We start from the raw sequence: 70942 nt of genomic DNA, 5'->3' as shown, positions 1-70942 counted from the left end.
TTCAGGGATTCCTGCAGAAGAGGAGGAGAAAGGATTGTAGGAGCCAGAGGAGTCAAGGACACCACAAGAAAACTCACAGAATCAACTAACCTGGGCTCATAGCAGTTCACAAAGACTGAGCTGACAACCAGGGAGCCTGCATAGGACTGACCTATGCACTCTGCATATATGTGGCAAGGGTTTTTTTTTAATACTATCTCTTATACTTACATGGCATGTCTATTTGGGTATTTCTGATAAAACCCCCTTTGCCCTCAACTCTGCAGAGATCCCAGACTTTCAGATCCGCAGAACAGATTGCAGAAAAAAAAATGCAACGAAGCTTTGGGAAAAACATCTGAAGTGGGAAGGTAGTTGCTAGGTAGGCACTTATAGGAGCAAGCTGCTATACTTAGGTAAAATGCGCTGCTCTTTAAATGTCTTTAGAGATGTGTTCTGTTCTGATTTGTCTTAATATGGCCCGATTCAGAGAGATGTCCAAGGACCAGCCAGAAGCTCTGAGTTATTCTCACATACCCTTTTGAGGTGATCCAAAGCAAATTTGCTCATTATAATGTAAAATTCTCCCAAAGGTGTTTGCAGCCACACTGTTCACTTATTTTTCGAACATGTGACATATGAACTTGAACTGAGCAGGGAATGTGACCCTGTGGCAAAGGAGCCTTTTCTACCCAAACCAGTGTGAGTTCCCCAGTCAAAGCTGCTTACTTTCCTTCTTAGGAAAAACCGCTGCCTTGAGAATGACCTCCAGGGTTGCCCTTGCTTGCTGTATAAAATTAACCTCTCTCTGTTCTTATGTTCCTTATGTTTGCCAGCTCTGCCCTCACCCAGAGATGAAGCATTACATTCCTTCCGTTACCAGAGTAAGACACTAACAGCATCATCTCCACTTGGAACATGCTTCAAGATTCACCGTTCACTTTGTCTCTCTGTACTCTTCCTCGCTTCCTCACTGCTCGGTGCTTTCTTCCTATCACCTCTTTTTCCTTCCTTCTCCTCACTCAGGAAACGTTCTGTTATCTACTGATATCCCTGGAAACTTCTATTTAAAAATGTGTGCATGTATCAGTCAACGGGCATCGGGGAAGCTTCTTACTGCGGTAGATACCAGCAAACACAGAGACCACATTGGTGAAGGTGCCAGAGAATAAAAGACTTCAGAATGCTCTGCCTCAAATGGGACATCTGTATCACACCCTTCCTCCCAAGGCTCAGGGATCATTTCAGCAGAGTAGACAGAAAGATTCAAAGAGCCAGAGGCAGTGGAGAAGTAAGAAAGCAGTGTTTTCTAGATACAGCAAGACAGTTGCACAAATGAATTTACAACATTTGAAACAGAATACACAAGACACGCACAGGCTTGGGCCAGACACAGTTCTGGCATGGTGAGGGAGAAGTGGGTACCAAGTCCCATCCCTAGCCAAGGAGCTATCAACAATTGGTAGCTGCCGGAAGAGGAAGAGTCAGCTTCATTAAGGCTGTGGCCCCTGATGGGCTGACCGTGCTCTAGTGAAGGCCACACATCCAAGAGTATATGGGAAGCACAAGGTGGACTTGGTGGATTCAAGAAGAAGAAAAAGAGGAGGGGGAGGAGGAGGAGGAGGGGTGGAGGAGAAGAAGAAGAAGAAGAAGAAGAAGAAGAAGAAGAAGAAGAAGAAGAAGAAGAAGAAGGAGACAAGACAGCATCAAGTTGGTACTCAGAGAAATGGAGATGGGTCTGGGAGGAGTGGGGAGATGAGGTGAATATGATCAAAATGCATTGTTTTTTCATTTAAAGACATTAATTAAGACAACAAATTAAAATGTATTTACATATCAAATTTGACAATAATTAATATCTTACTCCTCTATCTAAAAAATCTACTACTGGAGAAGGCAAGGAATTCTTGTTTTGACTTTCAGTTCTATCTTGATTTACTTTAATCCTATTAATTGGATGTTTTATTGCATTTGACATTTGTATGGATTTTCATAGGCCTTTATTAAGAAAAAGATGTCCTTCTTCTTACAGTTCAGGTCAGTGTTCTCCTTCCTGCAAGTATAACCTTTATAGTTTCTTCTTTTTTAGAATTAATTTTTAAAAATTATCATAAAAATTATATAGTTCATTATGATAATTTTCATGCATATGTATAATAATATTTGCTTATCTTCACCCCATTCACCTTTTCTATCCCCTCTACAGCCTCTTGATGGCCCTTTTCATTCTTCATAATAGTCATATTTCTGCTACTATGTCAAATATATATACATGTATGATTACATATACATAGATATATATAAAATCTAGAGCCTGCATATGAGAGAAAGCATATGACATTTATCTTTTTCCTCCATTATTCACCCTTGTTTCTTCCTTGTCCTCCTCCAATTAGATGTCTTTAGCTGTGTGACTTACTTCTGGGTCCTCTAGTCTATTCTATTGGTCTATGTACCTGCTTTTCTGCACTACTAAGCTTTTTCTTGTCATAGATACTCTGTATTATAGCTTGAATTAGGGTATGATGATAACTACAGCACTATTTTTTATTTTTGTAGAGGATTGCTTTGGCTGTGTAGGGTCTTTTGTAGAGTCTGGAATGTAAACCAGTCCAGCCACTATGGAAATCAATATGAAGATTCTTGGAAAAAAATCTAAAACTGGAATTATTATATAACTCATCTCTTAGCTATACCATTCCTATGTATATGCCTAAAGGACCATGAGTCAATGCTCCAAACATATAATTCTGCATTCATGTTTATTGCAGCACTATCACAATTGCCAAGTTTTGGAATCAGCCTAGATGCTCATTCAGAGATGAACAGACAAAGAAAATTCAGTGTGCCAAAGTAGTTTTTATCATCCAGGGCCCAATGAAATTTTATCTGGCTATAAAGAAGAATTAAAGGCTGTTTGGGTTGTTCTTGCTTTTCTAAGACTTTGAGTTGCATCATTAAGTTATTTATTGGTGATGTCTCTGATTTTTTTTTAACTACAAATTTCTTCTTTAATTTTAATTTATTCTTTGGTAATTTCATGAGTGAACACAAGGTATTTAGGTCATATTAACCCCCTGCTCTCCCTCAAAGTCTGTGATTTTAAGAATATTAACACTCATATCTGTTTTCTTCCATTTTAGAGCTGTCTTTCCTACAGCCAGCAAGACGGCACAGCAGATACAGGTGTTGAACACATAAGACTGGTGACCTGAGTTTGGTCCCTGGAGCCCACGTAAAGGAAAGAGACAACTCTACAAAATTGTTCTGATTCCCACACGCATGCCATGACACCTCCCGACCCCTGCACAGGTGATGATGATGATGGTGATGATGATGATGATGGTGATGCCAAGTTTTCAAAAATAACTACTTCTCTTGCATCACAAAGATTCTGATAAATCACACTTTTATTTTCATTTGATTCTAGAAGTTATAAATTTTCCTTCCTGAGTTTTTGAATGACCTCCTGACCACCCAAGTGTGTACTGTTTAATCTCCATATGTTTGTACGGTTTCTATCATTTCTCTTGATTTTGATTTTGATTCCATATGATCTGATATTTTCATATTTGTGAGATTTGTTTTGTGGTTTAAAATGTTATCCATTTGAGGGATAATTATGTGGGCTGCTAACAATAATGTGTATTCCACAGCTACTGTGTAGAATATTCTGTAGATGTCTGTTAAGTTCATTTGATCTATGGGACGGTTTAATTCAGAAATTTCTCTGTTGATTTTCCCCCCAGGTAACCTATATACCGATGAGGAGTTTTAAAAGTCATCCATTGTTATTGGGCCATCTGCCCCTTTCCATGTAGTAGTATTTGCTTTGTGAAGTTGGCTGCACCAATGTTCAGTCACCTATGTTTATAGCAGTAATTACATCTTGATGGGTAGGTCCCTTAATTAATACGGAAGGTTTCTTTATCTTTTCTGATTGATTTCTGTTTGAAGCTCGCTTTGTCAAATGTGACTGTAATTATTCTGTGAGTCAGGAGCTTGTTTGGAATTTCCACTTCTATCCCTTCCTGTTCAGCGTGTCTATGTCTTTGCTTTGCCAGTAAGTTCTGCATTTTGCAGACAGTGAAAATCTGGGTCTTGTTTTTAAGTCCAGTCATCTAGCTCGCGTCTTTTATTTGATGAGTCACACCATTTACTTTTATGATTATTATTGAGAGGAGTTTTCTGATTCCTGTAGTTTGTTGGTAGTTTTTCTGCCTGGTTCAAATATTGCTTATTTTTTCTTGCTTCTTTATTTTATTTATTTGTTTGTTTGTTTACTTATTTATTTATTGCTGGGTTACTGAGTTGGACACAACTGCTGTTTTCCTAGTTTCTATTTGTTCCTCTGTTACCCTCATGACGTTTGTTCTTTTCTTCTTCCTCATTGTTGAGACTATCTTTCTTTCTTTTTCCTGTGTGTAAAGGATTCCTTAAAGTGGACTATCTACAGTGCTGGCTTGATGATCATGAGGTACCTTTCTTTGGCTTTTCTTGGAAGACTTTAATCTCTGTATTTTTTAAAAGATAAATTTGCAGGATATAGTAATAGCTGGCAGTTATTTACTTTAGGGGTTTGGAATGAATTATCCCCTGTTTTCCTGCCTTTGGGGGTTCCATTGAGAAGATTGATGCTATTCTGACAGTTTGCCTTTGTGATCTGGCGTTTTTATCTTGTAGCTTTTAATGCTGTTTCTTTGTTCTGTAGTCTTAAGATTTGAACTACAATTTGTCATACAGAGGTTGTTTTCTGAATGCCTTTTATGTTTGTGTGTCATATATTTCCCTAGATTTGTGGGAATTCCTGCTACAGTTTTTTTTGGGGTTTTTTTTTTTTTTTTTTTTTTTTTTTGGTTTTTTGAGACAGGGTTTCTCTGTGTAGCTTTGTGCCTTTCCTGGAACTCACTCTGTAGCCCAGGCTGGTCTCAAACTCACAGAGGTCCACCTGCCTCTGCCTCCTGAGTGTTGGGATTAAAGGCATGTGCCACCACCGCCCGCCCACCTGCTACAGTTTTCACTGACTAGGTTTCCTGTGGCTTTAGTTGTTTACCTCAGTCCCCTTTCCTCCACTGTGGAGTCTTAGAATTAGTCCCATGATCATCTCCTTGACTTCTTTAAAGTTGTGGTCTCAATTTTCTTCTCTTTCCTTTGAATACATCATTTCCTCAGTTTTACCTTCCTCTCCTAACATCCTTCTCTTGTCTTGATGATATCTGTTGGTGATGTTTCCCACTGTAATTTTTATTTAACTCACTGAACTTCTCTTCTCCAACATCTCTGTTTTTCCCAAGTCTGTTTCCTTGATGAATTCTCATCCATGTTGTTGATTAAAGGGACCTCAGAGTTGGCACAGGACACACCCGGACTCCAGATTCTTAGCACTAAGGAGATTTACCTCAGAGGGATAATGCCGGGGGGGGGGGGGCTGCCTCTGGATCAGGCAAAGACAGCGGCAGGTGACTCTGCTGGAGTGGTTTTTAAGGAGAAAAACGGGGAAGTCCGTGCCAGGATGAGTTGGTGAGTCCTGATTGGACGTGTTAGTCAGGGTAGCCAAGTAAGGAACTTTGAGGCTGGACCTTGATGGTCAGCTTTAGGAATGAGTCAGGAAGTGGCCAAATTAGGAGTCTAGTGGTTTAGCACAAGAAAGAAGAAGGGAAGGGTGGGACCTGCCACTGCCGTGTTTGAGCCTGTTAGAGCCCTTCATTGATATTTCTTCCGTGTTTCTGACATTTGTTTTAAAAATCAGGGTTCAGAACTGATTTCATCTCATTCTTCTGTTTCTAACTTTTGGAAGTTTCTGGTCATCCTTGTAAGTAGATTTTTAAGTTCTTTGCCCAACACTTCAAAAATTTCAGGATCTGCAGATTTGGTAGCTGAAGAGTTCTGATCTTTTGGAGGGTCCATGCTGCCTTTTCACATTCCAGGTGCTTCTGTGTTGTGATTTGCACAGGTTTGGGTATGGTTGCCCTTCTGGCTTTATTTGGGGGCTCTTCTTAGTTCCTAACCTTCTTTAGGGGTTCAATTTCCGGTGTCTCCCAGAAAGAAGAAATAAAACCACTGTAACATAAACCACACCAATAATAATGTATAGACATACATCTTAAATCAGTTAAAGCCAAGTACTAGACCACCTGTGATCACAGAAAGGGAAATGGAAAAACAATGGAGGCTGTCACGTGCGTCCAGCCTGAGGTCTGTCAGCCACGTGTGACTCAGGATAGCTTTGTAGCACAATACAAAGTCTATACTTACCTGAAACATTATGAGGATATTCTCTCTCTCTCTCTCTCTCTCTCTCTCTCTCTCTCTCTCTCTCTCTCTCCTGGTAACTTGATTTGTGATTCTCAAGCATGAACTTTGTCGATGCCAACATCATGCCACATTGTCAAAAGATTGGACATGCAATAAAGTACGAAGCTGTTTGGTGAAGATGGAAATAACAACGGAATGAAATCAGGGAAGGGAACACGGCAAAGGTGAAAAAGAACAAAGCTGGATTAAATTGAAGAATTAAAGAAAGACAACAGGAAAAAAGACTTAGGGAGAGGGGAAAAAGTGTTATAGAGAGGGAGAAAAAAGATCAAGAGATTTAAGAAACCTGATCACACAATAAAAAGTGGGCAAATAAAATCAGATAAAAAATAAAAGTAAAAACATAAATTTCATTAAAAAATAAAACCAATACAAAGTCTAGCAAAATGGAAAATGAAAACATACATGGAACAATTTTTTTAAACAATAATAAAATACTGGAGCATCTGCTCTCTGGGTCCATTAATTTTGGAGTCAATGGGAAAGGGGTTGGTCAATTTCTGTCTTTCATACTGCTCAAGCTGGTGCTGAGCCTGGACCGGCTGAGCTTCTGTCATTCACAAGCCCTTTCCTTGGTTTCATGTTGCAGCTTCTCCATGTTTTTGTGAATGCTGGATGTATGCCAGTGACCTTTCTCCATCACAGGAAATACATGATATCTCTGATTGCTTTAAAGGTCGTGTCTTTGCCTTGACACTTCAAAGATTTGCTTCAAAATGAAAAACTATAGGTAAATTAATTTCCCTCTGAAAATTCTTTCCAAGGAATAATTCTAAAAATCCTTCAGTCTCAAAATTCATAGTTTTGCAAAACGGAATTATCTCCTAAAATTGTTCATCCCTTACATTCACCCTAGAATCTAATCTTCCACCCTAAAATTCAAATTAGCCTCTCTGTTGTCTTCTGATCCCTGTTAGAAATCTCTTTATTTCTCTTTAGTTCCTTCTGGTTATATTCTCTTCATAATCATGTTCCATGCTTACTAACTTCTGATGCAGGCATGTTTAATATGTCTCTAAATGTTCTGTTATAATTAAATTGCACTTGCATTTTTTCTGGTATAATATTATCTTGTTGCTCATGTCACTGTCTGCCACTGAATCAGACCACTGACAGTCTAGTTTATTTATTTAAGCTTATTTCATTGTTTATTTTTATATTAAATGATATAAAAATTTGAAATCTGTGCAGTTTTTCTACAAATTTTTACTCACTGTTTTTTACCTCATTATTGTATTACTGTTATTTAGCAGTCTGCCTCTAAGTGTAGGAATGTTTCTGTGGTAGCATTACGTCCGCTCACACTGCTGTGCAACCATGACCACACTGCATCACAAGTCACCTCATGAATCCTAACGGGAGAGCTTAGTCCACAAAGCATTAGCTTGTTTCTCTCCTTCCAGCCCTGGAAGCCATTGTTCTACTTTCTGCCTCTATAACTTGTACTGCTGGAGTTAACTTGTACAAGCAGAAGCACATGCTGTTTGTCTCTTGTGATCGGCTTCTTTGACTTAGCGCATTGTTTTCAAGTTTTGTCTATTTAGTGGTACAGGTCAGATTCCACTCATTTTTAAGTTTTCATTCCATATTTCGTCCTTCTTTATTCTGTTGATATTCACTCCGGTCTTTTCCTTCCTTTTGTTTATCATAAACGGTGCTGTTATGAGTGTGGATGGATTAATAGCCACCCAAGTCCTTTCTTTGGTGGAATGAATCCAGCCGTCTAATACTGACTGGTGCAGTAACTCTACGTGTCAGTTTATGCGGCACCACTACACTGTTTTCCACAGCAGCTGCATCGTTCAGCGGCCTTTCTAGCAGTGTTCAGGGATTCCAACTTTACCGCATCCTTGCCTGTCACTTGTTATGTTCACAGTGTTTTGGAGTGTGTGTGTGTGTGTGTGTGTGTGTGTGTGCACGCCTATGTGTGAGTATGTCTGTGCATGTGTGCCTGTGTGTGCATGCTTGTGTATGCCTGTGTGTGAGTGTGCCTGTGTGTAGGTGTCTGTGTGTGTGTATGTGATACTGTGTGTCTCTATGTGTGTGTGTCCCTGTGTGTGTGAGAGAGCCTGTGTGTATACCTGTGTGTGTAAGCCTGTGTGTGTACATACATGTGTTACTATGGTAAGAAGATAATGATTTGCCAGTATTTTCTCTGAATCTGAAGATTGATCTTGTTCTCTGTTTATTGCTCTTGATGTGCAAACCTTTTAAATTCTGAATAAGTCAAACTGTCCTGTCTCATCCTTTGTTGCCCATGATTTTAACATCATTTCTGCTGTTTTGTCCCCACATATTTATGTGCTTGACACTTGGTCCCCTAGATGATTTTGAGAAGTAGTGGGGCTCTATGGGCCTGTGATTGGGCAAATATTTGTGACTCCTTACCCTGTGACTGTGCCAACAAGCTCCCTTGAAATCAGTAACATCTGATTTCACAGGCTCGCCTTAGACAGGGTCTGCCTACAGTCTCACATGAGACACCTGATGTGGACTTTTCAGACATATTGGAACAAGCTAAGATTTCAGGACTGCTGGGCATGGAATGACTATATCTTTCATTGTGAGAAGGATGTGAACTGTTGGGGCTAGTGCTGGAATACTGAGGTTTGGTTATGCTTTGAGTACGTCCTCCAAAATTTCACACACTGGATTCTTCGCCCCTGTTGTGATGCTGAGAGGAGATGAAGCCTTTACAATATGGGGTACAATGGAAGGTAATTAGGTCTCAAGGGTTCTTCCTTCAAGATATGAATGCTCCCCTCCAGAGTGTGTCTCTGTGTCTGGCACTTCCCTTGGAGTCTTTTCCTGTCATCAAGACTTTTGTACACATGGCTTATGCTGGATAGTTTCATGTCAACTTGACATAAATTAAAGTAATTTGAGGGGAGGGAACCTTAGTTGAGAAAATGCCTCTGTAAGATTGGGCTGTGGGCAAGCCTGTATTTTATTAATTGGTAATTGATGGGCGAGGGCCCAGGCAATGTGGGTTGTGCTATCCCTGGACTGGTGGTCCTGAGTTCTATAAGAAAGCAGGCTGAGCAAGCCATGGGGAGCAAGTCAGTAAGCAGCACTCCTCCATGGCCTCCGCATGAGCTCCTGCCTCCAGGTTCCTGCCTTATTTGGGTTCCTGCCCTGACTTCTTTCGATGAACAGTGCTATGGAAGTGTAAGCTGAATAAACCCTTCCCTCCCTAAGTTTCTTTGGCCATGGTGTTTCATCACAGTACGAGTAACCCTAACTGAGACATGGCTCCACCATGCAGCCCTCGTGAGAGCCCAGCAGACGCCGGCATCATACTCTGGAGTGTCTGGACAAGTGAGCTAAAACCTCCGCCTTTGTAAAATGCCCATCCTTGACTGCTGTTTTACACAACACAAGACTGTCTAGGAGACCCCACACTGGGCCCTGTGAGACCAGTGTGACGATGCTTTGGTTCTCAGTTTTCTTAGAGAACTTTTCAGTCTGGGCCTCGTACTTAGGACTTCGGTCCATTTTGAGTTAAATTATGTAAAAGATATTGGGTAAAATTTTAAATTCACCTCTTTGCATGTGGATACCCAGTTTCCCCAGCACATTTCGTTTGAAAGAATGTTTTCCCCATTGAGAAGGTTTGATTCATTTGCCAAAAATCATTTGATCATGTATTAAATGGTTCATGTCTGGGTTCTCTACACCTCACTCCGTGTCATTAGTACATTGTAGCTTTGTAGTAAGTTTCAAAGTCAGGAAGCATGCACCTTTCTTTTTTTTCCAATATGATTGGCTTTATTTAATGTTTCTTGCTATGTTCTGTGTTTTAAACACGTGTTCCCTCTCAGATGCTTCAACACTCGACTGTGCCACGAAAGCACTGAGCTCACTCATTACTGGATCAATGCTATCTCTTCACCCAGTGCTTCTGGAATTTAACCTTTGCTTAATTTATGACCCCACATATCAGCCATTCTTGAAGTCACTCTAGAAGTACACACGTCACTGTGTGACAGGGTCACAAGCCTGGGTAGCAGTATCTGTGGTTCTGCGTGGTCCATTTGATAATCTCTTCCACATCTCAGAGTTTCCCTTTGGTGATAAGAAGGCCTGAGGATCTAGGGGGCATGTGTCTATCCACCAAGCTGCAAAGAGAATGTGCATAGGACAGAAGTAATGAATGGGAGAATGGAGGGTGGTACATGGGCAGCTCTGTGAAGCAGAGAAAAACGTGAGTGAGACAGGGCAACTGGGATGCTCATGGAGCCCCATGGCCTGCTTTTGTAACTGTCTTGTGTCAAGAGCATGACCCCAGAGTCAAATGCAGGGACATGAGGCCAAATAAAATTTTCAGCAATTGAGGACTTTGCCTTCTTTGTGAAAGGCAGCACTGGTTGTCTCTTGTTACTGTTCCTTTGAGACTCTAGGGTAAGTGGGAGTGTATGGACCTGGGGAGGAGGGATGATGCATACAGAGCTATAAGCTACAGCTAGAGGGCACAGATGGTCCCCGGGATGATATAGGCAAACAGTGGTGGGACTTTGGACCTTACTAATGGCAAAGGGGAAGTGATGGGAGCAGGATTTGTGACACAGGCTTTACTTGGTGCATTTTTTAAAAGAGGAACGTGAAGTTGGGTGGGTAGGGAAGTGGGGAGAATTGGTAGGAGTTGGGGGAGGGAGAGAATATGACCAAAATATATTGTATGAAAAAATTTTAAAGAGAACACCAAGTTGGGTAGATACGGAAGGGGTGGATCTGGGAGGAGTTGGGGGAGTGGGCTGAATGTGATCAAAATACACTGTATGAAATTCTCAAAGAACTGGTAAAAAATGAAGACAAAGAAGCAGCTGGATCTTCAGGGTAAAGTATAAGGTCTCCCAGTCTCGTAGGTGTGGGCTGTATGAGAATGGCTGTCATAATTTCACCTCAAAACACTGCCATTGCCAAGACGTAGAGCACTAGGGGAGAAACATTTTTAAAGGTTTATTCTATTATTTTTAAGTCTCTCTCTCTCTCTCTCTCTCTCTCTCTCTCTCTCTCTCTCTCTCTCTCTCTCTCTCTCTCTCTCTCGTGTGTGTGTCTGTGTGTGTGTACCATGGGTGTCTGCAGAGTCCAGAGGCACTGAATCCCTGGAGGTGGATTTATAGGTGGTTGTATGCCGTTGCCCTGTGTGCAGTACGGTATGTGCTCTTAACTGCTGAACAATCTCTCCAACCACAGAAGGAAGATGGGTTGTGGTACTCACCAAGGGGGGGGGGGGAGACACACAGAGAAAACTAGTGTGGCTGCAGCTCAGCCTTCACCTTTCATGGCTGTGTCTTGGCAGTTCGCCACCTCTGCTAAAAGCCTGTCTGCTCTGATTGGCTGATTGGCTAAGACTTGGGTTCTTACCATAAGACTGCGCTTGCAAGTTAGGTCGGGGGTCATCTGTATAGTAAGCTACAGCGTGCGGTGGGTGGAGGCAGCTTTGGGCCAAATTGAATTTACTTTACAAGTTTGTAAATATAAATCTGGGGGTTGGCAATAAACTGCAATAGTAACAACTCTGTCTGCTTTGTGTACACAACAGCGATATTATCAGAGAGCCAGCAGGGAGGCCGTCTCTAAATATTTGTTGGGCGAATCAATAAATGGTATGAACTATTTTTTCTAGTTGTGTGCTTTGAGATAGCTGTACTTTACAGTTTGTATAATGACCAGCATGATGTATCTGGGTGGTGAGTGAATTGGACGGTACTCCAGCATGTATTGGGAACCATCCCCATCAAGAAGGAGAAGCAGTTTGGAATTTTCTGAAGCTCTTCCACCATTCTTGGCTGAAACTTATAATGGGGGAAACTTTATGAGGCACCGGGTTGGTGTTAATGTAGAATCTCAAAACAAATGGTATCAGCAACCCTCCCCCCTTTCTATTAGCAACCCCAGATTCCACTGGGGGGCCACTTTCCCCTTCCGTCAGGCTAAGTGTCCTGATGGGACAATGTCTTCAGATCTGGGAATAAAGCATGGGATTTAAACTGACCTGGAACTGCAGATCCTATGTCCAGGCACTCTATTTCAGGCATGGGTACACGGCCTGGCTTGGTCACATCAGCAAGTCTAGAGGTCCTGGGTCACACTGACAGAAAAGGCTTCTTTGTCTGCAGAACTTGAAACCCAAAGGCTGCACAGCAGGGGCTGTGGCTGCTGTTTGCCACCCCGCCTCCCTGCCCACCCTGCACTGCCTGGAGCTGCCAAAGATCACCTTGAGCTTGAAGACGAAGACCATGTGCTGGAGGCAGACCCCAGAGATGGGGAAAGTTTCTCCTGCTGCTGTTGCCTGAGTTCTGAGCTCAGCCATGCTTGAATGCTACTGCTGTTGAATGAATCCTGCTCCCCACACAAAATGCTAGGATGCACTAGGGTACAGTAACTGATGTCTGACTGGTTCCCTCAAGGCCTCCTGAACAAGGGTGCAATTTCTGGGAGACTTCAAGTGTACTCCAACTGGGCTGTGAAGAGATACCAGGCGCCCGGGACAGGCAGTCGAAAGGCATTCGGGTATGTGGGGACAACTTTTGTCGGTCAAGGTTGTATTCCTTAGGAAGCTGTGTGTGAACTCAGACTCTGCAAATGCACTTATAAAATGTATGTTCATACACATATAAATGCATATATATATTACACCACAACATTATTATGTGAATTCTTTTACAATACCATGATACATGGCGGTTACATGTAGAATGAACCATGTTTTCCTTTTCAAGAGGCCTTGATTTCCATTTCTAGTAAAACAGAGAGACTGAGTATGCACAGAGACACGTTGACTCTTAGCTTCACAGTTTATTTAGAAGGACACTTACCATAGAGCACAGAGAGGAAGTTAAAGGCTACTTCCCTTGCTGGGTCTACCAAATAGAAGACACTATATACCGTTTTAGCAGGAGCAGGATATGGAAAATACCTAAATTAAATGTTATTAAAAGAGCGAAGCAGTCACAAGATTCCAGCTAAAAGATCACTAAATAAGAATGTATGGAGTACATGTAAATATCTATATTTAAAGAATCCAAAACAAAGATTATTATTAAAAAAGTTCCATGTGCACCGTAAGCATGTAGGTTTTCCTTCCCATGTGTACTTTTAGACAACAGAATTGTCAAAGAGTTCACTGTGTTAGATTACATACATTGCTCTAAAGTGGCATGGAACGTAATTATCACAGAAAAGCACAGTTGGCATCATTTTGTGGCAATTTATGCTCAGGGTAACCTTCCAGAGTTCTTTTACTTTGGAATTTTCTGTAGACAATCAAACCACCAGAACAGACTTGTGCAACAGTAGGTTGTTTTCTTGCATTAAACTGAAGACATCTTTCTAATTAAATAAGGAACGGAGGATATGAATGGGTGTTTACGGCTGTTAATTTCTAAGTACACCGCATCCTAGACAGTTCAAGACACTTTAATCTCCACCAAGAACAATAACAATAAAAACATTTTTTAAATGTTAAATCTGTTAAATCCACCATCATGGTTAAAACTGGTACAAATTGGTCGAGTAGGTCCAACAAACACTGCTGTACATGCTGGCATATTGGCAACTGATACATACTCAATAGAGTTCAAAAGATCTTATAGCCAGTCATGGTGATGCACTCCTTTAATCCCAGCACTTGGAGGCAGAGGCAGGATAATCTCTGTGAGTTGAAGCCCAGCCTGGAGAGTTCCAGGCCAGTCAGTGCTACACAGAGAAACCCTGTCTCAAATAAGTAAGTAGTAAATAAATAAATGAATGAATGAATGAATAAATAAATAAATAAATAAATAAATAAATATCTAGCCTCTCTTCTTGTTTTTTGCCATGGTTCTTCAAGAGATCCGTTCTAAAAATACATTGTTAAACTTTTTTTTTTTAACAAGTTTTCTTTCTCTTCCTCAAACTGAGGACATTTCCCCTCTAGTTCTCCTTGCTGCACTTCAGAATTCCTTTCCATCTGCTCACGGCACCAAAGCTCTGCCTCGAAGTCCCTCAGCTTTTAAACTTTTTCTTGGGCCTTCGTGTCAAACTCCTGCTCCTTCTCCATCTGCATCTTGGTGGCACGGTCCCGCCTTCTGTCTGCACCACAGCGTTCTAGCAAGTGGCCCTTCCTGCTTCTGTGGTCCTCACAGTGTACATGATTAGTCCTTCAAGTCCCACACGTTTGTTCGTATCAGCATAATTACTTAGAATTATGAACACACAACATTCACCATTTCCAACCCCAGCCACACCCCAAGGCTGCCTCCCTCTCTGACTCCACTGTTCGCAACTTCCCTGATAGTATTAATGCCGACCACGCAGGACAAGGGGTACAGGCCTCTGTCTTCTAAACACCTCGTTCCTTCTTCATCATGTGCTTCTGGAAATCCATATTGGTTCATTTTATGTGCATGGATTTGTCTCATTATCTGTTTTTTAAACTGCTGACGTCCTTCCAGCGTCTGCTTTGGCAATTGTGGGATAATATTCACCTTTTCACATAAACCTTCTGTAAACTCAATATCCAATGGCGGAAATCCATGTCCTGATGGAGCAATGAAGTATGAACAGCAGAGTGCCCCGTTACCAGGCATCTGACGTCTGTTCACGGGAGACTCCGCTTTTAAGTAATCCTCAGGTTTACTGCCCATGCAGTCGTTAGCAGGCGGCCAGCAATTACTGTTAACCACTGCATCTCCAAATCATGTCCTCAGCAGTAACTGAACACCACCTTCTCTGAGGAAAACTTCAGATTGCTCCACCTGTCCCGTCCTTTATTCTGGGGAAGGACCTGGATTCTCTGGTGTGTACAAATCTGTGAGAACAGCAGGCTAATTGGTGTTGACTTTTCCAGCCCAGCTCACCTGCTACCGCAGGGTGAATTGAAAGCCCCTTTTCACTGACTGTCTGTAGGCTTGATTTGGGAGGTTGGCACATGCCACCCCAACCTTCAAATTCTTCCTGCCGCCTTCTTGGCTTCCGGCACTACTTCAGCAGCATTAGCGCTCCTGCTTAACCGCCATGTTTGTATTGTCCTCTTCTTAAAGTATATACACTGTATATTCTTCTTCTGGGGACTCCTCTCCTTAGACAAAGTCCAGGTGGAAACCATTGCTAGAGGATGCAAGTCTACCTGATTGGCAGTTCCAGAGAATGGCCTGAGAGCTGACCCCATTCTCATCTCCCTACTTTGCACCTTGCAGCTGTCCAGGGAGAAAAGAAGTGTTTCTGTACTTACATAGTTCATAAATGAAAGTTGAATGCAGAGCAATGTGTGCATCGTGCTATTTGTTAAAAGGCTGTGGGGGGAGGGATAATTCCTGATAAAGATGTGTGTTGCTGACGACCCTGACGGCCTGGCAAATGTCACATTAAATGGCCACTACCAGCAGAGCAAGATCAGAATGTCTTGCTGAGACTCTGTGCCACTAAATGTAGAGCTCAAAGCAAAAACAGACAGACAGACAGACACTGCATTGTAATGAAAGTGATAATTAATTCCTTATAAACAGGAAAGATACAGTAAAATAAAATCTCAGGGCTGGGGATGTAGGTAAAGTGCTTGTGAAGTGCTTGCTCAGTACACATGCTCTATCCCCATCACCACACAAACACAGTGTGGTGGGGCAGGCCTGTGATCCCAGCACCTGGAAGGACCTGACGTTCTAGGCCACCCCCAGCTACATAATTCACAACCAGCCTAGGATACACGAGGCCCTAGCTTTACTTTTTGAAATAAAATAAATTAAATTTGATGGAAAGTGCTTATTATAAGGAAGAGTGCAGTCTCCTAAATTGTGGAGCTAAATGCAGAACAGATCAGAGCAGCCTTGGTGGCGCCCTTCCAAGACGGAAAAACCAGGAAAGAGAAGCGAGAGAATGGGCGACACACGTAGTACGAGCGCGCCACCTACTGGTGAGAATGGAAGAGCGTGCTTCGACTTGTGGAGTCTCCTGATAAAAATTTACAGGAGAAAATAAAGCCTGTCTCCCAATGTGATTTCTGAATTCCACTGTTACTCTCATTGGCTCATCCTTTGTGAATGAATTTGCTTTACGAAACCATATTGCAACACAACAGTTTGTATATTCTTTGTAATCTGTGCAAATCCCCACATATAAACACCATGTGCATTTATTTGTTCCTACATGCATAGGACAGTTTGGGAAGGAAACATTCAAGCTAGAAATAGTGATTGCTTCTAGGGAGAGAACAAGCCCGGAAGATGAAGCTGGTGAGTGATGATTTCGCTGTGTACTTATTTGTGTATTTTGACCATTTCTTAGTTATAAAGGTAACTTAAATCATTAAAGAAAAAGTTTAAGTCGGAGGAAGATTTCTCTTTGATCTTCCCTATTATCTCTAAGCAACACCTGTTTGACTCTATTACTACACTTGCTTTGATTATTTTATTTCTTTAGTAACACAATATTCCCATCCATCCACAACCAAACATACCACACGTACCCGAGGCAAGAGGCTCAAAGTAAAGAAGCCCGGAAGCAAAAGTGCAGAGAAAAAGCTCAGAAACTCCTTATCAACGTAGAATAAACATGGGGGAAAATCTCTTTACTTTTAAAATAAAATATCAGCGAAGGCTCTGTCTGGGACTCGGTACAATATGGCTGCTTCTGCATTGAAGGGTATAAATATTTAAACATAGGGTGAATTTGATCAGAGAGCCCTCACCAAAGCCTGCCAAGGGATGCAGTTCTCAGCAGAGCCTGCATTAAAGGGGCTCTGCCCTTTCTTACCACTCACCACTCATTTGTGCCAGCAGCAGATACCATGACCTTCAAAAGTTTCCAAGTTGTCATTTGATGCTTTAGAAGTTGAGATTGGCTATTATTGTCTACCTGACAACAGTCTACACAGGTTTTGTATGTTTTTTTAAGTTGTGAGATATTTTTATGTTGCAAATTTTCTTTTTTCTAAATTCATCTTTTGTTTTCAACTTTATGTCTTTGGCATATGAAAACCATGTGTTCTTTTTAAGAAATTATTTATGGCTTCATGTCTTGATGAAGAAAGTGTGCCCAATTCTTGGACTCTAGATATAGTTTGCTATATTTTGTCTTAAGATTTTCATTACCTTATTTCTTTTATACAGATTGGAATGTAAATTCCCTCCTGTGGACCTGAGAATTTTTTGTTTGTTGTTTTTTATTTTTGCCTTTTGAGACAGGGCCTCCCTCTGTAACCAGCCCAACAGTTTATGATCCTCCTGCCGCAGCCTTCCGTGTTCTGGGATGAAAGCCTCTTGGAGTTTCACACTGTGAAGTAGCCACCCAGCTTCATCTTCACTGGGCCCTCTGTAGGAGTGTATGGTCTTAACCACTGAGCTAACTCTCCAGCCCTGCCTCACTTAGGCTCGCTATTGCTGATGAAATACCACGACCAGAAGCAACCCGGGGAGGAAAGGATTGGTTTCACTCACACTTTCATATAACAACTCATTGCCAAAAGCAGTGAGGGCAGGAACCTGAAAGCAGAAGCTGATACAGAGGCCATGGAGAGGTGTTGCTTACTGGCCTGCTCAGCCTTCTTTCTTATAGAACCCAGGACCACCAGAATAGAAAATTAAGGCTTGCCTACACCCCTAATTATGGAGACATTTTCTTAATTGAGGTTCCCTTCTCTCTGATGACTCTAGCTTGTTTCAAGTTGACATAAAACTAGCCAGCACAAGGCTCAACTTCTCACCACTTTTGAAGTTCATTTCCAACATTTCTTTCTGGTCCTTTTACCAATAATATTACTAAAAATAAGGATTGAAAGGACCCTTTTTGGTTATGCATTCCTAAGGAGCTTCGACATTATTGGAGCTTCTCTTTCGTGTGTAATCACCATTTCAACTTTACTTAGCGGTTATTTTGAATTATGTAAGGTTTGCCCCACCTGGAATATCTTCTGCTTCTGTTTATTACTTAAGAGTGTGTAAGTCTTTTCTCTTGAATGGATTTAATACCTAACAAAGTAGGGGTAACACTTTTAAAAGGTGTTTTCAATTGCTGGGGACAAATCTCAGCCACAGAGGATGATCCAGCATGTGCAAGGACCTGTGCATGACTGCCCAGCACTGAAAAAAGAAAGATGGGTGAACCCAGAGGGTGAGATCCACACACAGAAACCACAGCTACAATGGGAAGTCAATGCAATGCATCAGTTTGGAAGGCATGAATATTGTCATCATAGAGAGTGCTTCTATGCAAGAGCATGGAATGTCTCCACTTTAAACTGATTTTGTTTCCTGTTTTTCAACAGGACTGCATTTTTATAACTAGTTATTGAGCATCTGTGCCCTGTTTGAGTTCCTCTTGGGTTGCCTCATTTTTCTGCTGGGTTGTCACATCCTCCTCCCCTGCCCACCAGGGTGGAATCCCTCTCCATCCTGTGTCATCACTGTGCCCTTACTTTTCTTTTTCTTTTTTCGGAGCTGAGGACCAAACCCAGGGCCTTGCACTTGCTAGGCAAGCGCTCTACCACTAAGTTAAATCCCCAACCCTGCCCTTACTTTTTTTTTTATGGTTTTAGAGTCATACCTATTACTCTGTACAAAAAAAAAAAAAAAAAAAAAATCAACTCTTCTCATGATTAACCCTGGCAAAAATGAGATGGGCTTCTGCCTTCTTTGGGGGGAGAGAATGGCTTTTCTTTGGCTTACTTGGTGTACATGGAATGTATCCATATCTGCGCTACTCACTCAAGTTTATGGCTGTGCACCACTGCCCTGGAGAGGCACGCTAATGTCTTATGTATTCCCTGCACTGTTGGTGAATATTTGTGTTGTTTTCTAGCGTCCGACTGCCCTGAGTCTTCTAAAAATGCTCTGATGTGGACTTGCAGGTTTTTCTCCAAAGCACCGTTCTTTACAGCTTTCGTGCATGTAAGTAAAGTAATTTTTGAATCTAAATTTTTCATTGTTTATATATATTTATTATATCTTTTTTCATTACATATAATATAATAATATAATACATATTAACATTGAAAACAGTTTCAGAGATCAAAAGTCTTTAACTGTGACATTTCCTCATGGTATTAATTAATTAATCAATTGATCAAAATGACAAAATTTATGCAAACATTTGTAAAAGAATTTGTCAGAAACTTTGAAGTTTGGGAAATGTACCTCTCAATGGCTGAAGGAGTCTTCTTAATACACACACACACACACACACACACACACACACACATATATATGATGTCATATTGTTCTAGAATGAGACAATGTTTGGCATTAATGCTATTCCTGTTTTTTCCTCTTACTTTGACCAGTGCTGGCACTGAGCAATCTTTTCCACATAAATAAATCAGCAGGAATGGGAACAATCTTGCTATGCTGATGCCAGTCCGTTCCTTGAACCCCTTTAAGATAAATGCCCCAGGCAGTATGGAGGGCTACCATTAATTTTTAATGGTCCATTAGTGGATACACCTGCCTCCCTTTTTGTTGAAAACAAAATGGTGGAAACTGCTTGGCTTGCAGAAGGACTCATTAGCCAGCCATTAGAGCCTGTTTGTCAGTATCTGGGACGTATACCAAAAACTATTATCAAATGACTATAAATTCTATCTCTTACTTGAGAAGCATTCTGCTTAAACTAATCAATCTAAAATGTTTGAGAAATTTGAAATATTGTGAGTTTTAATAGTTTAATAGTTACTGTGAATCTTTTTAGAAAATGTCCTGGTTAGTTTTTATTGTCAACTTGATTCAACCAAGAGTGCCCTGGGAAGAGGGACCCACAACTGAAGAACTGCCTGGATCAGATTAGCTTGTGGGTATATCTGTGGGGCAATCTTCTAGATTTCTAGGGATGTAGAGGGGACTAGTCCACTTTGGGGGCACCATCCCTAGGCAGGCAAGCCTGGGCTATATAAGAAAGCTGTCATGATAGAACTCTCATCCAGTGACTGATGGAAGCAGATGCAGAGATGCAGAGATCCAAGCCAAGCCCCAGGTGGAGCTCCAGGAGTCCAAGCGGCGAGAGAGAGAGAGAGAGAGAGAGAGAGAGAGAGAGAGAGAGAGAGAGAGAGAGAGAGAGGAGGCATTATATGAGCAAGAGATATTGAGACTATGATTGGAAAAAGCACAGGGCAAATAGTCAAACTAGTGTAAACACATGAACTGTGAACCAATAGCTGAGAAGCCCCCATGGAACTGGACCAGGAGATAAGTGAGACAGTTGATTACTTGAACTGTTTAGGAGGCCCCCAGGCAGTGGGACTGGGACCTGTCCTTGGTGCATGAGCTGGCTTTTTGGAACCTAGGGCCTATGCTGAGACATTTTGCTCAGCCTTGGTGTAGGGAGGAGGGGACTGGACCTGCCTGAACTGAATCTACCAGGCTGAGCTGAATCCCCAGGAAAGTCCTTGCCTTGGAGGAGGTGGGAATGGGGGGTGGATTGGGGGGAAAGGCTGGGGGTGGGAGGAGGGAGGACAGGGGAATCTGTGGCTGATATGTAAAATTAAGTTAATTATAAAAATAAAATGTAAAAAAGAAAGCTGTCAAAGCAGAAGTCAGAGAGCAAGCAGTCAGTGTACCTCCACAGCCTCTGTTGCGGTTCCTGCTTGAGTTACTTCAGGGACGGAGGAAGCCAAATAAACCCTTTTCTCCCCAAGTTATGTTTGGTCTTGGTATTTATCGAGCAATAGAAAGTAAGCCGGTACAGACAGCTTTTTAAGTGGAAAGATGTTCATTCCTAGAAGAAGACGACAAACTAATACACTGAATTGGATTCGTACATTGCCAGATGTCAGCAGCTGTCATGTGTAGACATCTTGTGTTATCTAAACTCCTATGTCTCCTGATAATTTAAAAGGCGGTTTTAGATGTAATAATTTCTTCACATAATACCAAAAGAGTGGGAAACTTGTCCTTTATCATTATCAATTAAAAGTTCAGTAAACACTCTGTATTACTCCCTTTGCTCATCTCGGTAATGAAACACCCAACACACAGCAACTTAAGGAAGGGAGGGTTTACATGGGGGAGCATACATCCCATGTAGGGCAGGCATGGCCACAGTAACATACTGCGGCTGGTCACGAAGCGTCTGCAGTCAGGAAACTGGAATCCAGCTGCCTTCCCCATATTCTCCTCTTTTTGTTCAGTCTGTGATTGTGGCCCAAGGAACAGTGGTGCTCGTGTTCAAGATGGAGCCTCTTCCTTGCTTGAACTCTCTAGAATCACACTCATAGATGTGACTAGAGGCACGTCTCCTAGGCAATTCTAAACACAGCCAAATGGACAATGAAAACTGACCATCATATACTTCATTACGATCAAACATTCAGGGCTCACAGTACCCAAGATGACTTACGTAAGTGGTGTGTGCCCTTGCTTCTAGGGATATATAGCTGTTTCTCTCTTGTAATGATGTCTAGACATCATTGAGGATCACTGCCTGGGTCCTTTAGTGTCTTGGGGATTACAAAATGATGTCACTTCAATTTTACCAACCCTTCTGCAAGTGACTGATCTGGGATAGTCTTACAAAAAGGCAGCTTCTGCCCTTGGGGGCTCTTTCAGAACGTACCACCCCCAAATAGGCTACTTCAGGATAAGAATTATTTTAAGCCGAAGACACCAAACCATCGGGGTGCAAGGAGATCGCTCTGATACTTGTCGGTTCTAAAAGCTAAATTTGAAATTCCCTTTTGGACGATTCCCCATCCCACCTACACTTTACCAAAACGACAATGGCATTCTTGTCATGAAGGTAGATGAGGCTGAGGGAAAGCTGTTCCTGGTCACTTCTCTACCCACTCGTGTTAACTTGTCTTAGCGCATTTTCACAGATCACCACTTTCCACCCAAGCCCGTATCTGTGTATTGATGCTAAGTCCTTCTCTAAGTCTTCAGTTCCTCAGGAAGGCACGCTCTGGGGAAAACTTGGGTTAATTACATTTGCATCAATTCCCTCTGCTGAGCTTTCTTACGTCAATTTAGTTCTTAGGTCCAGCTGTGGAAGGGAGAATTGAGGTAAAGATTTGCCTCCCTTTACAGGTTCTTTTGACACCCCCCCTTTTTTTTCAGTCTGTTTGTTTTACTTACTTTCTGCACAGTAATCTATTCTACAATCATTGTGCATTGTCTTCCCTCATCTGTCCTAGGGATCATCCACTTCTTTAGGTTCCTAAGGCGTGGATGTTCGGTACAAAGATCTGAGTGTGGGCTGTATTCACTGCTACAGGACATCTCTTCCTGGAGTCGGTAGACAGAGCTAGGAAATACATGAACATGTGCTGACAGCCACACATACAAACATTGTATTACTTTCTCTCCAGCGCAACAGAACCAAGAGAATGTGATCAAAACAGTGGGTTTCTTAGCTTGATCAGGGGATGAATGATCCCACGGCAGCTGCCTGCAGGCTACAGAGAGAAGAAACCAGAACAGCTGGGGCCAAGAATGCGGGCCCAGCCCCAGGTGGAAGCCTAAAATCTCCAGGGAGATGACGGTGGCACAAGGCCATAGCCAAGGGCTAAGGACTCTGGAGTCTGACACCCATGGGTCACAACAGCAGCAAAACGCACCCCCGTCCGAGGGCCCCATGTGGGTCTATGCCAACTCTGTGCTTCTGCTTTCTCATTCCTTCGTGGCCCTGCCCTGCGGGATGGCTCTGCTCACATTCAGTTTGTTGTCTACCTGCCAATGACCCTCTGGAAACACCTTCACAGACATGCCCAGGAAGAGGGCTTAACTCATTTTCTAGATGTCCCTTGATCCAATCAAGATGACAATCAAAACACATCTACATTCATTTCTCTACAAAAAAAAGAAAGAGAGAGAGAAAGAAACTAACCATGAGAAAATATTGACATATGTGCTCTAGTCCAATACCAGACTTTATCCTAGCATTAGCCCTGCTTATCTAGAACTTCTTTCTCTGGCAGGGAGAAGCTCAGACCTATCATCTGCAATATGCTAGCTTGTCTGTTGAGGCCCTAGTATATGATAGTTTTGTAAGTTTGTGAGAACCAATCTACCAACTATAACTTGCTATTTTATATAAAGTTCTTTTAGTCTGCAGCCATATAATCTCCACATCTGGGCAAACTGACCTGGATTAGCACCTCCCTCTTCACTATACACCTATTCAGTTTTTATATTCCCATTGACAGTGAGTGTTAATTCCACTTACTGCCTCGTCTGTGTTAGTCAGCCTTCCATCACTGAAACAAAATTCCTGAGATAATCAACTTTAAAAGAGGAAAGGTTTATTTTATTTCTTTTTGCACTTACCATTCAGGAAGTTCTGATTCATGATCATTGCCTTTGAACCAGTGTCAGGGCAGGATAGCATGGTGAGGATGTGTGGTTGAGGAAATCTGTTTCTCTGTGGACAATATGAAAGAGAGAGGGGGGGTATGGTGGTATTTTATTTGTACTGAAATGTGATTTTAATTGTATGTTAATAAATAAAGTTGCCCGGGGGTCAGAGCTATTAGAGCCATAGCAAGAGCGTGGTGGTGGTGGTGGTGGTGGCGCACGCCTTTAATCCCAGCACTTGGTAGACAGAGCTAGGTAGATCTCTGTGTGTAAAAGGATACAGCCAGCATTGGAGACACACGCCTTTAATCTCAATCCCAACCATAGAAGACCTGGAAGTCGCTACAGACAGGCAGTGACGAGGCAGTCATGTGTGTGGGTTTACAACCAATGAGAAGGCAGAACAGAAAGACTATATAAAGACAAACACACAGGAAGTAGGCCCTTTTGGAAAGCTCTCTTGGCTGAAGAGGATTGCTGAAGCAGGAAGGGTAAGGCTCTTAGCTCTGACCTCTTGGCTTTCTTCTCTGAATTGGCTCTGTGTTTCTTATTTAAAAAGACGGTTGGTTACATCTACAGGAGGGGAAGATTTGGGGACTCACAGTCCACTTCAAAGGAATGTCCAAGTGACCTTCTGACATCTCCCAAGGCCCTGCCTCTCGAAAGGTCTGCCACCTCCCCTGTAGTTTGCAAACATACGACACAATTTCTGTTTTCTAATATTTGTAAAAACTTGTTTTATTGCCCAGAATATGGTCTGTTTGGTTTAAAATTCCATGGGCAGAGCGTGTGTTCTGCTGGCAGTTGTCGGGGTGTCTTGTAACACCAGTAAGTCAGTTGGTCATTAATATTGTTCAAGCCATTTACATACAAGCTTAATGCTTTTCTGCTGGCTTGCTCTACCCATTCTTGAGAAAAGTATTAAAATCTCCAATTACAACAGTGTATTTTCATGTTTGTTACCTTTAGCTCTTTCCATTTTTTTCCATGTGTTTTGAGAACTTTTTTATTGCATCATCTTTGGGAAGTGACATCTTAAGCACTGTGTAGAGAGCCCTTGGATCCTGGTGATATCCTTTGTACTGCAGTTTACCTTTCTATCATTAACATAGTTTTCTCTCTGTTGTTTGACATTAGTGTTCTCTTATTTTTAACATACTTATGTCTTTATTTTTAAGGTGGGAGTTCAGATGCATCATATAAATGGGTCCTGTTTTCTAATACTCTAACAAACTGTGTTTATGATACTGTTAAATTAAAATCCTGTTGTAAGAGGGGACAGCCACTTCACCGTATACAGAATTTAAGGCTCCAAAACATCAAAGTCCCACTTTCCTGTTGCTATACATGTTACAATTATTTCCATGAACTGTATCTCTCCTTATATTATATATCTAACCTATTTACCTATTATCTGCCTGTCGTCTGTCTGCCTATGAATTAAATGGGAGATTAGAGAAGCTAGCGTCAGGTTTTATCAACAACAATAAACCCAAGTAACCAGATAAAGAACACAGTGTTAGGAGAGTTGTGGTGGGGTAAAAGCCTTCACTTGATGTAAGCCACAGTGGGCAGCAATGGGAAGAAATGTCAGCATCTTATGCTAGATTCAGACCTTCATGGTCATTTAAGACTAATTCATGGAGCTGGAGAGATGGCTGAGGGGTTAAGAGTGCTTTCTGCTCTTCCTGAGGAACCAAGTTTGGTCCCCAGCCCCCACATCAGCACAAACCTCCTGCAACTCCAGCTCCGGGCGATCTGATGCCTTCCTCTGGCACCTTTAGTCATGTGCACATACATTCACAGATATACACTGTAATGGTTTGAAAGAAAATGGCCCCCAAAAGGGAATGGCACTGTTAGGAGGTATGGCCTTGTTGGAGGAAGTGTGTCACTGTGGAGGTGGGCTTTGAGGTCTCCTATGCTCAAGCCACTCCCAATGGGGCAGATCACTTCCTGTTGCCTGTGGGTCAAGATGTAGAATTCTCAGCTACCTCTCCAGCACCGTGCATGCCTGCACACTGCCATGTCCCACCATGATGATAACAGACTGAACCTCTGAACTGTAAGCCAGCCCCAATTAAGTGCTTTTCTTTATAAGCGTTGTCATTATCACAGTGTCACTTGACAGCAATAGAAACGCTGATGAAGACATACACACACATAAATAAAAATGAATCTCTTTTGAGCACCCACCCCACCTTTTCCCATCACTGACAGCACTGTTGGCTGGTGACAGCCTGCCTGTCTGGGCAGTGAGTTTTTCACGTGCAAATGACCGTTGCTTTCCTACTCCCCACTCTTTACTTCCCTCTTCCCTCCCATTCTCATCCCTCCTCAACTCCCCTTTCTATCTCACCACCCCTGCTTCTTGCCCTAACTCATATCTTTTCATCCTCTTCTGATTTTAATTAAGTGGCCTTACTAAAAATCAGTTTTTGAAAATAGTCTTTTTAAACCTATATTCTGTTTTTCATGTGTCTGGATGATTTCATCTGCATGAATGTCTGTGCACTGCAGTGCCCGCAGAGGCCAGAAGAAGGTGTTGAGACTAGACTTACAGATGGTTGTGAGATGCCATGTGGATGCTGGGAATTGGACCCCGATTTTCTGAAAGAGCAACCAGTGTTCTTAACTGCAGACCTATCTCTCCATTCTCAATTTAAATTTATAGGAAATCTGTGTGGAAAGTACAAAGGGGCCACACCCTCCTCACCCTGGCCTCCAGTCTCCCCTGTCAGTTTCATGGTGCGTTAGGGTAGCATTGTTGCTGTCAATAAAATTATATTCATGTATTTTATTAACTAAAGTCTGTAGCTTTACACCAGGGGTCACTCTTGGTATTTGACATTCTGTGGGTCCTGACAAGTGGATGGTAATAGGAACTGACAAGTCAGACTTCTTACCATAAGATTCCTGTGATGGCTCTTTTTGGTTATCAACTTGGCTATATCAGTTATGAACTACCCTACAGAAATGGAGGGCACACCTGTGATCTGGATCTGGAGGCAGGAAGACTGTAGTAGAATATGTTTTAAGGTATGTCACTTTTGTTTATGTTACATTTATTTAACTCTGTGAAGCTGTGTTACTGTGCCTGTCTAAAATACCTGATGGTCTAATAAAGAAGTGAATGGCCAACATCAATGCAGGAGAAAGGATGGGGGGGGCTGGCAGGCAGGGAGAATATATAGAAGAAGAAATCTGGGAGAGGAGAGATCAAGGAAGGAGGAGCCAGAAAAGGAGGAGGACCAAGGGGTCAGCCACCCAGCTACACAACCAGCAAAAGAGTAAGAAAGAAAGGTATACAAAAAAAGAAAGGTAAAAGCCCAGAGGCAAAGACAGACAGGACAAGTTAAGTAAAGCTGGCAAGAAACAAGCCAAGCTAAGGTCAGGCATTTATAATTAAGTATAAGCCTCTGTGTGTGATTTATTTGGGAGCTGGGTGGCAGGCTCCCAAAAGAGTAGCGAGCAAAAACAAACAACAACAGAAGACAGCATGGTTTTGATCCGGATCTTGAGGTGGATGACACACACATTTAATCCAGATCTCGAGGCAGGAAGACAAACCTTTAATCTGGGCCACACCTTCTGCTGGAAGCCTAGATAAGGACAGTGGAAGAAGGGAGGTTTCCTTCTTCCTCAACTGCTTGCCCTCACCTTGTCAACACATCTGTCCCTTCACTGAATTGGAGCCTACTTCTTGGGGATTCCAGCATCTACAGAAGACCAGTTGAGACACCCAGCTTCGCGGGACTGAGAAATTACTGGATTCTTGGACTTTCCATTCACAGCTAGCCATTGTTGGACTGCAGCCTGTAATTTATCATTCCAATCAATGAATATATGTATTCATTCCATGAATTTTTGATTCTAGAGAATCACAACTAAAACAACTCCTTTATGTGCCACTGTTCATTTCTCTCTCTACTTCCCCAAGCCCCTGACAACAGGTGATCTTTGAAGTCTTCATGGTTGCCTTTTCCAGATTACCACTGTGTTGTGGTTGTGCAGCACAGAGCCCTTCCAGATTAGCTTCTTTTGCTTAGCAATATGCATATAAGTTTCCTCTGGGGCTTTGTGTGTCTGGCTGACTCATCTCTTTTTAATGTCTATGCCCTGGATGTGTCACTTTATCCAGTCATCCATCCACCTACTAAAAGGCGCCTGTGTTGGCTCTGCATTTGGACATTGTGAACAAAACTGACATAGGCATTCATGTTTGGATATCTGTGTAGGCACAGTAACATGTTTTTAAACAAGGGATGAGGAAGAGGGGCTCTCTAAAGTAACAAGTCATAAAGAAAACGTTTGTTGGGGCTGGGGAGATGAGTATTAGCTCTCAATGTGTAAGAGCACTTGCTGTGCAAGCAAGGGAACCTGAGTTTGAATCCCCAGCACTCAAATAGAAACCTAGTGTGACTGCTTGTGCCTGTAATCCCAGCACTGGGGGCAGAGACTGGCAGATCCTGGAGCTCCTGGCAGCCAGTCTAGTAGAGACTGATTCAGGGAGAGACCCCATCTCAAGGGCAAAGGATGGGAGAGTGATAGAAGACGCCTTCAGTCAGCCTTCTTCTGACCCCCCTGTGTTCACTCAGGAGCACACATGCGCACATGCACACACACCACACACATACACCAAAAACAGACAACCCTCCCCTTCAAAACATTGTTTAGCATTTCCAGACTGGGCAAAAAGCAACACAGCAAACACAAGAGGAAACCAGCAGGGGGCAGTGTTTGCAAGACATTGACAACAGTTTCTAAGTAGTTTAGCATATTTGAACTTAAATGAAAGTTTCCAATTCTTTAATTCTTTCACTGTATTGCTTAAATTTTTTTGAAATTCTCTTCCCTCCCCCTCTCTCCTTACCCCCCTCTGTGTGTGTGTGTGTGTGTGTGTGTGTGTGTGTGTGTGTGTGTGTGTGAGAGAGAGAGAGAGAGAGAGAGAGAGAGAGAGAGAGAGAGAGATGTGTGCAGGTACAGGCGGCTAGAAGTAGGTACTGAAGTTCCTGGGGCTGTACTCAGGTCCTCTGGAGGAGCTGCAAACTCTCTGAACCACTACACCATCTCTCAAGCCCTGTGTCGCTTTATTATTTCCAGGCCTGTGTGTGTCAGGAGGGGACAGATCATCAGTTCTCTCGGGATTTGTCTAAGAAATCTTATATTAAAGACACATTGTCAAAGAAACAGCCACAACGGCATGGGGTTGGCAGGGGCTGTTTCCATGGCACAGAGCTACAGTTCTGAGCTCCAGGCTCTGGTAGAAGTGATGCGTGCGGCTTTTCTCTGTGGCTGCAGGTGCTTAGTTTCCTTCCCTCGCTGCTGACAGCTCCTTCACAGCAGCACCTTCGCCTTGAAGGCCAGCACCAGAATTCTGCAGTGAACATAGACCAAGAAAGAGTTCCAAGTAGTAGCCACAGGCTCTGACTTGAGGAGAGCGGGAGCTGCAGAGGACTGGATGGGCAGGACCTGGGGTAGGTATTTGCATCTATAAAACACAGGGCTTTCAGGAACCAAGAAAACACCTGTAATTTAATGGGGGGGGGGGACCCAGCTAAGAATATGAACATGCTATAGGAAAGGCATCCATTCATCTGGCCCAGATCGATGTCATTTCCTGTGTGCCCAGAGAGCAGACTGAAGACAGCATCTTTGTGCTTCCTTCCAGTTGCCTTTCCCCTGATGTCCAGACAGGTGTGGCTCAAGGTCCCCAGGCTTCTCTCTGTGGCTTGGACACATAAGGATTAGCCTGCAGGTGTTAAGGCTGCTGAGTTTATCTTCTCGGTGGAGGCCCAGTGAGGCCTGGGCGCCTCCAACCTTCAGCAGCACTCCCTTCTCGTGTATGGGGTATTTATAAAAATACACGCCAAGGCAGCTTTGGAAGTTGGCTCGGGTGGGAACATGTTTGTGATACACCCATGAATATTATTTTTTAGAGCTGATCTTTCTTAATTGGCAAAAATAAGAGACTAGAAGATGTTCTGCAGCTTATTGTGGATATTTTGATCTTACTCTGACACTCCTGAGACTGGCAATAAAGTTTACTTAGTATCTGAGGACAGAGTTAGCTACTAACTGACCAAAATTAGCCATAGAGGTTTTGGATGACAGAGGACATATAGAGACACAGGAAGTAGTGGGGAGGGGCTTAGGAGATTCTCAGCCCTTTTGGATCAAGGAAGGAAAGAGATAGGAGGTCACTGGTCACTTTGCCTCTGCTTCTCTGATCATTCAGGTTCTTACCGTTATATCTGACTCCTGAGTTCTTATTGATAACGATTAAATAAATGCTTCGGCAGCTAAAAGAAGAAATGCTTCCTATTGGTTCAAAGCCTTCACTCGCTCAATGAAATACCCACTGTTATCTCAAAAGTTAAAGTTGTATTACAGAAGGTTTGTGGAAGTCAAGCCTGGCTTTCCCTTATGAATGCCGCTGCACTGGAATGCCTGCTCTCCACACTCCGCAGGGGGCCTGAGTCACTCATACCCCACTTTCCTGCTTAGACTTTCTTGAATCATCTGAACTTGAGACCAGAGGGATGGCTCAGTAGTTAAGAAAGCCTTACCACTGTCGATAACTCCAGTTCCAGGGGTCCAGCAGCCTCTCCTGGCTTCTACAAGCACTGGGTATGTGCAAAGGGCACTTACATACATGTAGGCAAAACACTCATACACAGAAAATAAAAACAGTTATCTGACCTCAAACACGCAGGGAAGTGGGGCACCTGCAAGGCTCTCCAGAGAGGAGACCTGGCTCACCACTCCCAACCTGAGCCCAGCAGGGCAGCAGGCAGAGGTGGAGGGGACCTGGGATTCCCTAAGTAAGTGCTCGTTGCTTTGCCTAAGTCCTATCATTGCCTGGGTAGCTAGCTCCGTGGGTTCTGTGGAGACAAGATCTGCCCAGGTGAGGAAATCTAAGCCTTGTCCTCCCACGTTCTCCCCAGAAGACAGGGAACCATCCTGACAGTACCTGCCAGTTTGCCCAGCGGACCCTGGAAAGCCACTGTAGTCTCAGCTGTAGGGCAGAAGTGAATGGCCGGGCTGGGGAGATGCGTGCTGTCTGCCCGGCCAGAGGGGCGAAGTGGAGGCTTGGGATGCATGCTTCTATGCTTCTGTTCTCTTAGTCCTGTAGAGAATGTGTTCTTCATAAAAGCATCTCGGTGGTGTGGGCGGCGGGGGTGTGGCAGGAAAGAACTGGGTTTTTTTTTTTTTTTAAATCAACCTCTTCCTCTGGGCGCTCTCTTCAGTTGCTCTCTGAGCAACTGAAAACCCCGTACACATCACTCTTTCCTATGCCCCAGGAGACACCATCTTCTTCCCCCAGCAGACAGATTTTGTGAGCTGTTTTTCTCCTCTCATAACTCTTGTATTTTCATGAAGAGATTAAAAACCATTGTGAGAGGCTGCCTAGGACAGGAAGGTGCTCCACAGTGCGTGTAGACCTTGAATTGAAAGATCCTCCAGCGCCCACCAGGTAACAGAGCTCGTGTGTGTGTGTGTGTGTGTGTGTGTGTGTGTGTGTGTGTGTTCCTCTCCCCTGCTCACCTTTGAATCTACCCGTAACAATTAGTGTCAATCTGAAGGGCAAGGCATTTGATCTCTTTATTAATTTTAGGAAAAGTTGTGGGGGCCGTAGTGTCTTGTGCCCCAAGGCTTCTAGCCTATCTGTGGAACATCAGTGAGTTTTCTCTCTCGATCTGACAAGCCTAATACCCCACTTGGGACTCAGGGGAGGTGGACTCTTAGAGATGGTTTCCTGCCAGGAGTTCCTAAGGAGGGAGAGGAATGGCGAACTTTCTAAAGTAATCTCCCCATGGCTGCTCAGCTGGCTGTGTTAAGTGTCTGGAGGCTAGAGAGGAGCTGGCTGGAGGGAAGCCACTCTTTAGGACGGGGTATCCGTGCTTCCTGTGGTCTGGGAAATTAGTGCTGGGGGAGGAAGACAGAGCACTGGCCTCATGAGTGATGTGAAATTCCCTAGCCTCCCTTAGGAACACTTGCTTCATCAAGTCAGGCTCAGGAGCCCAGAACTGCCCTGAAGTTTCTGCTGCCGCAGTAAGGAACCCAAGGCTCTGGACGGAAACTTCAGATGAGCTCCAGGGATCACCTGCCTCCGTGCCATCTTGTCCCTCCAGGGGCAGGGTTACAGATGAACTCAATCACAATCACAATCACACTCATCTCTTACATGGGTTCTGAGAATACAAACTCCACTCCTCATGTGTGAGAGTGAGATGTCTCCCCGGTCTCTTTATAGTGTCTACTGAAACAGGTCTCACTGAATCTGGTGCTCACCCATTGGCTGGACTGGCTGTCCCATCTCCCCATCCCCGGGAGTTTTGGTCTAATTTCTTTCCCATTACTTTTCTTTTTCTTGGTGAATATTCACAGTGCTGGACAGGAGGAAAGTGGCTTTCATTTTAAAGATGGAGAGGATGTCAGGGTACCACTTGGGTTGATCTATTCACATAAAGCATTTGTTTTTTGTGTTTTGGATAAAGTAATACATAAAAAAAAAAAAAAGGTGAGTCAAAGCAACCAGAATGAAACTTTTTCCAGGTCATTTTCCTGGAAATGACCCCCATGAGCCTTGCACAGTGGTTTATCTTTATACCAGCATGTCATGTTTTTCTGATCAGGGTCCATTTATCTTCAAGATGCTGTGGTCAAGGATATGGGAAAGGATGGTACTTTTGACAAATTACTTTTGTCAAATGAGACTAAGATAATCTACTCAAGGCCAACATTTGTGACCTTTCCACAGTGTTTCAAAGCGTGGCCTGCCCCCACTCTCTCCTCCAGTCTCTTCCAGTCCTGCACCCTGCCAGGGAGCACGTCCTGGGAGGGGTGTGGGGGAGCACTTCCACTTTTGCTGGCTCTGAGGTCCAACCAGGGGCAGGAAATAGCTGATGCACACCCACCGGTCCTCCTACCGACTACGGAAAAATGAGTGGAAGAACGGATGGGTGTCAGGTGGGTGGGGTGGTGGATGACTGGGTCCCAGTGGGCTGGGAGAGGGCACAGTGCTGTGCCAAGAGGGTGGTGGCTTATGATAAGATACCCTGAAGGGGGCAGAATGCAAAAGTGCGCAACCTGGAAACAGAAAAGGTGACATTCATTTTGCTGGGGGGGGGGGGGTGTGGGTTCCAATTAGAGAAAGCACGGGAGAGGGACATGTGGAAACATTGAGACATTCCTGATCCTAAAGAATAAAGAAGGCTTGAGAAATGAGAAACCCCGGATGATCCCACCCTTGCTTTCCTTCCTTTCTGATCAGGCTGGATCCTGAGCCAGCAGCAATTCAAGGCTCTCACTTTGGAGAAATGACCCGCCACTTGTTGCTGGCGAACTATGAATAGTCCTGCTTGAGAGACCATTGGTCAGCACCCAGGGGCCACAGACAGCAGGGGGAGCCCATCCTATCAGCCTGAGTTAGAGGCACACTGCCCAGGAAGCTGTGGCAGTGTTACCATTGCTCTTTCATGCAGTGTTGGGAAGCGTGGTTTTGTCCAACCTCCAAAGTCTTGTTCTCTTCACAGGAGTGTGAAGCTGCACAGGGCCTCCAGGGTACCCGGATCTTAGCTTAGAAACACCAGGGCCGTCTCCCTCTGCCTGTGTTTGTAGCTGGCTGCACATGCTCCCTCCTACCCTGTAAGTCACTCGCCTCCCCAGCTTCTTACCTGGCTCTTGCACTACCCACCGCTCCTCAGGGGCACCCCCCCCCCCAATGCCCTGCTGGAATCCACCATGCAAGGGACCCAGAGACAGCTCCAGCAACGGTATCTTGAGTTTAAATGATAATCCCTAGCCATTTCTTCAAACCGCCTGCTTTTCCTTTCTCACCTGTAAAGAGCGCAGAGCAAAGCTGAAGATTGAGTTCAGTCTGCTGCGTCTCTGCTTGAGCTGAGCTTTGGCTCTCATGGTCTTCAGCTTCTCCAGAGAACAGGAAACATATTCCTCAGCACATTCAGAGATTTAAGGAACTGACTCTCGTGACCAGGGAAGGGCAGAACGTCTGACCCCTGTAGGTGTCTGGAGGCTGGAAACTCAGGCCAGGGCAATCTCCAATCTCGGGTAGATTCCTTCTCTGGAGACCTCAGCTTTGCTCCTAAGGCCTTTCCATGATTGGATGAGGCCTGCTCTGTAGGGCAGCAGTTTTCAACCTGTGGGTCAAGACCCTACAGGGTCACCTCAGACCATCTGAAAACATCTATTTCTGATGCTTTTAGGAACTAAGACACTGCTTCTCTATCGGTCTCCAGGCAGGTCCGCCCACATGTGAGCACCTGGAACTGTATTAGAGGGCTGCAGCATTAGGAAGGTTGAGAATCACTGTTATAGAGTAATGTGCATACATCCATCACAGCAGCACCTGCTTTTCTGTGTGATCAGATTGCTGGCCCAGTGGCCCAATCAAGCCGATACAGACCAACCATCTCTGAAAACCTCTCAGAGGGCAGGATGACAGATGGTCCTCAGGACAGGTCTCCATGTGAAAGCCCATGCCCAAGATACATAGCTAGCTATTTTTATGAGAACTGTGAGTGTCCTGGGCATCTGTGTGGACCAGATTAGATTAGTTTCTGTGGGACTGATTACCGAGCAGAGAGCCCAAGAGACAGGGAATTGCTGACCCAAAGGAAAAAGACCCAAGAAATGGGACCCTGTAATGTGATCACAAGGACAGACTCAAAGTCACTACAACTTGTCGCCTGGAGCTGAAAACATCTTCAGCATGGATGACAAAGAAGTTACTGGGGAAAATGCTGGGTTCTGGCATCCAGTATCAAAATTAAAGGACCCAAAATTTGTTTATTAATTTGTGTTTCTGGACAAGTTGGTCTCTGGCCAGTTTCATATATAGAGGTACTAGAAAGCACCTAGGGAATGCATTTGTTCCCCAAAGTGTTTTGTTCCCAAAAGTGTTTTGACTCACCAAAGACCCTGAGATTCTGTAATTAGACATTCATTTCAAGGCCTATGTTGGCTATTCTTGGTTGTCACTTTGACTACATATGGAATTAATTAAAACCAAATTGCTGGGCACACCTGTGAGGGATTTTTTTCTTAATTAAACCTTTTAATTTAGATCTAATCTAGATCTTTGAGGTGGGAAGACCACCTTTAATCTGGGCCACACCTTCAGCTGGCATGCTGTATAAAGAACATGGAAGGAAGCTAGGGAGTCATTCTCCAGTGGATCCCTTACCTGGTACAGGAGGTAGGTAGAGTGGAGAGGACAAGGATCCAAAGGAAGGCTTGCGAGGAACAGGCCAGAAAGAAAGGAAGGGCCCTGGAAGAGAGATACCCTCAAGGTGTCTCCAGTCCAGGACTGAGCTGGAAACTGAGCTGTGACCTCGGGAGCACACACCCTGACTAGGTAGCCTCGGGACTTAGCCTTTCTCTCTGCTTACTGGGTGCACCCCACCACTTTCCAACCTGGCCCCACAACAGACTCCTACTCCTGGGTGAACAGCTGGCCATGGTTTGCCTGGAGATTTCCCAGTTTGGGCAGAGAAAGTCCTGTGATCTGGACTCAGCTTAGCTCAGGGCAGAGCAAGAGGGACCATTGCCATGGAACAAAGGAAGAATTGTGTTTATCTCTTGGAGATGCTGGGGGGCAGGGAGCATCCTCTAGTACTAGGTTCCCAAAGAAGCCCAGACAGCCATGTGCTCAGTAGGAAATAACTGACCAGCTTACTTAACTGTTATTGTGGGTACACAGCCCACTTTCATTCTGCCTGTGGGCTGAAGACAAGTCATGGTGACAATGAGTCTGTCCATGTGATCACGCTATGCATACCCATTTCCTGGCTCTTTCTCCTTTGCATCATTTAGAACTACCTGTAAGTGGGTATGGGCGACTCCAGCAGTTCTTTTTCTTTGCTTTGATGTCCCTTTCTACAAGGTGTTGCGTTTGGTGCTGCGTATTATATTGAAATCCAACATGAACACTCTTTGTATATTTTCTCTTCTAGAAACAAAAGATGGAAATGCTTCAGAAAGGTGTAAACAGTTCCTTCCCCACAGGTAAGAAGGCTGCTGGGGGTGGGACTCTTTTCAAAGGTCAAGGACCCCCTGCTCAGTGCCTAGACAGGGACAAACATCCTTCCAGGCACCTGAAGCCAGACAAATGTACCACCAGACAATTGAATGGAGTAGGCCACTAACTGTCACACTCTCCAAAGCAAGGGCAAGTTCCCCAAGATAAAAACCTGCCATCCTGTAAAATAGAGCCCAGGGAGGGTGGCAGGAGATGAATATAAAGGGGCAGACGACCAGAATGGCCAGCCCTGGATTCCCCTGAGCATTCTGCATTGGCTTGCCACTTGAGACCTGGACAGAAAATGGTAAAAGTTGCGTTGATGAATCCCTAGGGGAAAGATGCCTTGGACCCTGACCATCAGGCGCACTTTATCCCATAAGCCCGGTGTGTGGTAGGTGTGAGGTAGTGAAAGGGGGTGAGTCCTCATTGGTTTGCACTAGTTCCTGTCAGTTTGGGGTCCTTCTCTTCACGAATCATTTCTTACACCTGAGCTTTCCTTCACCCCAAAGACAGAAAGAAAGATGCCTGCACCCCAGGATCACCGCCGCTGAGGATCCTCCTGGTGGGCAAATCTGGCTGCGGGAAAAGTGCCACAGGGAACAGCATTCTCCGACGACAAGCATTCGAGTCCAGGCTCAGAGCCCAGTCGGTGACCAGGACCAGCCAGGCAGAGATAGGCACATGGAAGGGAAAGAGCTTCCTAGTGGTAGACACACCCCCCATCTTTGAGTCAAAGGCTCAGAACCAAGACATGGACAAGGACATTGGAGACTGCTACCTGCTGTGTGCCCCAGGACCCCACGTGCTGCTGCTGGTGACCCAGCTGGGACGCTTCACAGCCCAGGACACCATGGCTGTGAGGAGGGTGAAGGAGATCTTTGGGGCAGGAGTCATGAAGCACATGATCATCCTCTTCACCCACAAGGAAGACCTGACAGATGAGACCTTGGATGGGTTTGTGACCCACACTGACAACCACAGCCTGCGCAGCCTGGTCCAGGAGTGTGGGAGGAGGTACTGTGCCTTTAATAACAGGGCCTCAGGGGAAGAGCAGCAGGGACAGCTGGCAGAGCTCATGACTGTGGTGAGGAGGCTGGAGCAGGAGTGTGAGGAATCTTTCTACAGCAATGACCTCTTCCTTCACGCCTGCGATCTCCTTAATGGCAGCTACAGTGAGGATCAGGAAGCCTACAAGTGCTACCTGTCGAAGGTGAGGCAGGAGGTGGAGAGGCAGAAGCGCGAGCTGGAGGAGCAGGAGGGCAACTGGGTTCTCAAGGCGCTCCTCAGAGGCAAAGAGTGGATGGCTTTGCACTATGGGATTTGTGCAAGCTTTGTGTTGGGCATAGCAATCCTCATTGTTATTTTTCTGCTCATATTTTACAATGTTTGATGCTTTGTACTTGAGGGAAGTTTCTAAAGCGTCATGCCAGGATCCATCGATGTGAGCATCCCCTTCCGAAAACCACTCTGGTCTGTGAGACACTGCTAATCCGGGCCTCTTCTGTTTCCCCTTTAGGATTCTAGTTTAGATCAGGCAGAGCTCAGAGCTTAGGAGTCCTGCAGAGGATCAGAGGAACCAGAAGGTCAGGGACACCACAAGAGAGACCACAGTCCACAGAATCAACTGACTGGGACTCATGGGGGCTCATAGAGATCAGGGAGCCTGTAGGGGTCTAACCTACATCCTCTGCATATATATATCAGGCAACTGTATTGTACTAAGAAAGTCAATCTCCTCCAAGGAGGAACTCCCCAATAGGTTATGCAATCCCATGTGGTCATCCCTAAACACATATACACATTAGCCACACGAAATGAATCAGCAGGTAGTATTTATGTGTACATATGTGGGCATATATGTATAATAATTAGAGGATAAGAGATCATGAGGTTGAAAGGGAATAGGGAAGACATGGGAGGAGTTGGAGGGGGTAGAAATGATGTAATTATAGCTGCCATTCTTGAAATTCTCAAAAAATAAAATAAATGTAAAAAGGTTCCACTGTGCATGTATATCATCATATATATTATCATATATATTTTATATATAATATAATCACATTTTATTTATCCATTCTCCCATTTTAGATCACCTGGGTTGTTCCATAATTGAGCTGTTGTTAACAGTGCGGCCATAAACACTGATGTGTGGTTGTCTCTGTGGTGTGTTGACCTGGAGTTTTGGATGATATGCTATAGCATATATATATATTTGCATACTTCCACCATACTGTGGCACACAGTAAATATTCCCATTTCCAAAGGAAGAACAGAAGGACCAAAACTGAGGAGGTCAGACTATTTTCATTCTATGTGCTATAGCTGGGTTACATTTTTAGTTTCTTGAAGATGCTTCATGCTAATTTCCATGGTAGCTGGACTAGTTTACACCCCCACCAACAGTGTATAAATATTCCCCTTTTTTATGCATCCTCTCCAGAAGGGGGTGCCAGGTCTCTTGGACCTGGAGTTACAGGCAGCTGAGAGCTGCTTGATGTGGGTGCTGGGGACCAACTCTGGTCCCCTGAAACATACTCACTCTTAACTGCTGAGCCATCTTTCTAACACTCCTCAAGAAATTTGCATTTCTCTAAAGGTTAGTGAAGGAGACGTTTTTCTTATGCGTATTGGTCACTTTTGAGAAATGTCTGCATGTTAGTTCATTTGTCAACTGGGTTGTTTGATTTCTTCCTTTCAAATTCTAGCTATATCTAGTTATTAGTCTGTTTGGTTTCCTTCTTTTTTGACTTTCTGGTATGTCTGGATATTAATCCTATAGCAAAGGAATAGTTGTGAAGGGGTTTCCCCACTCTGCAGGCTGTCTCCACTCAGTGAGTTGTTTCTTACACTGTACAGAAGCTTCTGAATTTCATAAAACCCCATCTGTTAATTGTTGGCATCATTTCCAGAGTAGCTTGAGCCCTTTCAGAAACTCCTTATCTGAACCTGGAAGTATTTCCTTTACTTTTTCTTTCAACAGTTTTAGTTCTTATGTCAAGGAGATACAGTTTGAACTGATTTTCACAGATTGAGAGGCAGGGGTATAGCTTCATTTTTCTACATAAGGATACCCAGCTTTTCCAACATCATTTGTTGAAGATGCTATCTTTTCTCTGATGTATGTATTTTTTGCATCTTTGTCAAAAGTCACATAACTATACCTGTGTGGGTTTGTGTTGAAGAATATTAGTTGAAGATGTATTACATTTGTTTATGTAGTGGAACATTTGTTTAATGATGCAAAGATGTGGTGCATTCTTTTATGTTGCATTTATTTAACTCTGTGAAGCTGTGTTACTGTGCCTGTCTAAAACACCTGATTGGTCTAATAAAGAGCTGAATGGCCAATAGCAAGGCAGGAGAGGGATAGGCAGGGCTGGCAGGCAGAGAGGATAAAGGGCGAAAAAGAGAAGTGGGAGGAGTGAGAAAAAAGGAGAAGGAAAGAGGGCACCAGGGGTCAGCTACACAGCAAGTCACAGAGTAAGAAGTAAAGAAAGGTGTATAGAATAGAGAAAGATAAAAGCCCAGAGGCAAAAGGTGGGTGGAATAATTTAAAAAAAGCTAGCTAGAGCTGGAGAGATGGTTCAGTGGTTAAGAGCACTGACTGCTTTTCCAGAGGACCCAGGTTCAATTCCCAGCACCCACATGGCAGCTAACAACTGTCTGTAACTCCAAGATCTGACACCTTCACACAGACATACATGCAGGCAAAACACCAATGCACATAAAATAAAAATAAATAAATTGTAGAAAAAAAAGAAAAGCTGGCCAGAAATAAGCCAAGCTAAGACCAGGCATTCATAAGAAAGAATAAATCTCCTTGTAATTATTTGGGAGCTGGGTGATGGGCCCCCCAAAGAGAAAGGAGAAAAAACCCTACAGGTTTGTATCTAGTTCCTTTATTTTACTCCATTGATATGTGTGTCTGGTTTTATGCCAATAACATATTTTTATTTTTGCTTTTGTGATTTTTTTGCCATTGTTGTTGTTACTATGCCTCTAATATAATTTCAAATCAGGTTGGTGATACCTCCAACACTGTTCTTTTGCTCAGAATTACTCTTTAACTATCTGGGATCTCTTTCCTTCCATAGGAATGTTAAGATTTTTTTTTTCTATTTCTTTGAAGAATGACACTGTGATTTTGACAAAGACAGTATTGAATCTGTAGGTTGGTTTTGGCAGTATTGGCATTTTCATGATATAATTCTTCCAACTATTGAGTATGATCAATCCTTTCAGTTTCTATTTTTTTTTTTCAATTTCTTTCTCTGTTTCAGTTTTTATTGTAGAGTTCTTTTATTTTTTGCATAGCTTTATTCCAAGGCATTTCTCTCATTGAGCCTGGAACTGCCTTTTCCACTAGACTGGTTGACCAGCAAGTCCCAGAACCCACCTGTCTCCCTTTCCCTCAACTTCTGGAATTACAGATGTGCACCACTGAGCTTAGACTTTATATGGACACTTGTTTGGCAAGCACTTTACTCACCCACCCCAAATCCATCTTCCCAACCTGATTCTTCACATTTTTAAAAGGATTAATTTTATTTTCATTTGTGTGTGTGTGTGTACATGTGTGTCTGTATGGAGGTGTGCACATGTGAGTGCAGTGCCTGTGGAGGCCGGAAAAGGGCACTGGATCACCCAGAGCTGAAATCACAGGCTGTTGTGAGCTGCATGGTGTGGATGCAAGGATTCAAACTCCAGTTCTCTAGAAGAGCAATATGTGATCTTAACCCCTAAGTCAGTTCTCTAACTCATTGTAACTGGATAGATCTCTCCTGGCCACCAGTTCCCAAATAACCATTCAGAGGCTTATATTAATTATAATATATAATTATTATGGTGATATTTTATTTGTGCTGAAATGTAATTTTATTTGTATGTTAATAAATAAAAGTGCCTGGGGGTCAGAGCTAATAGCAAACCATAGCAGAAGTCTGGCAGTGGTAGCACATGCCCTTAATCCTGATCACATGACAGGTAGATCTCTGTGTGTTCAAGGATACAGCCAGCATGGAGACACACACCTTTAATCTCAATACCAACCATAGAAGACCTGGAGGTCTGTATAGATAGGCAGTGACGAGGAGGTCATGTGGTTGGGTTTACAACCAATGAGAAGGCAGAACAAAAAGTCAATAAAAAGACAGATACACAGGAAGTAGGTCTCTTTCTGAGGGGAAGGACGGTAGTGTCAGGAAGGGTAAGAAAGGGTTTTTAGTATCAGCTCTTACTACTGCTCTGACCTCTTGGACTTTTAACTCTGCATTTGGCTCTGTGTTTCTTATTTAATAAGACCGTTAAATCTACAAATTATAATTATAAATGTTTGGCCAATGGCTTAGGCTTATTACTAGCTAGTTCTTATATTTAAATTAACCCATTTCTACTAATCTATGTATTGGCACGTTGCCATGGCATTATCATTCTGCTGGCATGTTGCTCCTTGGGCAGCTGGCTGGCATCTCCCAGGTTCTGCCCTTCTTCTCTTGTATCTCTGCTTAGATTTCTTACCTGGCTCTATCCTGCCTTGCCATAGGCCAAAGCAGCTTTATTTATCAACCAGTGAGAGGAACACATATTCTCAGCATACAGAAAGACATCCCACAGCATTTTCCCTTTTTTGTCTAATCAAAAAGGAAGGTTTTAACTTTAACATAGTAAAATTACATATAACAGAACAAGTTATCAAGCAAAAATCAGTTACAATATCCAGTCTATTTGTATTTGGCAAGATTAAGGAAAATACTCTATCATCAATCTTATTTTTGTGAGTCTAAAGTTTCATATCTAATTTATCTTTTATCATAATTAAGGAAAACTATATTATAACTATCTAGTTTTAAACTCCATCAAAGACCCCAGAAGATATAATATTACCTGAGTAAACAGGAAGTGCATTGTAAACAACTTCAAAAATTCTATAAATGACACAGATATCTGCCTGTCTGGATAGTCACCCAAAATTCTTCTGTAATGTTGGGGCATCCATCTTCAGCCTACAGGCCCAGAATATTTGGCAAACTTTTCAGTGAAGCAGGAAATTTGAAGCACTATCCCGTCTATTTTGGCAAAGTTTGTCAGTCACTTTCCTCTGTATGCAGAGTGTCTGGCCATTTCTTCTGTGAAGCAGGACCCTGAAGGACCATCTCACCCTTTTTTGGCAAAGTTCAATTGTCACTTTCCTATGGGTCCTGCATGTCGAGTTTAAACAACATATTGTCGAGCAATCCAGGCAAGAGCAGTTTCTTGCCCAAATGGCTAGACTTACCACATTGAAAGAAACTCCATAAGGAGTTTCTTTGATGCCCATCATCTGTGAAGTGGATTAGTGTTGCCAGGAGCAGATGTGTCTCATTGTCATGAAAAGTCCTAAGTTAACCAAACATTTTAAATGCCATATTCTTTAGGTCTTTGAAGTATTTGGAGACCATCTATCTAAAATATATTTCTATATATTCTGAAAACATATCTAACATCTTTATAAATTTGATTGTTATAGATGACTATTAACCTATGTTTCTTGATTATCTTAAATAGTTTATAATAATAGCTTTCAAAATTTACCTTATATTTTAAATGAACTATATAGGTACAATACCTTAAACAAGACTAGAAACATATATACAATATGTTGTAACAAAAATAACCTTAAATTTGTATCAATATACAAAAATCCTTTAAACAAGAAAAGAAACATATATATAGTGTGTAGATGTAACAGTCATATTAAATAAGAAACACTGTAGCTGGAGAGTTTTCTCTCCTGGTCCCACCAAACCCCAGCAGTCCGACAGCTCACTTATAAAATAAACACACAGATGCTTATATTATTTACAAACTGTATGGCTATGGCAGGCTTCTTGTTATCTACTTCTTCTATCTTAAATTAACCCATTTCTATAAATCTATACCTTGCCACGTGGCTCGTGGCTTACTGGCATCTTCACATGCTGCTTGTCATGGCAGCGGCTGGCAGTGTCTCCCTCTGCCTTCCTGTTCTCTCAATTCTTCTCTCTGTTAGTCCCACCTATACTTCCTGCCTGGCTACTGGCCAATCAGTGTTTTATTTATTGACCAATCAGAGCAACACATTTGACATACAGACCATCCCACAGCAAAACACAGAGCCAAATGCAGAGTTAAAAGTCCAAAAGGTCAGAGCAGTAGCTAAGAGCTGATACTAAAAACCCTTTCTTACCCTTCCTGACACTACCATCCTTCCCCTCAGAAAGAGACCTACTTCCTGTGTATCTGTCTTTTTATTGACTTTCTGTTCTGCCTTCTCATTGGTTGTAAACACAACCACATGACCTCCTCGTCACTGCCTATCTATACAGACCTCCAGGTCTTCTATGATTGGTATTGTGATGGGTTGTCATGTGATTGGGATTAAAGGTGTGCGCCACCACCACCTGGCTTCTGCTATGGCTTGCTATTAGCTCTGACCCCCAGGCAACTTTATTTATTAACATACAAATAAAATCACATTTCAGTACAAATAAAATATCACCATAATAGTGTAACAAAATTAACTTTAAATTTGTATCATTGTACCAAAATCCATGTCAATGCAAAATATCTGAGATTAATAGCTGTCTTTTTATTCTATATTCTTATATTTCTCTAAATTATAACAAATATCCATAACCCATCAAATAACCAAAGACCACCCACATCCCCCAACTCTTGGGAATGTGGGCATACTTTTTTCCATACTGTTTCCTGCTGTCTGTGGGTGAAGGCATCACCAGGGGTCCCTAAGAAAATTTCGAGATAATGATCAATTCCTGGGTAGATCAGAAGTAATGTTTGTTGATAGATATCACCTGTCAAGATTCAGGAGGTCTCCATTGTTCAAACCTGATCTATATTATTCCTGAAGGAATCCATACCCTCTTATCTCCTGTGGGAACAAAACTCAAAAGCATTTTTTATTTCCATTTGACAAAAATATTTTTGACTTTTTTTTAAGTTAAGGCATTTCTGAAGTATCTAGATTGGTTCCATTTAGCAGTCCAAGTCACAATCCCATGTCTTTTAGCAGCTGTCTTTTGCTTCAACAATCAAAAAATTCAAAATCAACACAATAACATACAGGATCCAGACTCCCTGTGTATTTCCCATCTCTTTGTTTTTAATATTTTATTTCTCTCTTTAAAGACTTTATTATATTTTTATGACTATCTATACCCTCTCTCTTCACTCTCCCAAGCCTATGCACATTTTTTTAAACATACTGTGACCCATTTGGAGTTTTGTTTTTTAATCTAAATTTGTTTCTATTGTGGATCTGTAATCCTTTTTTACCAGAACAGTTTTTAAACTGCTCAACAGGCATGGGTAGGACCAAAGCAGCAGCTTTGGTGGCTGGCTCCACCCAGCTCACCTTTTCAACATGGTGGAGGTACCAACAAGAGTCACATTTACCTCCTCAACTCTGGGACACAGTATTAAGTAGCATGTAACTGTGTTCTTAAGCCCACAACTGTGTTCTCAAGCCCATAGGTAGTGGCTTGGAGAAGCCTCTTTGTAACATGGCCCATGAGATACTGTGGGAGTTCACGATGTTCAGATGAGTCCTGCTGCAGCCAGGGGATGCTGTTCTGCATGTTCTGTACTGTGGTCTGCAATAAGAGACATGAACTAGGGAGCTGCTCTTGGCTCCATTTTGGAAGCTTTTTTAAAAGCTGTATCAGGGTTTGTGTGAAAATTATTGCCCCACATTGGGCACCAAATGTAACCAGATGAATCTCCCCCACCCACTAGTTCCCAAATAACCATTCAGAGTTTTATATTAATTATAAATGTGAGGCTGATGGCTTAGGCTTATTACTAACTAGTTGTTATATTTAAATTAACCCATTTCTATTAATCTATGTATTGCCACATGACTGTGACATTACCAGTTTACTGGCATGTTGCTCCTTGGACAGCTGGCTGGCATCTCCTAGATTCTGCCCTTCTTCTCTTGTAACTCTGCTTGGATATCCCACTTGTTTCTATCCTGCCTTGTCATGGGCCAAAGTAGCTTTATTTATCAACCAGTGAGAGGAACACATATTCTCAGCATACAGAAAGATATCCCACAGCAACTCATTTTTACCTTTTTTAGTGGCTGAAGAATTCAGGAAAATAGTATTCTAGCTTCACATGAAAATTACATGTAATTCAAAATTCAGTGCTCATCAAGTTTTATGAACACATGGCCTCTTGATTATAGTGGCTTTTGCCTGCATGTGCTGTTGAGTGGCTGTGGTGTCCACTATACAGTCTTCCAAGCCCAAGATACCCACCCTCTGGCCCTTTGTATTACTGACCTTAGACTTTCTGCTTCCTGTGTTTCTTGACTGCTGACCTTGCTTTCACTGGGGTGAGACCCACCCTACTCCTGTAACCTCTTCACTCAGTTCTCCATTCATGTCCAGGCCTCTTGACTCTATTCTCTTCTATACCTTCAGAGCCTCCCCTACTTCATGCACACTGTCCTTATTCTTTCTTGGGGGTGGAGAGATGATGGAGATCTGACTTTTACTGCTATAGTAAGAGCAGGGTGTACTTATGACTAAAATAAGATTCTGTTCTTAGCTTTGCATGTTTCTCCATTTGTAGGAAGTGAGGCACTAGGTGAGACATACCCACTGCCATGCAGCACAAATACCTTCCTTTTTGCAAGTCTCCAGGCCTTTATGATGGTAACTATGTGATTCACCATTTACCCTCACAACATAAAGGAAGAAATTATTACAGCCTATGAGACCCACTCCAGGGCTGCAGAACAGGGCTCAAAGAGAAAGCCACAGCATAGCAAAACTTAGGACTTTTATCTGAGGGGGTTTTTAGCAATGGAATGAATTCACATGCATTCTGATGGTTACTTTCTTTTTTCTGTCATGTTGAGTCTTCCTTAGTCTCTCATATTGGCTTCTCACATGCTGTACACTCATGTTGTTGTCTCTTGTTGCTCCATTTTATCTTGTCTTTTTACAGTTTATATATCCCAAATAATTATTTCAGGCAATATAAGAGTCATAAAAAGGTCATATTCCAAAGGTAAAGATTGTGTATAACTTCTAATTATCTAAGAACACCTACAGCCCTCATTAGGGACTACAGAGTTAAGTTATTTTCTGTAGCCTTGACTAATCAGAACATATTTTCACAAACTGAGGTTAGGAATGGTGCAAGGACTTAGTCATTTGTAAGCTAGCATTAATTGGGCTTTTTATTTACAACCTAGCCAAACAGTCGTGTGGCCTTGTGAACTAAAAGATTGGGAATGTTTATCTAAAAAACCATTAGTAAGACATCTGGTCTCATCTAGAGCTCTTTTGAAGCCTAATATCAGCTTATGATGCACAGGAAACCTGTGACTGGCTCTTGGACTCAAATGTTTTTCTAAATCATAAATATGAGCTGTGATATAAAACAGTTTTTTTTTAGTGGAACTCAATAGGCCCTGACTGTGTCAAAATTATACAGCATCTTCCTGACAATCCACAGATAAATGCCCATTAAATTGAGATGCAATCATGAGATAGACACACTACAATACAGGCAATGGGGGAATCCCCACATATAAATACATCATATCAGATACTAGAGAAGAGCATGTAGCAGCAACAATATGAAGGCACAGCATAAGCAAAAGACATTCTGGAGTCTGTATTTTCGTAAGCCTTGCTGGAATGAGACATTCCCATCAGAGAGCTGAACTTCTGGTAGGCTGACACCTTAATATTAGTTGTCATCTGCTCTTGCTCAGATATGATCATGGGCAAGAAATATCTTTTTCTTTCATACTTTATTTACATAATGGTATTTAGAAGAAAACTCTTGGCATGTCTGATGCAAGGGAGTCAAATGAGAGTGAAACTGAGGTGCCCCAGAACAGAGATTGTGAACATTGCGGGAGGGGGCTGATGGCAGAAATCACCTGAAAAGGCTCAGTTCCCCTGGGTAATAGACAAGTTAATTAAAATGGCGATCAAAATCAAACCACACACAATAAGGAAAATGTGGGGGCCCATGCATGTCTTGACTCTGTAAAGCATCTTAGCTACCCAGCTCACCTCCTGCTCCCTCAGCTCCTGCTTCTGCCTCTCCACCTCCTGCCTCACCTTCGACAGGTAGCACTTGTAGGCTTCCTGATCCTCACTCTTGTCACCACTAAGGAACACATGGGCATGAAGGAAGAGGTCATTGCTGTAGAAAGAGCCCTCACACTCCTTCTCCAGCCTCCTCACCACAGTCATGAGCTCTGCCAGCTGTCCCTGCTGCTCTTCCCCTGAGGCCCTGTTATTAAAGGCACAGTACCTCCTCCCACACTCCTGGACCAGGCTGTGCAGGCTGCGGTTGTCAGTGTGGGTCACAAACCCATCCAAGGTCTCATCTGTCAGGTCTTCCTTGTGGGTGAAGAGGATGATCATGTGCTTCATGACTCCTGCCCCAAAGATCTCCTTCACCCTCCTCACAGCCATGGTGTCCTGGGCTGTGAAGCGTCCCAGCTGGGTCACCAGCAGCAGCACGTGGGGTCCTGGGGCACACAGCAGGTAGCAGTCTCCAATGTCCTTGTCCATGTCTTGGTTCTGAGCCTTTGACTCAAAGATGGGGGGTGTGTCTACCACTAGGAAGCTCTTTCCCTTCCATGTGCCTATCTCTGCCTGGCTGGTCCTGGTCACCGACTGGGCTCTGAGCCTGGACTCGAATGCTTGTCGGCGGAGAATGCTGTTCCCTGTGGCACTTTTCCCGCAGCCAGATTTGCCCACCAGGAGGATCCTCAGCCAGTACGATTCGGCTGCATGGTAGACTCCCCGGCTTCCTGTGGACAAGAGAAGGTTTGTGCCTCACTTAGTGATTCTTCAGACTTTGACATCATGGGTCCTTGCAAATATCTCCTGAAATCAATGGTCCTCAGTCCCAGAAAAACAGGTGTCATTCAAATGTTCCCAACTGTTTGCCTATAATTTTAGGTGGTTCTTGGCTTTCATGAAGTCCCTGTTGGGAGCCCATTCTAGAACACATGGGCAGGGGTTGGGGCTGCCACAGGAAAGAGAGGCTCTGTTCCATCTGGCCCACAACAAATATGTCATTTCTGAATTACAGGTCCCTGTACTCTCCCCTGGAGGACGCTCAGGCTATCTCCCCAGAAAACTGGCTGTGAAATAAGTTTGAGTTTAGAAGAGGCAGAGATGAGAAGTCATAAGTGACAAAACAGAGTCACCTCTTTTACCCACAGTGTTCCAGACATGCTGTGTAAATGTGCTCAGCGTATGCCCCCAGAGGTTATTTCAGGTGGACGAGCTGTAATGACTCACACTCAGGACCAGCTGATAGCCTAGGAAGCAAAGTGGGATTTGAGACGAGGGATGATGACAGTTAATACCAGGTCAAAGTTGGGAAATGATACAGAGTGGGACACTGAAGAAGGGTGGAAGAGAAGATGGTTAGAAACACTTAGAAGTAGACATGCTAAAAAGGTCATCTATTTGGCCAGGTATGGTGATATTTTATTTGTGCTGAAATGTGATTTTATTTGTATGTTAATAAAGTTGCCTGGCGATCAGAAGTGACAGTGAGCCATAAGCAAGAGTCAGGCGGTGGTAGCACATGCCCTTAATCCAATCACATGGCAGGCAGAGTCTCTGTGGTCAAGGACACATCCAAAGCAAGGTGACCTGAACTTTTAATCCCAGTACCAACCACAGAGACCTGGAGGTCTGTATAGACAGGCAGTGATGAGGAAATCGTGTGGTTGGGTTTAGAGCCAATGAGAAGGCAGAATAGAAAGACAATAAAAAGACAGGACACAGGAAGAAAGTCTCTCTCTCTCTGAGGGGAAGGACAGCAGCGAGTGGTAAGATAAGGTGGTCTTAGCTCTTGGCTACTGCTAGATCTCTGGGCTTTTAACTCTGCATTTGGCTCTGTGTTTCTTATTTAATAAGACTGTTAAGAATTTCATCTACAGCCGGGTGTGGTCCAGGGCCCATAACAAAAGGACTGATGGAGCGACACCATGAAGCCAAGAACTCAAATCTCCAGCATTGAAGGGACGAGGATCTGGGGCTGTCTCATGAGTCCAAATGAATTCTAAGTGCTCTGTAGACACCTAAAAATCTATCATTTGGGGGAAAGCTGGGGTGTGGCTCAGTGGTACAATGCCCATTCGACACAAATAAGGCCCAGGGTTCAATTCTCAGTATCACAGAAAACAAAATTCTATTTTATTCCTTTTACTCTGTGCTGGTTTTTCCTTTCCCTTAGTGTTTTGGGGAAAATAATCACTTTAGGGGACCTTTCTTTCCTTTCTTTCCTTTCTTTTTTCAGATGAGAAGAAAGAGAAACTATGTCACTATTTAGTTCCAGACCTTCTAATTCTGAATGTATGTCAGAGTCATGTTTCCCCATATTGTGTGGAGGAGAGTGACACAGTGGAGTGTGTGTGTGTGTGTGTGTGTGTGTGTGTGTGTGTGTGTGTGTGTCTCTGTGTGTGTATGTATGTCTGTATATGTGTACATGAAAACAACCGCAGCTTGTATGTAAGAGATTTGGAGACATAGGGAAAAAACAGCAGCTGCCTCTTTCTTCTTCATCTTAACTGAGTGTCTGAACCTTTTGTGTGGTGGGATGAGGGACAGTGACTCCCTCCCCTTCTCAATCTCTTTAGGACCTTGGTGCTTTCTTACCTTCAACTATAGTTCCGTATGTACTCTTCTGAAGGCCTTCCATTCTCTTCTGGAACCAAAACAGGCAAGAAGTTAAAGTCAGGTCCACATGGGAACTGGTCAGACACTTGGACTCAGGTGACTCGGGACAATGGTCTGCACATGGTCATTCCCACCGCTAACTCTCCCAGCGTGTTTTACTTCCACACATCTGTAAGTAACCGGCCGGAGTGAGGCAGGGTCGTCACAGCATAGTGTGCTGTTGCTTTTCCTCACTCACGGGAAAGCAGATGTTCTGCTACAGATGGACTGATTATCTCCACCAAGCTGAAAGTGTAAAACATGGGAAGCATTCTTCTATGGGCAAGAACTAGACTTAAAAAACACACAAACAAACCAAAACTGAACCATATAGATGAACCTGCCAGGATAAAGAAAATAATTGCTGTGCTATGAATAACACATTTTTGTTTGTTTGAAGTACCAGGCATTTCCAGCATGCAGAAATGTTCCAGAGGCAAAGAGGCAAATACAACACGCTTCCCTGGGGGGATGGAATGGAGGATGGCCACTCCTCAGGGGCTGACCAGGCTTCCGCCCCCCCACGCCTGGAGAGAGTGTGTGTACCATGTACCATGATGGAAAGAGCCAACATTCAGGACAAGATCAAATTCCCACTGGGACTTTAACCAAGCATCTTCCCTGCTTGGCTCTGAGGTCCTGCTCTGCCAAAAAATCATGATTTTTATATTTTAGCACATTCAGCCAGAAACTGGAGCAACCACGGCATAAATATCCTGTCCAAAAGTGGTGTAATGTTGTGTCGCTGGTGTTTGGTGGGATGAAAAGAGAAGCATTCAGTAGGAAGGGTTAGCCTGTGACACCAGCCACCCCTGTGTGAACTCTTGGCTCATGTTAGTCAGCTGGGTTTTAAAAGCTTATAGTTTTAAAACGTATTCGTACTTGAAGGAATGCACATGAAAAAAAATAGAATTTTAAAAAATAGATAAATAGTAACAATAAATCTTAAAAAAAAAACGCAGAATAAAAACAAGTAGCCGCCGTTTGCACCGAACAAGCATAAATGGTCTGCTCGTCTCCCACAGTTGCACCATCTGGGTAAAAATTTAAACGTCACAGACGTACTTCATGGGTTTGGGTTGGTTGTTTTTCTCCCAATCTCCTGTCTCATTCTCTCATTCTGGCCTTCACAGCAATCAGTATCTTGACACTTTTATGTGTTTGAGTATTTGCATATGTATTTACATCTTTAGATAATTCTCAGTCCTGTTTGTGCATGTTTAACTTCTACATATATGCCATTTTCGCAGCATCTTGTTCATTTTTTATTAATAGACATCCAAACTGTTCTGAAATCATTTTTTCACAACAACGAATGCTGTAAGATAATCCTCATAGGTACCCCTTGGCACTCCTGTTTAACAGTTCATCTGGGGTACACATTTTCTGCTAGCTACACATGGCCAGGTTTAACTCTTAAGTGGGTCAAGTCAGCTCTTGCTTACCCCAGTATCTCAGGAAACCCCCCAAATCTCCATAGGTGTTCCATGGTGGCACACTGCATTTTTATCACCCTTCTGGACACAGGACTGGTCATGGACTGAATTGAAAGCATGGCATGGCTTATGTGCTACGCATAGCGCTTCTGCTATTTTGTCTTTCACAATTTTATTTTGCAAAGAAAAAAATGGCTTTTCTTGGACTTCTTCATAAAAGCCCATCAATTCTTTTCACATTTTCAGAATGTCTTAAGACATCTCCCTCTCCTCCTCTGTCCCCCTTTTCTTCCTCTTTCCTGCTTCGCCTGTCCACCTCCTCATTTCCCCCTCCACCTCTTCTTCCCACCGAACTCTTCTCCACCTCCTTCCTTGCACCCAGAGAAGAGCAGCCCTCTCATGACCATCTCTTAGGTACCGTTCTTATCACCGTAAGCTATGGCCTAGTCCTTATGAAAATTCTTCAAGTCATAGAACGCTGTTTCTACTGAAGGTCCAAAATTTGAATGTGAAGGATATGGTGTCAGTGTTGACAGAACTGAGCTTCCCCACTGTGATTGTCCCCTGCAGACACTCATCATGTCCAGGTTTCTTGCATGCCCATTTTTTCTCTTGTGTTCCCCGTGCTGTTGTTGACAGGTCACTGGAATTTTTATTAAAGTTACATGAGCTGCCCAGAGTCATACATTTGCCTTATAGCTAACTCTCCCCAGAGGGCTCCCTTTGTCTGTGTCAGCTCTTGGATTTCTCAGCGAGTGGGGAGAGGGGGAGGTCATCTCTCCATCTGGAACCCTCTGTATGATGCTGCTGTCCCATGCTTTGGACACAAGCCAGTACTGATCGCTGGAAGTCTCTCCAAAATCAACCCAGAGAATTGTGCTTCTATTTCTAAGTTCATGCTTTCACAAAACAAAAATACCACTGTGACCCCCCCAAAGAATTATTCAAAGATAAGACTGCATTGGGGGTCTGTTCTGTTTTGAAGGATTTCAGTTAGAACCTGACTTGGTTCTCAGTGCTTCTTGCATGTGTACAATGTGGCTGTCACAACCAAACTCAGCAACATTAGCAGGGATGTTTTCTGAATCATTTTCTGAAAAATCAGACAGACTACAGGAGACGTATGTCCCACTAAGAGACCAATTTGTTGGTAGGTATGAACAAATGCCCAGAGGTGAGACAGGGAGCGTGAGATGGAGACCGGGAAATGAATCATAGACCAAACAGGAAAGACTGACAACAGCCTAGGAGAAGAAAGGGGAGGGGACGGGTGTGTGGTGGACGTGAAGAGATGTGGCTGTTAAGCCTGCAGAACACACACAGTGGGGAGATTGAGAATGGACGGAGATTTCTCCTCCAACAGGAAACTTCTGCTAATTTCCCACAGTGTGGGTGCAGAGGCCATGGGAGATCGGCAGGCAGTGTGCACGCAGCAGCAGCTGACAAGGGGCAGGCATTACTCAGGGAGAAGAAGGCAGAAGCAAACGCACACAATGAACATTCTCGTCTGAAAGCAGCCAAGCCGATTTATCACGACACTTTATTTTACCCAGCAGTGAGAACGCAGCTCAGGGAGCTGCGTTCTGAGAGACAGTCTTTTTGTCTTCCTTATTCTCGGGTACCAGGCTGGCAGCTATGACTCGGGGCCAAGCAACTGATGCACAAGCTCGACTTTGAGGCTGGAGATGCTGGCCTGCATCTGTAATGCCAGCCGTGCACACAGTGAGGCAGCCGGTGGAGATGGGAGAGCTGGCCAGAAGCTGTGGAGCCAGCCAGCCCACGGTGCGGCCAAAAGAGGCTGTTCGCACCAAGTAGAAGGGTAGAAATTACTTCAGAAAGTTGTCCTCCGACCTCCACAGGTGTCCTGTGGCACCAGTGTGCGCCTGCGCTCCCTCAAACAACTAAAAATAAGCACAAACATTTTCACTGGTATCCACCCCACACATCTGCCCCTCCCCTGTTCCTTTATGTCCAGGTACTGGAGTCCCAGGGCAGGTTAGTGACCAAGAGTCCGGGAAACAGCACCCTCTCCTGTAAGGTTCAGCTGACAAGGAGAGTGTTCATATGAGTCGTGAACTCAAGCTGTTGACCGACCGAAGTGTCTTGGGATGTGTTATGGGAAAGGTATGAGCTACCCGGGGCTGTAAAGAATTCGGTGGTTTTCAGAACAACATCGTAAGATAGAATTCACTGACTGGTCTTCTAGGGAAGGACTGGATCATGAGGGAGGGAACATGGAGATTCCACCCTGGCCTGTAGAGCCTTAACAACCTATCCTGATATCTTTGAGGTGAGGCCTGTCTGGCCTGAGTGGGCTTTGAGGAGTCTGGGGTAAAAATGGAGAAGTGTGCGCCACCTGCTGGGAAGCTTGGGGAAAGCCTGTGGGCGCTGGGACTTGAGTTTCTCAGGTTTCAGAAAGACACAGGAAATGGGGTGGAAATCCCCAGCACCCCCATAGGCCCAGGGACGATGGCATGGAAATTTCAGGGCTCTGTCCCACCATATGCTGTCGCTGATGCTCACTTCACTGTCCAGGGCACCCAAAGTACCAGAGCTCCCCTGAGGACCCGCTAGAGAAAAGCAGAGCGACTCCCCGGTGATCCTCCCGGCCCCTAAGTGGCTGTCAGAGCCATGGTGGGTTCCTCCTTACCTGGGCCGGCGGCGGGCTGCCTCCAGTCACCAGTGTGAGTCCCTTGTAGGCAAGTGGGGGACCTGTGCCTGCTGAGTGATGCTCTCACAGAAAGACCACTTGCAGAGCCATCAATCAGGTCAGGAAAAGAAGAAAGCCACTGTGGCACAGCACACACCACTGCCCTGCACACTGTCCCCTAAAGTCGGTGGGAAGGCCTTGAACGTCCTGACATCCGCCAGAACACAGCACAAGTGCTGTGGTGAATGGCCGCTTCCTGTGGAAAGCTGTCACCCTGCCCTCCTCACTTCCCCTGCAGGAAGGTATGAATACACACAGCACTGGGAGCCAGGCTCCGGGAAGTGGGGGACAGCCCCCTCCCCCAGGTTCAAGCAGGCCCTCTTGGGACTGGAAAGTGCTGGGCCCCAGATTTCCCCATTAGCACTCAGGGTAAGAATCTGCACTCCCCCAAGCCCCTGGGCTCCGCGTCACCAGCTTTGGGTCCCCTAAACAGGGACAGAAAAGCACTGCTGGTCCCAGAGGACCTGGACAGGCCCTTTTAGAGCCCAGCTGAGCTCAGACCTGAGACTGGGTGCTGGCTGCCTCTTCTCTGCTGTGTGACAGGGCTATAGATGGTCATTGTGGGGTTTCTCACCTATGGGAAGTTCAGATGGGCTGGGAGCAGGGTGAAGCATTTCTTTACCTGAGGGCACCTGTTAAGTATTGAGCCTTGAGCGTAAAACACAGCTCTGGCTTATACAGGTTCTCATCTCAGAGAATTCCCCATGATACTTTCTGTTGGCGGGGAAGTGTGCTTGACTTTAGATTGTGAGCACTAGGTTTTCAAGGGTCTGGGGAGGTGACACACTAAGAGATTGGTGAGAGAGAGAGAGAAGAGAGAGAAAGAGAGACAGAGACAGAGACAGAGAGACAGAGAGAGACAGAGAAAGAGAGAGAGAAAGAGAGAGAGAGAGAAAGAGAGAGAGAGAGAGAGAGAGAGAGAGAGAGAGAGAGAGAGAGAGAGAGAAACCAGTTAGGTACAGCCTTCTGCAGCATTTGAGAAGATATAACTCAAGCTGAGCATGGTGGCTTGTTTGTCAGGGGGCTGAAGCAGGAGCATTGCCTTGAGTTAGAAAACAGCCTAGGCCACTGAGTCAGACAGGCTAACAAGAAGCCGTAGCTCTTCCTTAAGAGGAAATGGTAGTACCCTTTATGGATGTCATTGTCCTTTATCCTGAATTCCGTAATGACCAGCTGTGTCTGCTTTCCAGAGGGATTCAGGTTTTATGTTTTGTCTTTATCCAGAGGGAAATAAGTTTCTCACATCCTTAGGGCGAGAAGAAGTTCTGCAATAGGAGGAAAGAGCTGTGCAGCCAGGCTTCAACCTAAGTTAGAGCCTGTGTCCCTGTGGAGTGAGCCAGGAGGAGGGATTTTTAAAAGATCTACATTTCAAAGCAAAGGACGGGAGGAAGGACAAAGGGTCTGGAGGGGTTTGTTGTTGTTTGTTTGTTAAGAAAGAAAGGAAAGGAAAAGAGAAAAAATTCTGAGGGATGGCTCTGCTCCCGTTGGAAAGAATTTTTTCTTGTTTTGATTTTTATTTACCCCTTGGCTTTTACATTTTCAAGTAGTTTCAACCCAGTAGACAGTGATGGTGCAGGGTGGATAGGGGTGAGGAAATCAACCGGCCATGATCCATCCTGACAGGGTGTAACTCTTCAGACAAGGCCAGACTCTCAGAAACCTCAGAGTTCATGACTCTTCTCTCATTGTTACTGTTAATTAAGGAAGCAAAATTCCAGACCCTTTGCTTTGGTTTGAACAAGGAAGGAAATCTCTGGCCAGCTTATGTCACTAGAGATCTCTGTGGAAGGGAGGGCAGGAGGACTGTAAGAGCCAGAGGTGGTGGGTGACTGCAAGAGAACAGTTTACCAGACAGAAGAGGGCGGTGCACATAGGAGCTCACACAGGCTGTGACCGCACGCACAACACCTGAGCAAGGGCAAGCCAGACAAAAATCCCCACTCCAGCCAAGAAGCTATTCACGAGTTATAACACCCGGGAGAAGGAAAATCGATTTTCTTCAAGGAGATGACACTGGACATGTCAATCACATCCCAGGGCAGGCCTCATGCTCAGGAGTACTTGGTCAACAGATCCAACTTCATGTTGTTGTTAAGGCATAAAAAACATCAAGTTCAGAGAGGAGGGAGGTGGGGAGGATTTGGGAGGACTTACTTGGGGAAAGTGAGAGAATATGACCAAAATATATTATATGAAATTATCAAAGAATAAATATAAAAAAGAAAAGAAAATTCTTGTTCTTTTTGTGCTGTGATTTTGTCCCCATTTACAAGCTACCAGGTGTATTCACTATTTCAAGGGAAGAATGACCCACAGAGACAATGAAAATGTCTAAAGGAAGCTTTAGTTAGACAAATTTATTTTTAAAACTCTGAATGCATATAGTTAAAGTTGAGACTCATCACCTCTGAGCCTTTGCAAAGCTGTTGTCGTGTTCCCGGTACTGTGAACTCTGAGCAGAGTTCGAAGTAAAAATCAATTTTTATAAGATTTTCTTCTAGATATAACATCTTCTAAGACCAGCATTATCTGCTATCCTGGTCCCCGATGGCCTGGAGCATCATTCTGTGGTACAGTACGCAGATCAGGATGGCCACACCCAGGAAGATAACCACGCCCCGTCTCCTGCCTGGCCAGTAGGATATCATCCATTTCCACAGCCCAGGTAGCAGCCTGGGGGGCAGGGGCCTCTGCATCCGTGCTGCCACCATCTTTGCCACCTTGGTGAGTTGGTCCTGGGGGTCAGCGCCCCGCAGGGTCCTCACCAGATCATACACTTCGTTGGTGTAGTATGCGCCTCCGTGCTCCCTCACCAGCCCCGCGACCAGGCCCAGCAGCTGTTCAGCTTGTTCCTCGCGCTCCTGGCCGGTGGCGCGGTTGTTCAGGGCACACACGCGGCCCCCGCATTCGGCCACCAGCTCCCGCAGCGCACGGTTGTTCGTGAAGCGCACGTAATCCTGCAGAGGCTCTCCAGCCAGGTCCTCCTTGCGTGTGAACACCACAACAGTCCGTGCCATCACCTTCTCCCCAAACACCCTCTTCACCCCGGCCAGCGCCTGGCTGTCCTGAGTAGTGAAGCGACCCAGCTGGGTGACCAGCAGCAGTGCATGCGGCCCAGGTGACGACAGTAGGAAGCAGCGGGCTGTCTCCATGCACGTGGGGTCTGTCTGAGAGACCTCAGAGCTGAAGACATCTGGGGTGTCCACCACCTCCACGTGCCAGCCGGCCCACTTCCTGCTGGCCCAGGAGCAGGCTTTGGTGACAGGCACAGCCCCCAGCTTGGAAAGGAAGCACTTCTGGCTCAGGATGCTGTTACCTGTGGCACTCTTGCCGGTTCCGGTCCTGCCTACCAGGATGAGCCTCAGTAGGGGCACCCGTGGGGCCCGTGAATCCTCCTCTGAGCCTGAGGACCAGATATGGCAGCATTGAGTCAGAGTCTTGGCTTTTCCCTGGGACTCACTTGTGTTCTAGCCTTCAGCACAAAAGGGAAGGACCCACAGTGCCTGCTCCCCTTGGAAGCCTGGTGCTCCCATCTGCTTTGGGCTCTCAGAGCTCAGGCTCCTCCCCATCTTTCCTCTCTGCATTTGGATTCTCTATGCACCTGCAGGTGCTCCCGCTGCATTTTAGAAGGTGCTCATCACAACTCCTGGGTCCACCAGGGTCTCTGGTCCTGCACACTCAGGCCGACCTGATGCTGATCTGACCCTAATGTTCCCCTCACATGCTGGCCATTGAGCACATGGGAGCCCCTCAGTCCCAGACACAGGTTGAGTCACAGCCCATCAAGTGCTCCTTGTGTAAGGGCAGGGAGTGCTCAGTCTAGGACATAACTCTTCTGCAAAAGCAGAGATAATGTGGGGCTTTCAACTGGGTTGTTAGAGAGTGAGAGAAGAGAGCTCACCCTCGTCCCTCTTCCTCCTCTCTTGTCTGAAGCTGGCCCCCTAAAGAGAATGCCCCCCTTTTAGATAATATTTTATTACATTTTATTTATGAGGAGGCCATACTACTGTGTCCTCTGGAGGCTAAAGGTCAAGTTTCAGGAGGCAGTTCCCTCCTCCCATCATGTGGACTCAGGAGTTGAAATCAGCTCATCAGGTTTGGCTGTGTGTGCCTTTACCCAGTCATCTCCCTGATCCCCAAATACTAAATACCAGTTAGTCCCCTGTTCTGGAGACCTGGTGAGTGAGGCTCACTCCACTGCTGGATTTCCCATCCTCTGTGTCATCTTTGTGGAGACCAGAGTAGGTTTAGGATCCTCCTTCATGCTTAGGAACCAGTGACAGGCTGGTCAAAGCTCTGAGCTTCTCTCAGCAGGGCAGGGACAGAGGCACAGCCAAATGCAGGACCCAGGTCCTGCTGTTTCATCCCAGGGGCTTCCAGACCCGAGCAAGCTCCACCCACTTCTTAGCCTGGGCTCCCACACCAGCCAGGACACCTTGAGAGAAGGGCTCTTACCATAGGCGCTTTCCTCGTCTCTTGCCATCTTCCTTCCCCCCACGCGCCTCAGAGGACTCTCAGTTCCGATTTCCTCATCCATGTGCTCATTCCTGCAAACAGGCAACACCCAACCACAACATCAGGCAGAGTCCAGGGAACAGGGGACTTCAGGGAGACAAAGTAAGGCTTCTGTCTACAAGGAATTGAACGTGCAGGTGTGTGCTTTGGGGGACAGGTGGGTGTCTAGAAACATGGTGGGTGCCTTTTGTCCACCACAGTAAAATCTGCTATTCCTTCTTAGAGATAGCATCTGGATTTTGAAGAACAGCTTCCGGGGAGCCCAGGAAGATGGTCGCAGTGCTAGCTTGACAGCCTGAGCTTGCTCTCCTGCCCCTGTAAATGGAGAGGACCAACTCCACAGTGTTACCTTACCCGTTTCTGAGTCCTTCTCTTTAAGCAGCTTCCCTTCCACCAAAGATGCTCTGACTGCAACGCTATTTATAGAACCAAGCGCTCTCTGGTCCCGTGTGCCTAATCCCAGGAGTGCCTAAGCACAAAAGCACAGTGTCCCCTCAGTCTGCTGCGCCAGTCTCATTCCAGCTAACAGGCCTCCGCCTGTGGCTGCACAGACACCAGATTCGGCCTCTCCAGCCCTCTCTGGCTTTTCTCTGGTGAGAGCTTTGCTCCCACGTTTTTCTGAGCGTGTCTCTGCATTTCTCCATCATTTCAGAATCTCTTCGTCTCCACTATGGGTGATGTGTTTCCTCCCACACTCCCTCCTGTGGGCACCGCACACTGAGAAATAGGAAATGTTAACTCAACAGCCTGTCTCCCGAAGAGGGGCTTTGGGGACAGGTTGGGTTAACACTCCCTCTCTCTCCCCAAAGCCTTTAGTGTAACGCACTGTGTGGTTCTGTGTCACTGTTCTGGGTGCAGAAATCGACAAATTCCCATAAACGATGCAGAAACGAAGAAACAACCATAAGACTGAGGGCAAGAAGTAAGACTTCTGCAGGAGCTTGAAGACCTTATCCTGGAGAAAAACGAGGAAGTGTGTGCTGGACTCCAGGGGTCTCCAGGGGAGGCCACCGGGACTCCCCAGAGTTCATAGTGAAAGCAGATGTTATTTTCAATGGTTTTTAAGAGAAAAATAAACACTGGGTAAGATCTTGGGTGACAGATGGTTTTTATTATCTGGGAATATAAAGCATGAATGATTCTGTATGCTTAAGAGAACTCAAGAGTCATCTGGTTCCTTGCCTCCAGGCTTGATGTTTCTCAAAAATATTTAGGTGTTCCCCTCAACATCACATTTCTTGGACCCATCCTCAGTGGTTCTGGTACAAGTGGTACATTTCTCATGAAGATAATCCACATCCAGGTTTGAAAACAAGCTATTTCATAAACTCTTCATTGTAGACATAAAGAAACCAAGGTCCCTGCAGTTGGAGTGGGGCAAACTTCAATCAGGAAGCAAAGGTTTAAATGCTAGGTGGGGACAGGGCTTGATGACCAAGTTCCACTCTCTGAGGTCCGTTAGAGCCCCCCTCCTACAGGTGGTGAGGATAAGAGACTTCAGAGGGCCCCAGACTCGGCACATAGAGACTTGGCCTCAAAAGAATGGTTTATAGGGACCCAGGAGTAACTTTGGCCTTCGCTGAATGTGCAGTTTGAGGAATGGCGTCGTCTAACCTGCGCTTTGTTCCTGGAAGGGAATCTAGAACAGATTTCTCTTACCGGATGAAAGAAGTGTAGGAAGAAACAAGTCTGCTCCTCAAGAATGTGTGTACTCCTAGGACTTCCTCCGACTTTGCTCAAGGTGAAACCTAGACCATCCCTCAAGCATCTGGAAGTCTGCTCTTGTCTGTGCTGCATGTCTGGTGTGTACCTGCGTGGTGCTTTGTAAAATGCGCTGGGTAAGCAGCAGGTACTTGGGTCTCGCAGCCCAGCCCCCTCTCCACCCCAGCTCACAGGCTCAGGCTCACCTTTCTTGGTGATAGACTCTGAAGTGGCCCAGAGAAGCCCCAGCCTCCTGCCTTCCCTTCAGCTGTGAGCGCAGAAGTCTCTGTGCCGAGGGCTGAGCAGAGAGGAAGTCACTGAGCTGCCTGGGTCTCAGAGATCAGGAAACTGAGAGAAAGGCCGGATGATGATGGCTTAAAGAGACAGAAACATTTTCCCAGTTTGTATCCCCTTGATCTCCTTTTGATGTCTTACCTCAAGTACTATATTGAATAAATATGGGGAGAGTGGACAGCCTTGTCTTGTTCCTGATTTTAGTGGAGTCGCTTTGAGTTTCTCTCCAGTTAATTTGATATTGGCTGTTGGTTTGCTGTAAAGTGCCTTTATTGTGTTGGACTGGCTTATCCCAGTGATCAGACCGGTGAATACCCTAACTGTCATCACAGAGCTTTTCTCCAGTAACTGATGGAAGCAGATGCAGAGATACACAGCCAAACACCAGGCAGAGCTCCAGTAGTCCAGTCAAAGAGAGAGAAGAGGGATTCTATGAGCAAGTGCATCAGGATCATGATGGGAAACCTGCAGAGACGACCAAACCAAACTAGTGGGAACTCATGAAAAGTTGGATCAATGGCTGTGGAGCCTGCATGGGACTGGACTAGGCCCTTTGCATGGTGAGACAGTTGTGTAGCTTGATCTGCTTTGGGGGAGGGGGGCTGGTGGTAGGATCAGAATCCATCCCTGGTGCATGAGTAGCCTTTTTGGAGCCCACTACCTATGATGGGACACCTCATGCAGCCTTGAGGCAGGGGGAGGGGCTCGGACTTACCTCTACTGAATGTGCCTCCCCATGGGAGGCCTGGCCTTCTTGTGTGGCGGGAGTGGGGGGTGGGTTGGGAGTGGGAGGCTGGGGGGTGGGAGGAGGGAAGAGGGGGATCTTTGATTGGTGTGTGAAATGAATGAGAAAATTTTCTTTAAAAAAAAAAAAAAAAAAAAAAGAACCATTTTCCACGCAGTTGTGGTCTTGGCATTTCCCCTATGGAATCGATCACTGTGACCAAGGGGTGTCTGTGTCCAGCAGGGTCAGCAGCATCAAACATGCTGCCATAGCTAAGGAATGGAAGGAAGATCTGGGACCTGAGGTCTCACTCTATCCTAGAACTGGTTACTGCTAATCTTCAGTTCTCTTTTGCTCTTTAAGGGTTTTTCTTACTATAAATTAGTCTTCATGCTGAGACAGAGGATGACAAATTTAAGGCCATTCTAGGGTACTTAAGAAGACCCCATCTCTCCGGGCATGGTGATGCACGCCTTTAATCCCAGCACTTGAGGGGCAGAGGAAGGTGGATCTCTGTGAGTTCGAGGCCAGCCTGGTCTACAAAGTACAGCCAGAGCTGTTACAAAAGAAAAAACCCTGTCTCAAAAAAAAAAAAAAAAAACAAAAACAAAAAAAAAAACAAAGGGGAAAAAAAAAAGATCCCCATCTCAAAACAAAACATCAAAGGTTAGGGGTGTGTAACTCATTGGTAGAACATTTACCTGAGTACACAAGGCCCTGGGTTATATACCCAGTACTGAAGTAACAAAAAAGAAAAATTTAAAAGAATAGAATACCTAATATCACTAAGACTGATATTGGTTATTAGTAATTAATTTTTAAATCAGTTCATACAAACTTTGTGCTTTCCTATTTCACTAACTGAAGATTTTTTTATCAAAATATGAGTTATTTTAAAAAGTCTTTTAATGGTGATTGGGGTAATTGCATGTTTTTTCTTTCTTTTTTTCCAGGTTCATAATTTATTGTACAAATTGAGTATTACACGATGAGTTGACATCAGCTTCTTCAGGCATGGGACTAACAGATGAGGTCAGACATTTCAAAATCCATTTATGTTGCCTTCACAGCTGGGGTTTTTTAGGCCTTAACTTGAAGTATAAGACCAACAAAGCAATGCTTCCATATGTGGCCAGTACACAATTCATTCTACCTGTGAGAGTGTAAGAGTTGAAATACTTTTTAATACCAGTGAACTGGAATTGGCCATCACTTTCTGGACCAGCCATGACTTCTATCTTCACCCAAATCACAAATTCCCACAGCTGATGTCCTTCAACAAACCCAGCTACCAGCTCGGCCCGACCGGAAGACCACGTTTTTTCTTTTGATCTGTTAATATTGTAAACTATGTTATTCCTATGTGTGTATTTATGCATGTGTGCATGTATATTTGTGTGCACGTGTGTGCACTCATGAGCTTGTGTGTGTATGTGTGTGTGCACTCATGTGCTTGTGTGTGTATGTGTATGTGTGCATATGTGTGTGCACTCATGTGCTCGTGTGTGCATGTGTGTGTAAAGATCAGTTCAAAGGCTTGTGGACTACTGATGTGGAGACAGAATGATGATGAAGGGAACTGCTAGGGACTCATCGCAAGATCTACGGAAGGAAGAAGGAAAGCACAGGATTGGCCAAAGACAAGCTAGACTGAGACTCAGTCACGACAAATCGTGACTCTACATGGCACTCTACAGCTTGCACAGACCTTGAGATTGAACAAGAGGAGACTGGACTCTATAATTCTATCAGCTGGTTATTGGATGTAAACTTCCCCTGGAGAAAATGCCTCACCTAGAGGCATCTCTCTTCAGCGGATGCCAGCCTCTGGGCAAGGGCGATAGCCAGTGGGGACTGCCAGTGGTCAGCTGGAGGGAAAGACCGTCTCTGAGCTGTCCCTACAGGCTGGGCATGCTGATATAATTTCTCTTGCTCCATGCTTTCATCCTCTGTCTCAGCACAGCTTTAAAGATGTACCCAACAGGCACAGACAGGTCCAAGTCTAGGGAGATTGAGGCAGGAAGTATCAAGAGTTTAAGACCAGCCTAGGCAGCTTAGAAATTCCCTGTCTCAAAATAAAAACTAAAAAGGGGTCCGGGGAAATACCTCAGTGGCGTAATAATTACCTAACACGTGTGCGACCCTAGGTTCAGTCCTCACTAGAGAGGCTGAGAACCCCCTCAAGGAAGCTTCTTGACCCACCTCTCCACTCTTGCCCTTGTAATACTTAGCTTAGAAGGAACATTTTCCCTGTATTCTCCACCATCTAGCCATGTGACCGTAGAAGTGGATAAATTCAAGACAGAAGTGAGGAAGAAGAAACAGACCACGGCTAAAACCAAAGAGCAGGGCTTCTGTGAACTACTGAATTCACGATATATTTTATTCTTGCGGTTTAGAGCAATTCTGGGAAATGATTCAGACCACAGACATATTAAGACATTATTGACAACTGTCTTGTGGTTTCTTGCACAGTCCTTGTTTGTGAAGAATGTCTGCTTAACCAAGCATTCTGCAATGACACCGATGTTCCCAGGGCTCATGAGGCTATGAGGTTTTGCAGTGTGGCTGGAGTGATGGGGAGGCTACGCTGCACATTTTAGTTCATGAGATTAAATATTGCATTCATGTGGCCTGTGGCTACCATTTGAGCAGAAGTTACCATATTTATTTTCTTCTCTGTTTTCGTTTTCAGTGCTGGGGATTGAACCCTGGGCCCAGCACAGGCACGCTAGGCAAGTGCTGTAGCAGTGAGCTGTATCTGGCCATCTTTTTACCTCTCATTATAAGACAATGTCTCACTAAGTTGCCCAAGCTAGCCTTGAATTTGCACTGTAGCTGAGGCATCCCTTCAGCTTGCCATCCTCCTGCCTCAGCCTCCCCAGGTAACTGGTATTACTGGCCTGCATCACCAGGCTTGGCTAAGGCATATTTTTTAACAAGATGATGCAGAATACTGTATGTGGTGAGGGATGAGGCACAGGTAAAGATGTGATAAAAATTGCAAAGCAAAAAGAACAAATGGATTTAGTATTTTAAAAATCCCAAGCTGTGGTGGAGAGGCATGTCACTGGTAAGTTTTACAGTGCTCTCTTGTAAGCTTAATTAGCCTGCTGTCCTTTGGGGGAAGTTTTAGACTCGTCATACTTTGGAATGATTATGAGTTGAATTTAATTTTTTTGAACATACCCCCCGAAATATCCAAACTCTCATAATTAGATCATTTGCTATAAGTCACTTGCAATCTCTTTTCCCCACACCCGTTCTTTCAGAGGAAACTCCACAGAAGCCAGGCTGCCTGTGCTCTCCAGTGAAGGCGTTTCTGTTCCCTGTGGGCAGGGCAGAAGGAAGCAGAAGGAACACATCTCCCTGCTTCTTTCTGCAGAGTCTGCTTGCTGCTGACTGTCAAAGTTTCACGGAAGAGGCAGGTGCAAAGCCACCACCCCCCCCGGGGCAATTGTGAGAACACAGTGCCAGTACTGAGAGCGGGTGCAAAGCCACACACACACACACACACACACACACACACACACCACACACACACACACACACACACCACACACACACACACACATATACACACACACACACACACACACCACACACACACACACCACACACCACACACACACACACCACACACACACACCACACACACACACACACACACACACACACACCACACACACACACACACACACCACACCACACACACACACACCACACACACACACACACCACACACACACACACACCACACACACACACACACCCCGAGGCAATTGTGAGAACAGGGTGCCAGTACTGACAGCGGGTGCTCCAGCACAGGAAGCACACAGATGTGTCGCTTGTGAGTTTCCTGTCTGTGGTGCCAGTTGTAAGTCACTGTCTTTTTCTTGAGGGTCAAGGGTCATGATGTAAAGACAGTGGCCACTTCTTTGGATCAGTTCATGGAAAAAGCTTGGGCAGGGATAGCGCCATGTCCTGCTCCAACGTGTCATCCTCAGGCTCCACAGACAGCATCTCCTTCTTCTTACCCCACACCTCTTTTAAATGCATGCTAAGGAGGAGATAAATACACATGAAGTGGTCCTTTTTACTTGTGAATTAGGGGCTGGAGAGAGGGCTCATCAATTAGGAGCACATGCTTTTCTTGTAGAGGAGCAGGTTCAATTCCCAGCACCTTCATGATGGCTCATGACCATTCATAACTGACTATTCATAACTCCAGTTCCAGGGGATCCAATGACCTCTTCTGACCTCCACCCTCCCCTGCCCTCTGACCTCTTCTGACCTCCACCCTCCCCTGCCCTCTGACCTCTTCTGACCTCCACCCTCCCCTGACCTCTGACCTCTTCTGACCTGCACCCTCCCCTGCCCTCTGACCTCTTCTGACCTGCACCTTCCCCTGCCCTCTGACCTCTTCTGACCTCCACCCTCTCCTGCCCTCTGACCTCTTCTGACCTGCACCCTCCCCTGCCCTCTGACCTCTTCTGACCTCCACCCTCCCCTGCCCTCTGACCTCTTCTGACCTCCGTGGGTACTGGTATGCAGTGCCTTTATTTGTGAATGAATGTGACGTCGTCGTTCTTCCTATGAACCCACTCTTGTATTGACTCTATTTTCTGGATGTTAGCAGAGGGGTAGTAGAAAAGATGAAGGCATTCAAGCCCTCACCCACTGCAGGCAAACTCACAAATTTAGTGCTCGCTCATGCAACAGAGAGAAGTGGTAAACTGTTAGATTGGCATTTAATTTCCTTATACTTTATAGAAACCCTTGATATATTGTTAGAGTTACTTGAGAGTTATTTCGAGATGTTTGGATGGAATTGTTAGGGCTCTGCAGAGGCTGGGGAATGCAATGGTGGCTTCCTTCCTTAAGATTACCATGTAGGTCTTCTCAATCTGGAGTTTTGCTATATAGCTTTATATTGGATGTGTTCTATTCAGAACAAGGGGGCCTTTAGTGTGAACTACAGTGTGGTGGGAATGGAGAAGGTTCGGTGGGAGGGAGCTGTGAGTGGGTCAAAGCTTCTGTCTGCAGAGCTTGCAGACAAGTCCTTAAAGGTACACGCAAAGCGATGCTTCTTAAAGTTCCATTTGAGCACTCAGAGCCGTGACTTCAGTGAGTGCACGTGGTGGAGCTGCTGCGATGATGCAGTGAGCTGTTAAAATGGAATCTTGGTGCATCTGTGAACTCAGGGTCTCACACTGAATCTGCCTTCTACCCTGCTGTAGCCCAGTAATGGACAGAGCTGACCAACGCTACCTTCAGACTCCTCTGACTTTACAGTGCTCTGGTGGTCTTGGGGAAGCAAACTCATCAAGGCAGGAATGCTCCTGCCTTGGGAAGGTGTGCAAGATCCCACTCCTGTCTCCACTAGAGCATGTCGGAGAACCTAGGAACAGGTGACGGCCAGAGGCGCAAACATGTCCCCTTATTTAACTGTCTCTGCTTTCTGTGGTCATTTGGACCACTCACTCTGAGCCCCGGCAGAACTCAGTTGGACCCTCTGGGCTTTGCCAGAACTCCTGATACAGAAAACCATGAATGTAATAAAAGTATTGTATGTCCTCAGATTTTAGAGTGACTTTTAATGGAGGAACAAGTGACTCAGTTGCCTAAATTGACTTCTTCAAGGAGAACCAGTTAATAATTGATACGTGCACTTACAAGTTTGATGAATATTACTGCTTACAATAAAAACTAGCAAAATGCATCTCACAAGCATCTTATTAATGTTAGTTTTTCTCAAATCTTTGCTCACTTTACCAATATAATAGGTGAATTTTTCATTGTGATTTTCATACAAATTGCTCAGTGTGGAAGTAGTTGAATAATTTTTAATATACTAAGAACAACGTCTATTGATATCCATCTTACACATTTACTGACCATTTCTCAGTTCTGCTGTTGGTTATTTTGATGTTGCTTTGTAGAGGTACACTTTCTTTTTGGCTCAAATGACAGACAGCTTGTCTTGTCCTCTTGAATTTAGAAACCAAACTTCTAGATTCTTCCACTGTTGGCTTCTTATAGCTAATATCTAGAAGAATGTTAGTAGTGGCAGTGACAGTAGGTTCTTATCTTCTTCCTGGTGTCCACGGCATGATGTCAGTGTTTCTTATTAAACAGGATGGTGACTGTGATTGGAATGGAAAACTCAGCTAGGTAAGAAGGTACCCATTTGTCAGAGTTTTAACCTCATTAATTACCATTCAGTAGCCAAGGAAGTGGTCACTGCTTTGCAACTCTGGAACACTTTAAGTTACATGGAAATATTTTCAAATATTGAATCTTGTTTGCCTCCATAGGACATGTCTCAGTCATTTAAGACACTGCCAGAGTCTGTTGGTTGTTAGCTTATTTAGTTTTTGGCATTGACATTAATAAGTGATCTTGTCCACTTCTAGTATATAGAAAGAAATTTTCTATTTTTTAAAAAATTCAATTTATTATTGTTATATGTATGGTGTTTTGCCTACCTGTATGTCTGTGCTCCACATGCATACAGTACCCAGGGAGGCCAGAAAAGGGCGTCGGGTCCCCAGAATCTGAGTTATAAATGGTTGTGATCGCCATGTGGGTGCTGGGAATTGAACCCAGGTCCTTCTCAAGAGCATCAAGTGCTTTTAGCGGCTGAGCCACCTCTCCAGTCCCCAGTTCCTCTCTCTTTGGTCACCTTAGTTGTATCTGAACCTGGTTCAGGAAAGCATAGGTTCCATCACCTCCAGACATCTCAACTGCGGTACTTTTCTGACTGTGCTCCCACCCTGGCGAGTGTTATTGAGAAGAATTCTGGGGTGCTCTGGGAGTGACAGGGGGCCCACTGATGGTGGCGGCAGTCTGAAAACGCTTCTGAGATGAGATGGTTTGCAATGAAGCTGGTGTTGAAAGTGAGTCAGGAAGGGACTGGATGTGTTTCTAGGAAGAAACGGCAGCACAACCCGAGGTCAGTGGCAACGAGACCCCCTCAGGTTGTCAAGGGAACCAAAGGGCGAGAGATCTACAGATGGAAGTCAGGAAAAATCTCCTCAGGGTTTGTCGCATCCCTCTCCCTCACCGTGCTTCACGGGAGCTGGGTTCTGGTTCTCATACTGGGACCCTCGTCCACTTCTAGGCTTCCTCCCCCACCTCCTTAGTGCTTGTAGACAGGTGATTGTGGTCAAAGTGAGCAGAGGGGCCTTAACGGAGACCTCTGAGAATGCTCCCGGGCTTCTCACCTGCTCCTCAGAAGCTCCTCAACAACCACCATTTCCTCTCCAAATGTGCTCTGAAAGCCCCCCCTGTTTCGACTTCTTATCTGTCCTGAGTTCAACTATATTGTGAGATGAACGATATGGTTAGGTGGTTGGCCACATGTGAAAGATAACTGCTTTGGGTTCAGTGTGTGAAGAAAACTATAAGATGGTGCTACAGAGTCCTCGTGGATGGCAGAGGACCGTCCTTCCCTGTGTGAGCAGAGGGTCGAACATCCTCCTCTGACAAAACATACATCCACTGGTCTCAAGTTTATGAGCAAACGTTTTCCATGAGGACAATGACCAGACAAAACAAAAAGCTCAGGTAGAGGCTGGGATAAAGCTCAAAGCAGCTGGATATGATAAACACTTCAAGGACTCAAGTCCCTACATAGTGGGTGTTTGTTGGCAGTTCTATTGGTATGACCCAGGGCCTATTTGTTACTCTTGGATACACAGCACCATGTGAGCTCTGTGCGCATAACACTAGGAGACTGGGTTTGAATACCTATTTTAGATGCAAGGCTCAAACAGCATATTCTAAAATAAAAGCGATTTCATCCATGATAGCTACAAAGACACATGGAAATAAATTTAACTTAGGAAGTGAACGGCCTCTGCAAAGAAAATCATAAAACATTAATGAAATAAATTGAAAAAGACACATGTGCATAAATACACACAGAGACACAGCTGTACACATGTGTGTGCATGCACACGCAAATGGAAAGACTGGCCATGTTCATGAATTGGAGAAAATATAGCTTAAATGTCCGTATTACCCAAATCACTTGACAGAGACAACACAGTCCTCATCAAAATTCCAGTGATATTCTTCATATAACAAGAAAAAAGCAATCCAAAAATTCATATGGAAACACGAAAGACCCCCACATGGACAAAGCCATCCTGGACAAAAGCCATGCTGTGAGTGTAACATAGCCACGGGAACAGAAAAGTATAGTGCTGACATAAAAACAGACCCATAAACCAGCAGAACACAGCTGAGGGTCCAGGAAAAACACATGTATGTCACCCTGATGCTTGATGGAAGTGCCAGGAATATTCACTGGAGAAAGGATGGCCCGGTTCTTGTTTTGTTTTTGTTGTTGTTGTTGTTTTGTTTTTTCACTCTTTGTTCTTTTGGCTCTTTGCTCTTTGGGGGAGTCCATCACCCAGCTCCCAAATAAATACACATGGAGTCTTATTCTTATGAATGCCTAGCCTTCGCTTGGCTTATCTCAGCCAGCTTTTCTTAAATTATCCCATCTATCTTTTGCCTCTGGGCTTTTATCTTTCTCTATTTCTGTATACCTTTCCTTACTTCTTACATCGTGGCCGGCTGTGTAGCTGGGTGGCTGGCCCCTAATGTCCTCCTCTTTCTCTTGCTCCGTGATCTTCTCTTCCCAGGTTTCTCCTCCTATTTATTCCTTCGGCCTGCCAGCCCCCACCTATCCTTTCTCCTGCCTCGTTATTGGCTGTTCAGCTCTTTATTAGACCAATCAGGTGTTTTAGACAGGCACAGAAATACAGCTTCACAGAGTTAAACAAACGCAGCATAAAAGAATGCAACGCATCATTAAACAAATATTTGCATCATTAAACAAATATTCCACAGCATAAACAAATGTATCACATCTTAAAATAATATTCCACAACAACACTCTCTTCAACCAAGAGCACCCCCCAAAAATGGATATTTACACACACAAGATTGGAACTTTGCCCTTATCTGTTACCCAGATTTAAAAAGAAAAAAAAAAACTCAAAATGGGTAAAAGGCCTAGATATAAGACCTGAAACTCTGAAACTACTGGAACAAAATATATAGAAAATACTTCAAGAGATTGATATTGAGGGTAAATGTTTTGTATATGACCCCAAAGTGAGATTACGTCATAGAAAAAAAAAACAGAGTGAAGAGACACCACACAAAGCAGGAGAACACAGTTGTTTTAATATCTGCATCATGTAAGGAACTAGAAGCCTTAACCACAGAGAACAAGTAAAATCCGAACAAAAAATGGACCAAGTAGGTGCTTCTCAAATGACCAAGAAAGAGCCAACACGCATACAAAAAATTCTCAGTGTAATCACCTTGAAGGAAATGCAAACCAAAACAATGAAATGCCATCCTGTCTAAACTGGAGTGGATATAATAAAACAACAAACAATAATAAAGGCTGGTGAAGCAGGATGGGGTACTTACACACTGATGGGGACTGTTAATTAGTACAGCCACTATGGAAAACAGCGAGGCTCTCCAACACACTGGAAATACATGTAGCACATAATACAGAGTCCACATGGGGCTGCATATCCAAAGGAGATGACGTAAGAATAGCAAAGAGATACTTGCACACTCCTGATTATTGGAGCAGTATTCACAACAGATGGGAGACAGAATCAATGTAGGAGCTCAACAAATGGATGGATAAAAAGGAGGTGATATATAATAATTGGTATATATATATATATATATATATATATATATATATATATATATAAATTTCATTCAACCATAAAGGAAATTCTGTCATTTGCAGCAAAATGGAGGAAACACAGAAAGATAAACATCACACATGGGAATTTTTAAAAATCAGTCTGAATATAAACTGGTGATACAGAGGTTCGGAGAGGGAGGCTGGATTTGGTCGGTACACACTATGTGTGTACATGTAAATATCGTGCCATTAATATTATTAGAAATGTCAAGAAAACAGAAACAAATGAAAAGATAGCAGAGCTCACTCTCCTTACCAGATTCACTCTCTTAACTTTTCCTTTCACCTGTCTGCATCACCTGAGGGCCTGTTACAGAGCCTGGAAGCTCTGGTTCCCAAGATGCTGCTGGAACAGAAACTTCAAATTCACAACTGCTGTCCTGGGATGCTGCCCTCATGCAGACTACTGATACTGGTTCACCGTCATATCCAATAGAACAGGTCCTGGGCTAATATTTATAGTTATGT

General features: G+C 44.3%; 4 protein-coding genes and 1 pseudogene across 5 annotated transcripts; 1 reads left to right on the top strand and 4 right to left on the bottom strand.

The window, feature by feature from the left end:
- Nucleotides 1–14137: 14137 nt before the first annotated feature.
- LOC131906287 (septin-7-like) lies at nucleotides 14138–17064 on the bottom strand (annotated as a pseudogene).
- A 13769-nt stretch (nucleotides 17065–30833) lies between these two features.
- Gimap5 (GTPase, IMAP family member 5) lies at nucleotides 30834–37584 on the top strand. Its single transcript, XM_059257707.1, has 3 exons — nucleotides 30834–31029; nucleotides 35531–35582; nucleotides 36108–37584. The coding sequence occupies exons 2-3, from the start codon at nucleotides 35540–35542 to the stop codon at nucleotides 36986–36988; spliced, it is 924 nt and encodes a 307-aa protein (XP_059113690.1). The 5' UTR covers nucleotides 30834–31029; nucleotides 35531–35539; the 3' UTR covers nucleotides 36989–37584.
- A 5665-nt stretch (nucleotides 37585–43249) lies between these two features.
- Nucleotides 43250–49433, bottom strand: LOC131906879 (GTPase IMAP family member 5-like). Its single transcript, XM_059257708.1, has 2 exons — nucleotides 49287–49433; nucleotides 43250–47422 (listed from the first exon to the last, which is right to left on the bottom strand). Exons 1-2 carry the CDS (start codon nucleotides 49327–49329, stop codon nucleotides 46548–46550), a joined length of 918 nt encoding a protein of 305 aa, XP_059113691.1. The 5' UTR covers nucleotides 49330–49433; the 3' UTR covers nucleotides 43250–46547.
- A 6434-nt stretch (nucleotides 49434–55867) lies between these two features.
- LOC131906877 (GTPase IMAP family member 1-like) lies at nucleotides 55868–60006 on the bottom strand. Of its 2 annotated transcripts, none has more exons than XM_059257705.1 (3): nucleotides 59915–60006; nucleotides 57948–58039; nucleotides 55868–56895 (listed from the first exon to the last, which is right to left on the bottom strand). In XM_059257705.1, the coding sequence occupies exons 2-3, from the start codon at nucleotides 58027–58029 to the stop codon at nucleotides 56018–56020; spliced, it is 960 nt and encodes a 319-aa protein (XP_059113688.1). In that variant the 5' UTR covers nucleotides 58030–58039; nucleotides 59915–60006; the 3' UTR covers nucleotides 55868–56017. The 2 variants fall into 2 exon arrangements, with proteins under 2 accessions (XP_059113688.1, XP_059113689.1); XM_059257706.1 differs by having other exon boundaries at nucleotides 58362–59998.
- A 1675-nt stretch (nucleotides 60007–61681) lies between these two features.
- LOC131905815 (ATP synthase membrane subunit K, mitochondrial-like) lies at nucleotides 61682–61958 on the bottom strand. Its single transcript, XM_059256625.1, has one exon. The coding sequence runs from the start codon at nucleotides 61953–61955 to the stop codon at nucleotides 61791–61793; it is 165 nt and encodes a 54-aa protein (XP_059112608.1). The 5' UTR covers nucleotides 61956–61958; the 3' UTR covers nucleotides 61682–61790.
- Nucleotides 61959–70942: the final 8984 nt, after the last annotated feature.

Source organism: Peromyscus eremicus, chromosome 3 (genome assembly GCF_949786415.1).
Source record: "Peromyscus eremicus chromosome 3, PerEre_H2_v1, whole genome shotgun sequence".
Lineage (NCBI taxonomy): Eukaryota > Metazoa > Chordata > Mammalia > Rodentia > Cricetidae > Peromyscus > Peromyscus eremicus.
The sequence above is the reverse complement of the archived record's forward strand: the minus strand, read 5'-3'. Positions and strand labels throughout refer to the sequence as shown.

Excerpts from the sequence above, each read along its gene's own strand:
- Gimap5 (XM_059257707.1), top strand. The coding sequence starts at position 35,540 with ATGGAAATGCTTCAGAAAGGTGTAAACAGTTCCTTCCCCACAG. Across the intron at positions 35,583-36,107 it reads AAACAGTTCCTTCCCCACAG|ACAGAAAGAAAGATGCCTGC; the intron begins GTAAGAAGGCTG and ends TTCACCCCAAAG.
- LOC131905815 (XM_059256625.1), bottom strand. The coding sequence starts at position 61,955 with ATGGCTGGTCCAGAAAGTGATGGCCAATTCCAGTTCACTGGTATTAAA.
- LOC131906879 (XM_059257708.1), bottom strand. The coding sequence starts at position 49,329 with ATGGAAGGCCTTCAGAAGAGTACATACGGAACTATAGTTGAAG. Across the intron at positions 47,423-49,286 it reads ATACGGAACTATAGTTGAAG|GAAGCCGGGGAGTCTACCAT; the intron begins GTAAGAAAGCAC and ends TCTTGTCCACAG.
- LOC131906877 (XM_059257705.1), bottom strand. The coding sequence starts at position 58,029 with ATGGATGAGGAAATCGGAACTGAGAGTCCTCTGAGGCGCGTGGGGGGA. Across the intron at positions 56,896-57,947 it reads AGACGAGGAAAGCGCCTATG|GCTCAGAGGAGGATTCACGG; the intron begins GTAAGAGCCCTT and ends TCTGGTCCTCAG.